This window comes from Miscanthus floridulus, chromosome 2 (genome assembly GCF_019320115.1).
Source record: "Miscanthus floridulus cultivar M001 chromosome 2, ASM1932011v1, whole genome shotgun sequence".
Classification (NCBI taxonomy): Eukaryota; Viridiplantae; Streptophyta; class Magnoliopsida; order Poales; family Poaceae; genus Miscanthus; species Miscanthus floridulus.
This window is the reverse complement of record NC_089581.1, coordinates 111624410-111696498: the sequence shown is the minus strand read 5'-3', so window position 1 is coordinate 111696498 and position 72089 is coordinate 111624410. Positions and strand designations below refer to the sequence as shown.

Sequence of the window (72089 nt, the reverse complement as noted above, 5' to 3'; positions counted from 1 at the left end):
AGACAACTTTCTCTACTAGGTATGGGCTGTATGAATACCTAATCATGTCTTTTGGTCTCACCAATGCTCCTGCATTTTTCATGTATCTCATGAATTCAGTCTTTATGCCGGAGTTGGATAAGTTTATAGTGGTATTCATTGATGATATCTTGATATACTCCAAGAACAATGAAGAGCATCCACAACATCTTCGAATAGTACAGACTCGATTAAGGGAACACAAGCTATATGCAAAATTCAGCAAGTGTGAGTTTTGGTTAGATCGAGTGCAGTTTTTGGGACATGTTCTGACACCTGAAGGTATCTTTGTAGACCCAAGCAAGGTGCAAGATGTGTTAAATTGAAAGTCTCCAAAGTCAGTGCATCAGATCCGTTAGTTCCTTGGTCTTGCTGGTTATTATCGGTGCTTCATTTCTGACTTCTCTAAAATAGCTCAACCAATAACCAAGTTGCTCTAGAAAGATGTCAAGTTTGCATGGAGTCTATCTTGTGAAGACGCTTTCCAAGCCCTGAAGAAATTTCTTACATCTGCTCCTGTTCTTGCCTAACCACATATTGACAGGCCATTTGATGTGTATTGTGATGCCTCAAGAACTAGATTAGGATGCGTGCTTATGCAGGATGGGCGTGTGATAGCTTATGCTTCACGCTAGTTGAAAAAGAATGAGGTGAGTTAAACCACTCATGATTTAGAGCTGACTGCTGTGGTGCACGCTCTAAAAATTTGGAGGCATTATTTGTTGGGAAATAAAGTGCATATTTATACGGATCACAAGAGCCTCAAATATATTTTCACTCAGTCCAAGCTGAACATGAGGCAACGAGATGGCTAGAGCTAATCAAGGATTACAATTTAGAAGTTCATTATCATCCTGGAAAAGCTAATGTGGTAGTTGATGCTTTGAGCTAGAAGTTGTATCAAGTTGAAGAAGCACCCTTGTCTCTCAACCATGCTGAGGTGCTAGCCCATATTGCTCTAGTCTCGGATTTACTTGAGCAAATTATTATAGAGCAAAGGCATGATGTTTCAGAAATCCTGCATATCAAGAAGTTAATTGCCGAAGGGCGTGGTCCTCATTTTAGGGTTGATGATCAAGGTGTAGTGAGGTTCAAGAATAGATTGGTTGTTCCCTCTAGTGATGAGCTTAGAAGAAAGATTTTGGATGAAGCTCATCATTCCAAGTTCTCCATCCATCTAGGAAGTAACAAGATGTATCATGATTTGCACCATTTGTATTGGTGGTCAAATATGAAGCAGGATATCACCAAGTACGTCGTGGAATGCGACACTTGTGGAAGAGTTAAGGCAGACCATATGCGTATGCTGGGATTTTTACAGCCCTTGCCTATCCCTATTTGGAAATGGGAGGATATTTCCATGGACTTTGTTGTGGGTTTGCCCTGCACGGTAAAGGGGTATGACTCTATTTGGGTCATTGTGGATCGCCTTACTAAGTACGCTCATTTTCTCCCGATAGATACCAGATATTTAGCCAAGAAGTATGCCAAGTTGTATTTTGACCGGATTGTGATCCTGCATGGCATTCCTCTTACCATCATCTCTGATAGAGGGTCAGTCTTTGTCTCTTGTTTTTGGGAGCAACTCCAGGAATGTCTTGGTACTAGTCTCCTCAGAAGTTTAGCTTATCATCCACAAACTAACAGTCAGACATAAAGAGTCAATTAGGTACTTGAGGATATGTTGAGGGCTTGTGCCATTTCTTTTCCTAAAAAGTGGGATGAATGCTTGACTCTAGCTAAGTTTTCTTATAACAATAGCTATCAAGAAAGCATTTGTATGGCACCTTTTGAGGCCCTGTATGGTAAGAAATGTAGAACACCTCTTATCTGGGTTGAGGTGGGTGATGTGGATATTTTGGGCCTAATTTTATCAAAGAAGCTCGAGAGCAAGTCAGTATTATTCAGAGCCATTTGAAGGCTGCTCAAAGTCGTCAGAAAACTTATGTGGACAAGAGAAGAAGGCCCTTGCAATTTGAAGTTGGTGATCATGTGTATCTCAAGGTATCTCCCATGAGAGGTGTACATCGATTTGGTGTCCGTAGGAAGCTAGCCCCTTGCTATGTTGGACCTTACAAGATTTTGGCTCGGTGTGGTTTTCCTGCCTACCATATCCAGCTCTCAGAAATTTTGTTAGCAGTACATAATGTCTTCCATGTTTCCTAGTTCAAGAAGTGCTTGCGGGTCCCCGATGAAGCTATGGAAATTGAAGGACTTCCTCTCTAGCCTGACTTGTCTTATATTGAGCATCCTATTAAGATCTTAGATGAAAAAGAAAGAGTGACTAGAAACAATATGGTGAGGTTTTATAAAGTTTAGTGGCAAAATCACTCGGGGGACGAAGCAATGTGGGAGCAAGAAAGCTATCCCCACCTTCTTTCTAGTTCACCAAGGTTATGTCCTATGGCCAACGGGGCATAGGTTGGCTACACTATTTTCCCTGTCTGTGTCTATAACAACCCAAAAATCCACACACCAAAAATCACAACTACAAAATTTTTGTGTTAGCCGTATGTGATGTTGAGTGACACATGTAGAAGCCCAACCCTAGTTTTGGATTGGATGTGATCCAACTAGGTTAAGATCATAAGCATAGTTTGGTTTTATGCCACATGTGTAATTAAACTCCTAAATAAATAAATCATGCATGCATCCTTAATCCCACTTGTGATTTGGATTCTCTTGCCTTATGTGATGTTAACTAACTTACTTAATATTTATGATAAACCCTAACCAAATTGGCAACAAATAAAAGAGAAAGGAAAGAAGAGGGAGCAGCAGCAGCCCAGGCCTGCTCGGCCTTGCGAAGCCGGCCCAGCATCGCCGCCCGCACGCGCACAGCCGTAGACAAGCCGACCCCGCTTGTCAGCTATCACGCACTGCACGCCGCCGCATCAGGACAAGCTGACAAATGGGCCCCCTCTATCAGCCGCCCAGTACAGTAGCGTCTTCTTCCCCTCACCCACGCATTCTCCACCACACGACCGGGGGCTAACCAGCGTGGCAGGAGCGGGCCTAGGGTCACGCAAATCGCATGACCTTGTTCCCCCTTGCACCGCGCCTACGCTACCGCACGCAAGCCATCGGATGCACCGCACGTATCACCACCGCCCGATCATCGTCCGCCATTGGAGCCCTTGGAGCTCGACTATAAAGCCAATGTCCATGAGCCCTAACCCTTAGCCGTTCGCCACCGCCGCTGGTGGCACAGCACCCCACCGCGTCAAGCCGAGAGAGAGGGAGGAGGGAGAAGCAAGGAGGAGAAGGAAGCCGTTGCGAGGTGGCACAGCACTGCATCGCCTCATCACGGCCTCGCCTCTCCACCGCATCGCCATCCTACCGCCAAGAACCCTACGGTGAGCTATCTTGCTGAGACCACCTCCCTAGCCAAATGGAACGTGCACCGCCATAATCGAACCATGCTGGAGCTTCGAGCTCCGGCCTAGCCCAACTGGTTAGCTAGGGAGACCACCATGGCCATGCTTACCGAGACCCAGGATGCACCATGCGCGCTGCCATCAGCCAAAAGGGAGGACCCTAGCCATGACGTTGCACATCGGAGCAGGAGCGCACATACACGGACACGCTCACCATGGTGAGACCACCGCGTCTTCTACGTTGCAAAAAAGGCAACGTTGACACCCGATTGGTTCCGCCATGACGTGAGACACACTGCGCTCACCTTAGCCGAAGAAGAAGCCCACCGGAGCCCTATGTTGCCGCACCACACCTCGTCGGAGCGCCACCGCCTCTGTTTTGCCCCCACCACCATGGCCAGAGCCACTAGGAGCACCAGGAGCTCTGTCAACACGCCCACCATGTCTGTAGAAGCACCGTGGAGCTCACACGCTCTTCCAACTGGGCTCTCGCTATCACTATAGCCCTATCCATGCACGCCGACGAACCCACGCCGTTGTACACCGTGGCTAAAGCCCTAGGAAGCCCTAGTCGTCGCCCCAACCCCACCGTCGCAATTGATGAGGCTTGGGGAAAGCTATTGCCTACCCTAATCGAACGCTAGCGCCATTGTGGAAGCTCGTCGGTGACCTCACCACCGGCGGGAGCCCCATCGAGGAAGAGAAGGGGATTTTCCCATCACCAAGCTCCGACCACGACCTCACCGACCATGACTTCGCCAACCATGACCACGTCCCGAGCAGCTCCGCCAAGCACCGACCACGACCTCACCGACCACGACCACGTCCCGACCAGCTCCGCCGAGCACCGACCACGACCTCGCCGACCATGTCCCGAGCAGCTCCGCCGAGCACCGACCACGACCTCACCGACCACGTCCCGAGTAGCTCCACCGAGCACCGACCACGACCTCGCCGACCACGTCCCGAGCTGCTCTGACCACGACCACATCGTGCACGTGAACCAAACCCTAGGAAGGAGTAAGTGGACCAAGTCCATCATAGACCGGCTCTACGGTCTATGGACCAACGCAGGCGGGTTCACCATGAATTGCGCCTCACCTGCGCCCATAGATCATGGCCCGTTAGTGTCCTAGTAAGACGGCGTGGCCACACCAGCGCATGCCACATGGTGGGCCAAAGCTCAGCCTATATCCAGGCCCAACCGGCCCAGTCTGGACCCGGCCTGTATTAACCATTGACCGGTCAATGTTGACCGTTGACCGAGGCCACATGTTAGTGACACCGCCATGCAGACCCCACCAGTCAGTAGCTGGTGACGTAGATAACGTCACACTGACGTCAGCATGCCACGTGGACCAGTCACAGCGTGACACGTGTCAGCCTAGGATTAATTCAGCCTTTTTCCATTTTCAGAGAGGAATTAAACTTCAGAAATTCATAACTAATTCATATGACCTTAGAAAAATACGAAACCAGGACCAAAATTCATCTAAAATCAAGCTCTACGCAATGAACCCATGTTTGAGTGCATTTGGCTCTTTTGAATTTCCATTGCTTCTTTGTGCTATTCTATAGACGTCGCTAACGCGACTATAATGCGATCGTTGTAGACTCGGAGGAGAACCAGACGGACGAGGATCGTGAGTACCGTGAGGAGTACGGAGATGACTACACTGAAGGTGCCACATCCCACCCAATCTCGTAGCACCTATTACGCATGGCTAATGTAGAACTGCTATAGCTTTACTTTACTGTTATAATCATACTATGATAGGACTTGCATGGTAGTATGCTTACTTGATAGCCATTACCTTGACACAACCTTACCCCTGCATACCCTGCTCTTAGGTTAGACACACGCTTACTGCTATATTTCATTTGCTTGTACTTCTACTACGCTTATACTACATTAATGCGTGGTGTATTCTGGACTACAGGGAGAGTGCTACGTGTGTGACTTGGGTGTGTGGAGGGTGAGGGTTGTGTTGACCAAGTTGGAGTATATGATGAGCCTGGGGCAAGTCTTGCCATGTGGTGCTACCTAGGCACCCCTGGAAATGGATACCTGTGGTGGGTAAATGGTATATGAGGTGGCCCTGGGTGTGAACCTGTGATGGGGAGGAGCTCGGGGTGGAGGTGATGTGGTGGCACGGTAAATGGAAACCCTAATGAAGACATTCTGACTTGGTCATCCCTAAGGACTTACTTGTACTCAGATTCACCGAGAAGCCTTATGTACCACTCGCCCTATATGGTGCGGGATGGTCAGACTACTTGGTAGGATATTGCCACTACTGCTAGGTTGATAGCGGACAGTGTAAGGAGGTACGGGGTGTGGAGGATTTCCCCACACCCTTCCGAGACTTCATGGAGACCTTGTGGACCCGGCTCATGACTCACAGTTTTAGCCACCCTAGACTAGACTTGGGGTGTACCAGGGCTAAATGGTAGAGTGGCATTATCCTAGGCTAGCAAGCGGCCGAAATCAGCCCAGTTAACGACGGTCAGCGAGGAAGGTAGATCTTATAGTTATTTAAAACCTCTGCAGAGTGTATGGTTGATCGATCGATATATGTGCCGACTTGTCGGCTATGGACCTTTCCTGGGTTTCGCTTAAACTAGATAGTGAGATAAGTCCTTCTCTTCTTCCCCCGTGAGAGAGTGTCGGTCGTAGCCAGGGGCTACGGGCCTTGAGACAGTGCCGAGAGGGAGTTGGCATGTCGATTGAGCGATGGTATGGTGATGGTGTGGAGATGGTGGTATATCAATCCCAAGATCGAAACCTGGCTCTGGAAAGGGAATGGGGTGGAATGTGTGTGGGAATGGTGTTAAAACTTGACCAACTATTGTTATATACTTGATATGCTACTGCGTAGGTAACCCCAGCCTCATAGGTTCCTTTTGATTATATACAACATGCATCCAATTTCCACAAAGCAATGCTCATAGGGTGGGAGTGGTCAGTACAAATCATACTGATAAATTTTGGCACACAGGTTCTGCTGAGGAGTATAGCTCCGAGGAGTTTGACGGTTGAGGGGTTCATGCCTACGATCGAGTTTGGCGATCTTATCTTCAAGCCGTTCTGAGTGAATATTACTTTTGATTCCGCCAATACGGCGATGTAATAAATTATGTAATTCCGCACTATTTGTACTCTGATATTATCGTTGTATGGATGTGGTATTCGACTGGAATTTGGGTAATATGATCTACAATGGTCTTATTACACTTTGACTCTGTGGATTTCCCTTCGCGGAAAACAGGTCGCTTCAGTTGGTATCAGAGCCATACTTGACCATAGGATGAAACCCTTAGAAATGGACGATAGAATAGGACGTGAACAGCCCTTCTTTCGGTTATATACCGACCCTGCATTTACTTTTATGCAAGGCTTATCTATTATTGACCTGCTAACACCCATTCCTTAAAACATGCAGATGGCAACGAATGTCGACTGGCCACCTCTAGGACCGCTACCTCTGGACCACGCCAAGCTCACCTTCGACCTACGTGAGCTCGGGGGTTTTGCACAGACCCTCTGCTGAGTTCTCGTCATGTTAGGAGTCCCCGATGAGCTTGTCAAGGTCACCTGCACCGGGAAGCCAGCTCAGGAAGGAGGAATTGAAGGACCGATTGTCACCTTAGTCGAGTTCCCAGCTAGCACTACCTTACCTTCCGTCCCAGCTTTCACCGAGTTGACTATAGAGGACACGGTCGAGGAGGGACTGCAAGCTATCTCCCATAAGGCACTTCGTAAAGTGATGAGGGACCACTACGAGCACCTAAAGACGACAGAGTTTCGTCTACTTCCCCAGGCCCTCGACCTCAGCCTTACCCCTAGTGAGTAGAGTTTCGCAGCTGATAGAGTTATCTTTGCTGAGGAGGATAGATGCCTTCGTGTCTTAGCTATCCACCTACTGGAGCAGGATAGGTACGTGACCTAGCTAGAGTAGAGGAGACGTCAGGACTAGGCCCTTCTATGGGAGTACTAGGAGCGAGACTCGCAGGGAGCACAGGAGCGAGCTAGTCTACTTGAGACAGTTGCCAAGCTACAGGATGAGCTCAACCGTCGTGAATTAGTCCACAGAACTGAGGTCGCAGACTTATAGGACAAAGCCATCGACCTTTTCAACAGGAACTGCTACCTCGACAGCAAGGTCTTGGAGTTACAGAGAGAGATGGATGATAAGAAGGCCGAGTTCAACCACAGAGGAGACAGAGAAAGGACCAAGGGGATTGATATGCTGAAAATCCAATCTCAGAACAAGACCATGACTCAGGATCTAGAGGAGTTCAGGAAAAAGGCCATTCACAACCAGGGTCACCTGATCGAGGCACTCAGGCAGAACGAGTACCTACAGGACAAGTGTGAGAGGACATGGCAGGCTTGGCAGAAGTCTGACAGGAAGCGCCTCAGGGAGATGAAGGGTATGTGGGATCAGCTGCCCAAGGAGATTCGTAGCAAGACGAAGCCTAGGGTAGAGGAGTTTGAGTTAGCCCCGACTTGCCTCAACCTAGATGGCTGCCCTACCCTACCTGGAGCCAAGCCTACTGAGGAGCTCACCGAGGCCTTGAGGTACATGTCCCGACTTCACAAGTCTGATGAGGAGATCGAGGTCGAGAACAGTCGTATCCCAGCTACGGTGTATGAGTTAGAGTAGAATGACCCTGCGAGGTCATGAGTCATGTCAGTAGCTTCCATAAGTTGTACCCCATGATGTACCCCTTATGAGATGTATTATGAGACATTATGCATAGTACGATTCTCGCACGTCTTCAGGGGTAACTACTGGAGATGATGCCATGTAATGAAACCCATGTAATGAATGTTTTGGATCTTATTGCATCTTATGGATCTTATTGCTTCTTTGTAATGAGTGTTGGATAGTATAAGTGTTTTTCTTTAAATCATTAAAATCAGTAATTATACTAAACTATAAGCACTTATGGCACAAACACTAAGATTCCTATGATCCGTGTTGCAGATGCCGAATCGCCGATCTAATCGTCTAATGAACCGTGGACGTGTGCCCACCCCCGAACCAGTCGAACCAAATGGGGGGCATGGTGGCAACAACCGTGGCCATGGCTGTGGCCATGGACGTGGAGGGATACCCTCCAACCTGGAGAATACCCCACCGCCTGAGGAGAACCTTCCTCCACCACCACCACCAAACCTAGCAGAAGTGATGGCACAATAGACTCAACTTCTTGCAGCTCTAGTTAACAGAGCAAACCGTCGCCAGGGAGGTCAGCAGAATGACTTCCATAGGAAGCTAGAAGGATTCCTGAAGCTAAGGCCACCTACCTATGATGGCACCGACCCTGACCCGCTTGTAGCCGATGACTGGCTCAAGGAGATGGAGAAGAAGCTTGACCTCACTACTTTCACCGACGATGAGTGTGTTGGAGTAGCCGCACACCAGCTCACCAATGTAGCACGCGCCTGGTGGGACAGTTTCAGTGATTCCCATGAGGACCCTACCAACATCTCGTGGCACGAGTTCACCGAAGCATTCACTGAGTATCACATTCCCAAGGGTATCATGGAGGCCAAAGCTAAGGAGTTCCGCAACATCAAGACGGGAAAGGATAGGGTGACTGAGTACACTACTCATTTCACCAATCTTCTGCGCTATGCACCTTCCTATGTTGTGAACTCTGAGAATGAGAAGCTATACTATTACCGCAAGGGACTTAACCCGCACATCAAGCTGAAGTTTGGCGGTATTGAGAGTAACACATTGCGTGCTCTAGTGGATCGCTGCATCCAGATCGAGAAAGATCGTGCTAAAGCTAGAGAAGAGTACAGGGAGAGGAATTGTAAGCCTAAGGAGTCCTTCCATGGCCGTGATTGCAAGAGGTTCCGCAGAGATGCACCATCCAGGGAACGCTCTCACCACAATAGGGATGACAACCCAAGATCGAGTAGGGGTAGTGGAGGCTACACCACCAAATACTCCCGCTCTGCTTAGGATCATTACACCCGGGACCGTTATGCTCAAGACCGTAACACTCAGGACCATTTCAACCGTTCCCGCTCAGTGAATGAACGCCCATCACAGAATCGCTCCGCACCAAGCACTGGAAACTGGAAGGCACCCACGCCAAGCCCTACAGGCGGTACGCCTTTCACCTGCTTCGCTTGTGGCCAACCGGGTCACAAAGCCGCTGAGTGCCCGCAGAACTCAGCTGCTCAGAAGTCTCAGTTCAAGGGATCTGCTACCTGTGGATGTCTCAACCATCTGGACACCGAGGAAGCACAGGCTGCCCCTGACGTGGTGTACGGTATGTTTTTAGTTAATGGCAATACTGCATCAGTTCTATTTGACTCTGGAGCAACTTGTTCTTACATATCATCCAAGTTTGCACAAGAACATAACCTGCCAGTAACCCCACGTGAAAAACCTATCATCACCAGCTCACCTTTAGGAGACCTAAAATGCACCCACATCTGTAAGGGAGTGAGTCTTACCATTGAGGGTCTTATCTTTAAAGCCGACCTAACCTATGGATTGGTTAACCATTCACCGAGGTATCATATCATGTTCACCTAGATATGTCCAAGTGACCCACCCATCAGGCCAAGTCATTAGATGTGAACCCCAGTCTAGAAAGTCCACCTCTATCTTGTGTGCCCTTAAAGCGAGTTCAAAATCGCAGAAAGAGGAGAAGATAGTTCATGATGTGCCTGTGGTCAGAGACTATCCCGATGTATTCCCTGAAGAATTACCGGGTATGCCACTAGACCGTGATGTAGAGTTCATCATTGATCTTTTGCCGGGAACAGGACCCATTGCCAAGAGACCCTATCGCATGTCAGTTGATGAACTAGCCAAGCTCAAGAAACAGCTTGATGAGCTCATCTCGAAGGGATATATCAGACCCAGTGCTTCACCCTAGGGATCCCCTGTTCTGTTTGTTAAGAAGAAAGATGGCTCAATGAGAATGTGCATTGATTACTGGAACTTGAACGCAGTCACCATCAAGAACAGGTACCCTCTGCCAAGAATCGATGATCTGCTTGATCAACTTCGAGGTGCCAAGTATTTCTACAAGATTGATCTCAGATCTGGCTATCATCAGATGAAGATTCGAGAGAGTGACATCCTGAAGACAGCTTTTGTGACTAGGTATGGGCAGTTTGAGTTCACCGTGGTGTCCTTTGGACTCACGAATGCTCCCGCATACTTCATGAACATGATGAATAAGGTTTTCATGGATGAACTAGATAAGTTCGAGGTAGTATTCATTGATGACATCCTTGTCTATTCATCCACCACGGAGGAACACGAACATCATCTGAGAACGGTGCTTGAGAAACTAGCCCAACATCAGCTCTACGCAAAGTTTAGTAAATGCGAATTTTGGCTACAGGAAGTTGCCTTCCTAGGCCATGTACTATCAGCTAAAGGTGTCACAGTTGACCCGGCCAAGATTGAAGCTGTGAAAGAGTGGGATCAACCACGTAATGTGACAGAAGTCAGAAGTTTCTTGGGATTGGCTGGATATTATCGCCGATTCATTGAGAACTTCTCCAAGATAGCCCATCCAATGACCAACCTTCTGAAGAAGACTAAGGAGTTTGAATGGACGCCCGAGTGCGAACAAAGCTTCCAGGAATTGAAATAGAAGCTTACCACAACTCCTGTGCTAGTATTGCCTGATATTAGCAAAGATTTCATGATCTATTGTGATGCATCCCGTTAAGGACTTGGTTGTGTACTAATGCAGGATGGAAGAGTGATAGCATATGCATCTCGACAGTTGAAAGAACATGAGAATCGTTACCCAACCCTTGATCTTGAGTTAGCAGCAGTTGTGCATGCCTTGAAGATCTGGAGACACTACTTGATAGGCAACAAGTATGATATCTATACGGATCACAAGAGCTTGAAGTACCTTTTCACTCAAGAAGATCTAAATATGAGGCAACGCTAATGGCTAGAGTTGATCAAAGATTATGACCTAGAAATTCACTATCATCTGGGAAAAGCTAATATAGTCACAGATGCTCTCAGTCGCAAGAGTTACTGTCACACTTTGATCACTAAATCTGTACCATCTAAGCTCAAGGAAGGGATTGATGTTTTCCAACTAGAGATAATACCGCATGGCTTGTTGAATGAGCTCCGCATATAGTATGATCTCACAGATCGCATCCGTCAAGCTCAAAAAAGTTGTGAAGAGATCGAATATCTCCGTGGTCTGATGAAACTAGGCTATAAGACCAACCACCAAGAAGATGAACAAGGAACCATCTGGTTCAAGAACTGAATCTGTGTTCCATCTGACCCAGTACTACGAGAGGAAATTCTATCAGAAGCTCATGATTCCAAGTACTGTATTCACCCTGGAGGTTCAAAGATGTATCAAGACTTAAAGAAACACTTCTGGTGGAGAGGCGTGAAGACAGACATTGCGGGACATGTGGCATGATGTGACACCTATAATAGAGTCAAGGCTGAACATCAAAGGCTTGCAGGTTTGCTAAAGCCTCTCGACGTTCCCGAGTGGAAATGGGAGAGTATATCCATGGATTTCATAGTTGGATTGCCCCGTTCGCAGAAAGGCAATGACTCCATCTAGGTGATTGTTGATCGTTTGACCAAGATTGCTCACTTTGTACCAGTTAAGACCAAGACCAATGCCAAAAAATTAGCAGATCTATATGTTGAGCATATTCTTAGACTACATGGGGCCCCCTCTAGTATTGTATCTGATCGTGGTCCTCAGTTTGTGTCCCGATTCTAGGAAGCCCTGCACAAGTCCATTGGAACCAAACTTGATTTTAGTACCGCTTACCACCCACAGACAGATGGATAGATAGAACGAGTAAATCAGATCTTAGAAGACATGCTTCGCGCTAGTGTACTCAATTATGGCTCTAATTGGGAGAAATGCCTACCCTATGCAGAGTTCTCTTACAACAACAGCTACCAAGCTAGTATCAAGATGTCACCATTTGAAGCTCTGTATGGCAGACCTTGTAAGACACCTTTGATGTGGTCCCAACCAGGAGAAAGATTGTTCTTTGATTCCGCTAAGATTCAAGATGCGGATGAAGGAGTTGCGCAAGTAAAGGAGAATTTGAGAATTGCTCAAAGTCGATACAAGAGCTACGCTGACAAAAGGAGAAGAGAACTTGAGTTCAATGTGGGAGATTTCGTCTATCTCAAGGTATCCCCACTACGTGGAACTGTCAGATTCCATATGAAAGGAAAGCTTGCCCCTAGATTTGTTGGGCCATACAAGATCCACAAAAGGATTGGAAAACTCGCTTACAAACTTGAGCTACCTGAGGAATTGGCAGGTGTACATCCCATAGTCCATGTCTCTCAGCTATGCAAGTGTTTGAGAGTGCCCGATGAAGTAGTTCCAACTGATACACTTGACATTCAAGACACCCTCGAGTATAAAGAACATCCTATCAGAATTCTGGGGAGAGACACCAAGGAGACCCAAAGCAAAACTATTCCTATGTGCAAGATCCAATGGAGCAATCACACTGAGAGAGAAGCAACATGGGAGAAAGAGTCTGACCTCCAGCTACAATATCCTTATCTCTTCGAAGAGTATGTTACGCTTTAGTCTCAGGGATGAGATTCTGTTAAGGGGGTAGGACTGTAACAACCCAAAAATCCACACACCAAAAATCACAAATACAAAATTTTTGTGTTAGCCGTATGTGATGTTGAGTGACACATGTAGAAGCCCAACCCTAGTTTTGGATTGGATGTGACCCAACTAGGTTAAGATCATAAGCATAGTTTGGTTTTATGCCACATGTGTAATTAAACTCCTAAATAAATAAATCATGCATGCATCCTTAATCCCACTTGTGATTTGGATTCTCTTGCCTTATGTGATGTTAACTAACTTACTTAATATTTATGATAAACCCTAACCAAATTGGCAACAAATAAAAGAGAAAGGAAAGAAGAGGGAGCAGCAGCAGCCCAGGCCTGCTTGGCCTTGTGAAGCTGGCCCAGCATCGCCGCCCGCACGCACATAGCCGCTGACAAGCCGACCCCGCTTGTCAGCTATCACGCACTGCACGCCGTCGCATCAGGACAAGCTGACAAATGGGCCCCCTCTGTCAACCGCCCAGTACAGTAGCGTCTTCTTCCCCTCACCCATGCATTCTCCACCACGTGACCGGGGCCGACCAGCGTGGCAGGCGCGGGCCCAGGGTCACACAAATCGCATGACCTTGTTCCCCCTTGCGCCGCGCCTACGCTATCGCACGCAAGCCGTCAGATGCGCCGCACGTATCACCACCGCCTGATCGCCATCCGCCATTAGAGCCCTTGGAGCTCGACTATAAAGCCAACGTCCGTGAGCCCTAACCCTCAGCCATTCGCCGCCGCCGCTGGTGGCACAGCACCCCACCGCGTCAAGCCAAGAGAGAGAGAGGAGGGAGAAGCAAGGAGGAGAAGGAAGCCACTGTGGGGAGGACCTCGCCGGAGCTAGGAGCATCGCCCCGATCGGCTACAGCGACGTAGCTGCTCGACACGGCACTGCATCACCTCATCATGGCCTCACCTCACCACCGCACCACCATCCTACCGCCACGAACCCTACGGTGAGCTATCTTGCTGAGACCACCTCCCTAGCCAAATGGAACGTGCACCACCATGATCGAACCATGCTAGAGCTTCGAGCTCCGGCCTAGCCCAACTAGTTAGCTAGGGAGACCGCCATGGCCACGCTTACCGAGACCCAGGACGCACCATGCGCGCTGCCATCAGCCAAAAGGGAGGACCCTAGCCATGACGTTGCACATCGGAGTAGGAGCACACATACACGGACACGCTCACCATGGCGAGACCACCGCGTCTTCTATGTTGTGGAAAAGGCAACGTTGACACCCGACTAGTTCCGCCATGACGTGAGACACACCACGCTCACCTTAGCCGAAGAAGAAGCCCACCGGAGCCCTGTGTTGCCGCACCGTACCTCGTCGGAGCGCCACCGCATCTATTTTGCCCCCACCACCATGGCCAGAGCCACTGGGAGCACCAAGAGCTCCGTCAACATGCCCACCATGTCTGTAGAAGCACCGTGGAGCTCACATGCTCTTCCAACTGGGCTCGCGCTACCACTACAGCCCTATCCATGCACACCGACGAACCCACGCCGCCGTACACCGTGGCCAGAGCCCTAGGAAGCCCTAGTCGTCGCCCCAACCCCACCATCGCAATTGCTGAGGCTTGGGGAAAGCTATTGCCTACCCTAATCAGATGCTAGCGCCGCTGCGGAAGCTCGTCGGTGACCTCACCACCGGTGGGAGCCCCATCGGGGAAGAGAAGGGGATTTTCCCATCACCAAGCTTCGACCACGACCTCACCGACCACGACCTCGCCGACCATGACCACGTCCCGAGCAGCTTCGCCAAGCACCGACCACGACCTCATCGACCACGACCACGTCCCGAGCAGCTCCACCGAGCACCGACCACGACCTCACCGACCACGTCCCGAGCAGCTTCGCCGAGCACCGACCACGACCTCACCGACCACGTCCCGAGTAGCTCCGCCGAGCACCAACCACGACCTCGCCGACCACATCCCGAGCCGCTCCGACCATGACCACATTGTGCATGTGAACCAAACCCTAGGAAAGAGTAAGTGGACCAAGTCCATCATAGATCGGCTCTACAGTCTATGGACCAACGTAGGCGGGTTCACCATGAACCGCGCCTCACTTGCGCCCGTAGATCACGGCCCGTTAGTGGCCTAGTAAGACGACGTGGCCGCACCAGCGCATGCCACGTGGTGGGCCAAAGCTCAGCCCGTATCTAGGCCCAACTGGCCTAGTCTGGACCCGGCCTGTATTGACCATTGACCGGTCAACGTTGACCGTTGACCGAGGCCACATGTCAGTGACACCACCATGCGGACCCCACCTGTCAATAGCTGGTGACGTAGATAACGTCACACTGACATCAGCATGCCACGTGGACCAGTCACAGCGTGACACGTGTCAGCCTAGGATTAATTCAGTCTTTTTCCATTTTCAGAGAGGAATTAAACTTCAGAAATTCATAACTAATTCATACGACCTTAGAAAAATATGAAACCAGGACCAAAATTCATCTAAAATCAAGCTCTACACAATGAACCCATGTTTGAGTGCATTTGGCTCTTTTGAATTTCCATTGCTTCTTTGTGCTATTCTATAGATATCGCTAATGCGACTATAATGCGATCGTTGCAGACTCGAAGGAGAACTAGATGGACGAGGATCGTGAGTACCGTGAGGAGTACAGAGATGACTACACTGAAGGTGCCACATCCCACCCAATCTCATAGCACCTATTACGCATGGCTAATGTAGAACTGCTATTGCTTTACTTTACTGTTATAATCATACTATGATAGGACTTGCATGGTAGTATGCTTACTTGATGGCCATTACCTTGATGTAACCTTACCCCTGCATACCCTGCTCTTAGGTTAGACACACGCTTACTGCTATATTTCATTTGCTTGTACTTCTACTACGCTTATACTACATTAATGCGTGGTGTATTCTGGACTACGGGGAGAGTGCTGCGCGTGTGACTTGGGTGTGGAGGGTGAGGGTTGTGTCGACCAAGTTGGAGTATATGACGAGCCTGGGGCAAGTCTTGCCATGTGGTGCTACCTGGGCACCCCTAGAAATGGATACATGTGGTGGGTAAATGGTATATGAGGTGGCCCTGGGTGTGAACCTGTGATGGAGAGGAGCCCGGGGTGGAGGTGCTGTGGTGGCATGGTAAATGGAAACCCTAATGAAGATATTCTGACTTGGTCATCCCTAAGGACTTACTAGTACTCAGATTCACCGGGAAGCCTTACGTACCATTCGCCCTATATGGTGCGGGACGGTCAGACTACTTGGTAGGATATTGCCACTACTGCTAGGTTGATAGCGGACAGTGTAAGGAGGTACGGGGCGCGAAGGATTTCCCCACACCCTTCCGAGACTTCATGGAGACCTTGTGGACCCAGCTCATGACTCACAGTTTCAGCCACCCTAGACTAGACTTGGGGTGTACTAGGGCTGAATGGTAGAGTGGCATTATCCTAGGCTAGCAAGTGGCCGGAATCAGCCCAGTTGATGACGGTCAGCGAGGAAGGCAGATCTTGTGGTTATGTAAAACCTCTGCAGAGTGTATGGTTGATCGATCAATACATGTGCTGACTTGTCGGCTATGGACCTTTCCTGGGTTTCGCTTAAACTAGATAGTGAGATGAGTCCTTCTCTTCTTCCCCCGTGAGAGAGTGTCAGTCGTAGCCAGGGGCTACGAGCCTTGAGACAGTGCCGAGAGGGAGTTGGCCTATTGACTGAGCGATGGTATGGTGATGGTGTGGAGATGGTGATATATCGATCCCAAGATCAAAACCTGGCTCTGGAAAGGGAATGGGGTGGAATGTGTGTGGGAATGGTGTTAAAACTTGACCAACTATTGTTATATACTTGATATGCTACTGCATAGGTAACCCTAGCCTCATAGGTTCCTTTTGATTATATACAACTTGCATCCAATTTCCACAAAGCAATGCTCATAGGGTGGGAGTGGCCAGTACAAATCGTACTGATAAATTTTGGCACACAGGTTCTACTGAGTAGTATAGCTCCGAGGAGTTTGATGGTTGAGGGGTTCGTGCCTATGCTCGAGTTTGGCGATCTTATCTTCAAGCCATTCTGAGTGAATGTTACTTTTGATTCCGCCAATACGGTGATGTAATAAATTATGTAATTCCGCACTATTTGTACTCTGATATTATCGTTGTATGGATGTGGTATTCGACTGGAATTTGGGTAATATGATCTACAACGGTCTTATTACACTTCGACTCTGTGGATTTCCCTTCGCGAAAATCAGGTTGCTTTAGTGTCGGTTAAGGACCGGCCATTGCATTGGATTCTAGTCAAGTCATAAACTTATTATCCTGAGCACATACTTGCTTATGCGAGCAGGAAGGCTTGTTGTGGGTTTCGGCTCTTTCTGGACTGACTGGTTGGAGGCGGGGATGGTGGAGGTCTAAGCACCACACTGAGTCCGGGACTCTGGTGTGGGGGCTTGGATTCCAAGTTTGGACAAGACCTGGACCCCTTGACAGGAGAGTGGTGGGTTGGTCCTGCTTATGCCCAGGGTACAAGCAGGGCGTGTGTTTTGCGGTACCCAGCTGGGCTACATTGATTCGCGAATCGTCGTGTAATACTGTATGACTTGTCTACGATCTAGCACCATAAAAAGAACTAGAAGATGAAAGATGGTGAAATGGATCTGATTGCTCCACTCTTGCTTGAAAGTAGAACAAGTGCTTACATAGAATGGTTAGCTAATGAACTAATCATGACTGCTAATAAAATACATACATACGGATTCACTACTAGTAATGCTTTTGCAAAAAGGAAACCGAGCAAACCATAAAGCTTATCATATCCTTTAGAGTCAAGAAATTATTTCCACTAGTCGGGTAAGTCTTGCGAGTATATTGTGTACTCAGGGTTTATTTACCCCCATTGTAGGTGCAGCTTAAGGAATGGCTGTTGTGTAGAGGATTCTTCTAGTGGGCACAGATGGATCCTTGTATTCTATCGTTAGATGTTAATTGTAATTCCACTGTTTAAATTCCACACTCTGAACTTAGTATTATAATAATATATTTCTAAGAACTCTTGTTGTATGAAATGGACTAAGTATTGTAAACTCATTCTCATTATTGGATCCTAGAGGAAAATGTGGATTATTCGAGTTCTCCCTTAGGGTGTGCTCGACGGAATCCGTCCGATATAGCTTGCTTTCAAGGTGCTTAGTGTCTGGTGGAAGATGAGCGCCTCTGAAGGTGTGTTATTTCAGGTGGTTCTGCCACACCGATCTGCCCATGCCATCCTCCTTCTTCCTTGCTTGTTTCTTTGTCATTTGTCATGCCAAATATTTACTAACACCCTTTTGATGTTAGAGACTTGATAGTATGCCCAATTTACATGTTGGCATATTTTTTTGGTGTCAATGAGTTTCTTAATTCTCTTGAAGGAGTTTGTAATATAAGGGCACGTACAATGGTGTGCTGGCCATCGTCCTCTAGCTAAGAATTTTGCAAACCCCCCTCAGTTCGCTATGGTAAATGAGGGAAGAGAACTAAGCCGTCGCTTGGTGAGACAATGGCAAGAGCTCATTCTCCTAGACAAAGCCCATAGCTGGCCGTGCATTGTACGGAGCGTCGTCTCTAATCATCATCGTGCGGATCTAGCTACACACACGAGGCGAAGATTGAACTCCAAATTTCCCTCTATATATGTCTTGGCCTCGTCATTTTTCCGTCATTCCTCTCCGTCGACGGTCTTCGCCGCCCTTGTGCGCCTTCGCCGGTGTCCGCTGTAACGTCCTCGGTGTTACACTGTACAGACTTTTGCTAAAACACTGCATCAGCATCATATTTATGTCTAAATGTGTGTAATATAGGGTGTAAAGTAATGTACGTAACTCAAAACGTTCATAAAAAACGTGAAACGAATGTTATATAGAAAATTTGGTTTGGCATTTGAATCATTGAGTTGAATTTTTGGGGGTGCTTTAAAACCCGTGCAAGGCACGTTCCCGACCGGCTTCAGCATTTGGACGCGGTCACCAGGCCTTGAGACGGCTCGGTGCTGCAGCGCTAGCTTGCCTGAGCACGCACACACGCACCACCGCGCGCACCCGCACCGCCGTTGTCGCGCCCTGGCACGCGACGCACACATGCACGTGCAAGCCACGCCTAGTGACCTGGCTGCTCGGCCACCACCGTCATCGTGTCCGCCTAGCCACCCTGCCACCGCTATCGTGTCTGCCTGGCCGCTCTGCCTCCACCGCTATCATCGCAGGCCTGGTGCCCTGGTCGGTCCGCTGCCGTCATCGCCGACACACACATGTCACTTGCACCACGATGTCGCTGCCACTGCTGTGTGCGCCCGCAGCGCCATCACATGGCATGTCTGCCATCATCTGGCGAGTCAAGGTGCTACGGTCGCACATTGTGGTGCTGGTCTCATACGCGCACGTGGAGCCATCACCCATCGCGCTGCCGTCCTCTCCCATTTAGTGGCTGCGACACGCCATGCTCCTATCATAGTCGCCTTGAATGGCATCACACCGGCCAGTCAAGCCACGCCAAGGCCAACCCGCATCGCTTGGCCCCATCCATGTAATTGCGCACGCCTGGAGCTTGATTTGGTACATAGCTTTGCGCCAAGCCTACCACTTCTGCTGCTGTACGGCGTCTATCTTCAATTTGAGCTTTCCCCTGCCGTCGACCCCCTTAAGTCTGAATGGCGTCGTCCACCTAATTAGCCTTGCATCGTCCACCTCCATCCAATTAACCATGCACCCAGCTAGCTCTGGTTGTTAGCTCACGATTGGAGTTGACCCGATGAGCTTTCATCGTCTAGTGAGGTAATGCGGGGCATTTTCCTTGCGGTGGTCTGCCATGGCCATCGAGGCGGGTCCTCGGCTAGGGTGTCCCTCCATGCTCGATTGTTTCAATTGAGCGGTGCTTTTGCATTGTGTTGACTTGGTTGCCTCAGTCGTGTAGCAATTTCATCGGCGGAGCAGTAGGTCACCGGGGACGCCATCGCCACGCTTGCCGTGAACCAGAGCCACACCGGGCTTGTGGCCAACCACCTTGCCAAGCCCGCGACTTCGCCCAGGCCATCCTTCACGTCTCTGGTGAGGCACCTCTACTCCTAGGGTAGATGGTTGAACCAGTTGAGGTCTAGGTCGCTCGGGACGCGTTCGCTGCCATCGACGAACTAGGTTGGATGTCGTTCTCGTGGCCGGTGCATTTGGGTGTAGTAGCAGTTCAAGTAGGGCTTCTATCTTATTGCTCGTAGTCTATAGATGGATAAGAGGGTAGCGGTAGAGGCATTGGGCTAGGTGATTTCACCGGCACCAGTGTTGCCACGGCCAGACCCCGCCGCGGCGCATGGCCACGCCTTCGGGCTGCACCATTTGTGGCGTTTGATACCTCGATCGGTTGCGCTTTGCATGTAGAGTGTCATGGTGGTGCTGGTTGATGCCAAGGAGGTCCGTGCTCACCGGTGTTTGGCTAGAGATGCCATGGCCTTTAGTAGTTCTGGCCAAGGACCTTGGAAAATAGGAATTGGATTAAGGGCAGGGTGCTAGATGCAAGTCCGAGACTCAGTAAAATAGTGTTCGAGTTAGCTTTGTGAATAGGAAAGAGAACGGGGGCCATTTAGCTAACGAGCCAGCTCACGCGCGGGCTCCGCGTGGGCCACGTAGCATGGGCCCCGTCCACGTGTCGTGCGCGTGGGCCGCACTGGTGGCTCGCGTTTGCGCGCGCTGCGTGAGCATGGGCCGAGCAGCGAGTAGTGGGCCACGCGGTGAATTTTAGTTTCCTTTTTTTAGTGAATTAACAAATGTTTATTCAATTTAGTTTTGAGCTGATCTTGGTAAAATTATAGTAAATTCTATAGGTGTCCAAAAATAGTAAAACATAATTTGTTAGGTTCATAAAAATGCTATCTATCTGTTGGTGTAGTTAGTTTACAGTTAGCTATGATAATGATAGATTCATAAATTCAATTTAGAAAGCTTAGTATTATTTAGCTTAATATTTGTAGGAATTTTTATGGCAAATCGTGATAGCTTTAGCCATGAAATTTTTATAGTAGGCTCATTAGATTATTACGTGCTCACGGTAATTTTTATAGCCCTAGAGTAGGTTGATAAATAGAATAGCTAGTACTCCCTGTTTTATCATATATAGAGTAAATCGATATTAAGAATAGGAATTCCTTCAGTTGCTAAGTAATACATGAAATGTTGCATACCTGTTTAGTGGGAATGATAGGTAACATAGCGTCTTAGTCGGTAGAGCTAGTTCAGTAGCTTGATAGATGTATTTTTATGTTAAGAGTTGTTGTTGCCGTATTACTAAGTGTTGCATCATCGTTTCATGCATGTAGATCACGAGTTGGTAGAGTTCGTACCTACGGACGAATAGGACTATGAGGAGATTATTGAGGAGTACGAGGAGGAGGTTCTCATACAGGAGGGAGCCCCAGAGCCATTCGTTACTTACTTTGTTGACCCACCACCTGCCTAAGGTAAGCCCCGATGCATAAACCTTATTTTGAATTATCACTATATATATATATATATATGTTGTGCATTTATGTTATTGGCATTTTATGGAAACTACATGCATAAATATATCTACCTATGAGTCCTACTAGTATAGGTTGAGTAGCTACTATGCTCAGGATTTCGGTAGCGTGAGTAACCTGTCGTTACTCACAATAGGTGATAATTATGATCAGTCATGATAAAGTGGTGGAAAGGAAAAATGGTGATCGGGCAGGGATATGATTTGGGTATTGGTGGGTGTAAGAGGTTGTGTCCTGTAGCCAATAGGGCATAGCTTGGTTACACTTTTTCCCTATCTGTGTCGGTTAAGGACCGACCATTGCATTGGACGCTAGGTAAGTCACAGACTTATTATCCCAAACACATACTTGGGTATGGGCACAGGGAAGACTTATTGCTCTCTTGTCGTGGGTTTCGGCTCTTTCCGAACTGATTGATTGGAGGCGGGGATGGTGGAGGTCTAAGCCCCACATTAAGTTCGGGACTTAGGAGCGGGGGCTTGGAGTCCAAGTTTGGATGGGGACCTGGACCACATGACAGGAGAGTGATGGGTTGGTCCTGCTTGTGCCTGGGGTACAAGCGGGGCATGTGTTTTTAGGGTACCCAGCTGGGCACATTGATTCATGAATCGCCAGGCAATCCGGTATGGCTTGTCTAAACTCTAGCACCGTAGTAAGAACTGAAAGATGAAAGGTAAAGAAATGGAACTGTTGCTCAACTCTTGCTTGAAAGTAGAGCATGTGCTTACATAGAAGAGCTAGATAATGAATTAATCATCACTGCTAATAATAACATAAATAAGAATTCACTATTAGTATTGCTTTCTACAAAAAGGAAACCAGCAAACCATAAAGCTTATCATATCCCTTGGAGTCGGGAAATTATTCTCACTAGTTGGATAAGTCTTGCAAGTACATTGTGTACTCAGGGTTTATTTACCCTTGTTGCAGGTACTGCTTGAGATGTAGTCGTTGTGTGAACGATTCTTCTGGTGGGCACAGATGGATCCTTGCTTATTATCGATAGATGTTTACTTGCTGTTTATTTTTATTCCGCTGTTTAATATTCCGCACTCTGAAATTGGTACTATAATAATATATTTTTAAGAACTCTAGATGTATGAAATAGACTAAGTATTGTAACTCGTTCTCATTATTGGTTCCTTGGGGAAAAATGTAGATCTTTCGAGCTCTCCCTTGGGGTGTGCCCGATGGAACCCGCCCGCTGTGGCATGTTTTCGGGGTGCTTAGTGTCTGGTGCAAGACAAGCACCTTTGTAAGTCTGTTATTTCGGGCGGTTCTGCCATAGTTGGTACCAGAACCAATAATGAGTCTATGAGTTTCATCACTCTTTTCCAAAACTTAAAAATTTGACCAACAAAAGTTTTGTAAAAAGTAGGATGCGATAAAATTATCTAAATAAGTATAAGCCATAGCAATATGGTCTATCTAGGATAGCGGCACTGGTTTTATCTAATCAGTTTTCTATAGGTACACTGACTTACGTTGCGTAAGAAATCGCTTAGCATGTGGGAAGTGAGTGTGCGATGTGCCAAAATTTTGCGAATGCCACTATATTCCGGCTTGAGTGGGCGTATAGGCCGATGCATGCATCATGATAATAGAATCTTGCTTAAACTAAATTCCCCCCTACACGTATAAATTGGATTAGTAAATTGATAGGATAATTTAAAAAATGCTTTAATAAATGTCTTATCATTTCCCTAATCCCTTGTTTCTGATCTGGAGGGTTATTCTAAATGGATGGTTCCTATCTCTTACAGATGAACCTGAGATCCGGTCGTGGGAGCACTAGTGCTAGGGCGGGCCACGGTCTTGGCAAAGGCCAAGGTAAAAGTGACCGGGGCAATGAGCATGACAACGGGGAGAGCCATGAGGCTCCGCTTCTAGCTCCTCCTCCTCTACCACCGCCGCGTCCGATGACTCATGCGGAGATGATGGCAGAGATGTTGGCTGCTCATTGCGAGTCAGCCTGTGCCATGGAGTTGCTGACACAGGCTATCGGTGGCTTCACCCATGGAGGTCACGGGGAAATGGCAGGAACAGGGGTGGTGCCCGTGGTCCTGAGGGACCCTGCTCTTATTAGGAATTCTTAAAGACACACCCGCCCATGTTCACACCATTAGCTGAGCCTCTAGATGCGAAGCATTGGCTTCACATTCTGGAGCAAAAGTTTCTGCTACTCACCATGACTAATGAGCAGAAAGTGTGCTTTGCAGCGCAACAGTTGTTGGGGTCCACGAGTGCATAGTGGGATACATTCAATGCCATGCAGTAGGCGGATCATCGGGTGACCTAACAGGAGTTCACTGCAACCTTTAGAGTGTATTATATTTCTACTGGTGTTCTCAATACAAAGTTCATAGAGTTTCTAGACCTTCGGCAAGGGAGTATGTCCGTGATGGACTACGTCAACCAGTTCAATCACTTGTCGCAGTATGCTGGGACTCATGTTGACACAGATGAGAAGAAGAGGGACCGCTTCTATCGCGGCCTCTCTTGCAGCCTATAGAAGGAGTCATATACTGGGAACTATCAGACCATTAGGGCAATGATAAATGCTACTATTGCCATGGAGGGCTTGTAGCCTGACTCCTAGGCAGAATGGAAGCGCAAGCGGGTGGCTACAGGGTCTTCTAGTCATCCCCATGCCTAGAAAGTATAGGTTGTTAGGTGGGTGCCCTATCAGTCCTCGGGCGGGCATTCATTTCGATAGCCTCAATAGACTTTTCAAGCTCCTTCCACTCAGTATCGTGCACCCACTCAACAGGTGCAACATCAGCAGCCCCGGGGACAGTAGGTCCCACCTCATCTGGGGTAGGGGAACAAGCCTGGTGCTTGTTTCAAATGTGGCAAGAAAGGCCACTATGCCTAGGAGTGTCTGCAAAACTAGCCGGCCTGAGGCAGAACCGCCCGAGATAACATACTTATGAAGGCGCTCATCTTCCACCAGACACTAAGCACCCCGAAAGGAAGCTATAGCGGGTGGATTTCATCGGGCACACCCCAAGGGAGAGCCCGAAAGATCCACATTTTCCCCCAAGGATCTAATAATGAGAACAAGTTACAATATTTAGTCCATTTCATACATCCAGAGTTCTTAGAAATTCATTATTACATTTCCAAATTCAAAGTGCAGAATATTAAACAGCGAAATGATAATAAACATCTATTGATAATGAACAAGGATTCGTCTGTGCCCACCAAAAGAATCCTTCACACAACGGGTACTCCTTAAGTTGAACCTGCAACAGGGGTAAATAAACCCTGAGTACACAATGTACTCGCAAGACTTATCTGACTAGTGGGAATAATTTCCTGACTCCAAGGGATATGCAAAGCTTTATGGTTTGCTGGTTTTCTTTTTGTAGAAAGCATTTCTAGTAGTGAATCCTTATTTATGTTATTATTAGCAGTCATGATTAACTTATTATCTAGCCATTCTATGTAAGCATGTGTTCTACTTTCAAGCAAGAGTTGAGCAATCAGTTCCATTTTATCACCTTTCATCTTTTAGTTCTTACTACGGTGCTAGACTGTAGACAAGCCATACCGAAACGTCGGTGATTTGCGAATCAATGCCCCTAGCTGGGTACCCCAAAAACACACGCCCCGCTTGTACCCCAGGCACAAGCAGGACTAACCCATCACTCTCCTTTCATGGGGTCCAAGTCCTCGTCCAAACTTGGACTCCAAGCCCCCGCTCCTAAGTCCTAGACTTAGTGTGGTGTAAGGACCTCCACCATCCCACCTCTAATTAGTCGGTTTGGAAAGAGCCAGAACCCACGACAAGAGAGCAACAAGTCTTCCTTGCACCATACCCAAGTATGTACTCGGGATAATAAGTCTATGACTTGCCTAGAACCCAATGTAACGGCCGATCCTTAACCGACACAGATAGGGAAAAAGTGTAACCAAGCTATGCCCTATTGGCTGCAGGACACAACCTCTTACACCCACTAATACCCAAACCATATCCCTACCCGGTCTCCATTTTCCTTTCCACCAATTTATCACGAGTGATCATAATTATCACCTACTGTGAGCAACGATAGGTTACTCATGCTACCAATACCCTGAGCATAGCAGCTACTCGACCTATACTAGTAGGACTCATAGGTAGATATATTTGTGCATGTAGTTTCCATGAAATTCCTGTACGTAAATGCACATCATATATATTCAGTGATCATTCAAAAATAGGGGTTATGCACCGGGGCTTGCCTTGGGCAAGTGGGGTGTCAACAAAGTCAGCAACAAATGACTTTGGAGCTCCCTCATGTACGAGAACCTCCACATACTTCTCAATAATCTACTCATAGTCCTATTCGTCCGCAGGCACGAACTCTACCAACTCGTGATCTACATGCATGAAATGATGATGCAACACTTAGTAACATGGTAACAGCAAGTCTTTAAATAAGAATACATCTGTCAAGCTACTAACCTAGTTCTACTGACTAAGGTGCTAAGTTACCTACAGTTACCACTAACAAGTAAGAAACATGACATATACTATCTAAGCAACTAAAGGTATTCTTACTCTTAATATCGATTTACTCTATATATGATAAAACAAGGAGTACTAGCTACTCTATTTATCATCCTACTATAGTGCTACAAAAATTACAGTGAGCACACAATAATCTAATGAGCCTACTATAAAAATTTCATGGCTAAAGCTATCACTGATTTGCCACAAAAATTCCTACAAATATTAAGCTAAGTAATACTAAGCTTTCTAAATTGAATTTATGAATTTATCATTATCACAACTAACTGTAAACTAACTACACCAACAGATAGATAGCATTTTTGTGAACCTAACAAATTTTGTTTCCTTATTTCTAGATATCTACAACATTTACTATCATTTTCCAAAGATTAGCTAAAAACTAAATTGAATAAACCTTTACTAATTCACTGGAAATGAAAAACTAAATTCAATCCATGGCCCACTACTCGCGGCACGGCCCACGTCCACGCGGCGCGCGTGCTCGCGCTTCACCGGCATGGCCCACGTAGGGGCATAGCCCAGCCGAGCGACGCCGGCCCATGATGGGAAGGCCCACGCGCTATGGCCATTTTGCGAAAACATCCCTAACCTACTGACGAATCACCCTGAGATCCACGACACTATTCCTACAGTCAGCTACTTCGTAGATAAGCCCTCGGAACAATCTGTCTTCGCAACGGTGATACCCTTAGGCACCCGCACATGCACCATCACGGCGGCGCTGGCACAGGGCGGTTACGCCGGCCAGAACAGCCCCTCCCTGCCCCCAATAGTGAGTCGATGGTCACCTAGGCACAAACTCAAAGCGTTGGGTGGTGAAGCGGTAAACGAAGATGCTGTCCCGAGCTCCCTCCATGGTGGCGGACTCCTCCCTATGACGGTGGCCACATCCCCATGAGCCAAGGCACATACAACGTGAATGAGCTCAAGAATGGGTATCAGTGACTCACCCTGAACCTACCAGACGTGGTGGATTAATCGGAGACGGGCCGAGTGAGTCTGGCCACGTGCGAATGGCAAGCCTTGTGATGGCGGTGGTGGCGCGACTACGTCAGCAGCGTTGAGCAAGTAGGTGCGCACGGGATAGAGGGGAATAGGGCAAAGACACAGTGCCAATGAATTGGGAGGAGGTGGATGGTGCGAGGTGAATTGGGCGAGCGCTGCCATGGGGTCTTAAGGTGGCTAACGCCGGGGGATTGTCAAATTAGGGCTCGACACCGGCTGGCAGCAACAATGGGAGGGTTTGACATGTTGCTAGGTTCCTAGTCAATCCTTTAGCGCACGCAATTGCATGGATTTGACCGGCACTACGAGCTAGACTTGGCATGGCTTGGCGACTCCGACGCGACGCCATTAAAGGCAGAGATGACCGGGGCGTAGAGCGATGCTCGCCATGCAGACGCAACGGACAAGGGCACACACAGGGAAGATACACGTGCTCATACAAGTTGGCATGGCTCGGGCGGCCGTAGTGCCTTAAATGGTAAGCCGACGGCGACATGGCCATGTGACGGCGTAGCGCCTCAGGCGGACTCGACGGCGGTGGCAGAGCAACTCAGGTGGACACGACACAAGCAGTGCGAGGACACGACGCAACACAGGTGGTGACACGGCGAAGCGGTAGCAGTGGACTAGCCGAGGCAGTGGGCCTGTGACGACGACAGTGGCGGCAGAGCGGCCAGGCTAGGCGTGGCTTGCGCTCGTGCGCGTGAATCACGTGCTTGGGCGCGGCAGCAGGTGGTAGTGGCCAGCAGCGTAGAGCCAGCAACAGGACTGGCTAGTGTGGTGGCACGCATGTGGGTGTGCGTGTCGGCCAGTTGGCATGGCGATGCCGAGTGCTGGGCACAGTGACCACGCCCAGACGTTGTAACCGTCTAGAAACGCGTCATGCACGCTTTTTAAAGCGTCCCAAAAATCCAACCCAAAGCTTCAATTGCTAAACCACCTATTCCACACCCGAGATGGCATGTTAGGCTACTAAAACAAGCCCTAATACCATACCACTACTTTACCTAATTCTTCTACAAAAATTGTCAAACTTAGCTTCGTCAAAGCGTTTTCCAACTTAAGAAATTTGACTATCTTGATCGGCTTCGCGTCAAATTCGATTTCCAAGCTATTAAGTATGCTAGCTAGTGAATCCCGTTCTCGACCGCAAGTATTTCACCACCACCTATGAAGTTTGTACTACAAACTTTATTAAAGTTTCGTATATGCATTCTATAACATTTTCGTTCAATAAAAATTCATTTAGAACCCTAAGTGATATAACACGACATGAAATATAACATTCGTTTCGCGTTTCCGATGAATGTTTCGAGTCACAAAAATTGATTTACACACTATAATTCATACACTCACACATAAATATGATGCTCATGCAGTGTTTTAGCAAAAGACTATAGTGTAACACCAAGGGTGTTAATGGCCCAGTCTGCTCAGCCATCAGCTAACTCTAGGCTAATCAAGCGGACAGTGATTAAGAAGAAAGCGCTAGTCAGCCGTTCTAGATAGGTTAATTTCATGGAGGATGAGGAAATATTGCAAAATGAACCGGTGCTGGCTGATATGTTCACCATTGACTCCCATCTAGCTTATGTGTTGTTTGATTCTGGTGCATCACATTCATTCATGAGCATGGGATTTATACACCGACACAATATACCTCTTATGGCTATACCGTTTGCCTATAGAATCAGTACTTTGGGTGCACAGATGTGCGTTAATACTCGGACGGATACAATAAGCATAGTGCTAGCCACTCATACTTACTGTCTCTAGTTCATGATACTGCCTGGGCAAGGCATTGATGTAATTCTAGGAATGAAATGGTTGCGTGTATATGGGGTAGTCATGGATCTGAAGTAGAGAGTTGTCGAGTTACGACTTCCTTCTTCTGAGGATAGGATGTCTCTTCTTGTACCCTCAGATCCAGTCTTACATGTTGTTGCTCATGCTAAAGCTTCTCCTAACCTTGCCTCTATACCTGTGGTATGTGAGTTTCGGGATGTTTTTCCTGAGGATCTCCCTAGGTTGCCACCGGACAGAGATATGGAATTCTCCATTGAGCTAGAGCCTAGTACTACTCCTATCTCCCGATGCCCGTACCGTATGGCTCTGAAGGAATTAGCTGAAATGAAGAAGCAGTTGGAAGAGTTGTTGGAAAAAGGCTTCATCCATCTCAGCTCTTCACCATGGGGTTGTCCAGCCATTTTGTGAAGAAGAAGGATGACACTCTTTGGATATGTGTGGATTACCACCCTCTCAATGCGGCAACCATTAAGAACAAGTATCCTTTACCTCGTATAAATACTTTGTTCGATCAACTAGCTGGTGCCAAGGTGTTCTCCAAGATTGATCTTCGTTCAGGCTATTATCAAATCAAGATTAGACCACAAGATATACCAAAGACAATTGTTTCTACTAGGTATGGGTTGTATGAATATCTAGTCATGTCTTTTGGTCCCACCAACGCTCCTGCATTCTTCATGTACCTGATGAATTCGGTTTTTATGTCGGAGCTGGGCAAGTTTGTAGTGGTATTCATTGATGATATCCTAATATATTCCAAGAACAAGGAAGAGCATACCCAACACCTTCGGATAGTACTAACTCGATTGAGGGAACACAAGTTGTATGCTAAATTCAGCAAGTGTGAATTCTGGTTATATCGAGTGCAGTTTTGGGGGGCATGTTTTGACACCTGACGGTATCTCTGTTGACCCCAGAAAGGTGCAAGATGTGCTAAATTAGGATTATCCTAAGTCAGTGCATCAGATTCATCAGTTCCTTGGTCTTGTTGGATATTATCGGTGTTTTGTTCCAGATTTCTCCAAAATAGCTCAGCCGATGACCAAGCTGCTCCAAAAAGAAACCAAGTTTGATTGGAGCCTAGCCTGTGAAGAAGCCTTCCAAGCTTCGAAGGGCGTGGTCCTCAGTTTAGTATTGATGAGCAAGGAGTAGTGAGGTACAATGATAGATTGGTGGTTCCATCAAATGAGGAGCTAAAAAGGAAGATTTTGAATGAAGCTCATCATTCAAAATTATCTATCCATCCTGGCAGCAACAAGATATACCATGATTTGTGCCACTTGTACTGGTGGTCCAACATGAAACAGGACATTACCCAGTATGTCGTGGAGTGCGATACTTGTGGGAGAGTTAAAGCAGATCATATGCGTACCCCTTGATATTTACAGCCCTTGCCCATTCCTATTTGGAAATAGGAAGATATCTCCATGGACTTTGTGGTGGGTTTGCCCCACACATCCAAGGGCTATGATTCTATTTGGGTCATTGTGGACCGTCTAACTAAGTTTGCTCATTTTATCCTGGTGGATACCAAATATGCAGCCAGGAAGTATGGCTAGATATATTTTGACCAGATTGTGACCTTGCACGGAGTTCCCCTTACTATCATCTCTGATAGAGGGTCAGTTTTTGTCTCTCATTTTTGGGACCAGCTACAACAATGTCTTGGTACTCGTCTCCTCAGAAGCTCAGCATATCATCCATAAACTAATGGCCAAACTGAAAGGGTAGCCTAGTTGCTTATTGTATTCAACTTCTAGATATTTTATCGGTGGTACATGATGTGTTCCATGTATCTCAGTTGAAGAAATGTTTGTGGGTGCCTGATGAAGCTATGGAAATTGAAGGGCTTCTCCTCCAACCGGATTTGACTTAGATTGAGCACCCTGTCAAAATCCTGGACGAAAAGGAAAGAGTGACAAAGAACAATATGGTGAAGTTCTAAAAGGTATAGTGGCAAAACCACTCAGAGGATGAAGCCACGTGGGAACAAGAAAGCTATATATTGAAGCATTACCCCCACCTTCTCTCTGGTTCAGATAGGTAGTTGTTTACATTGAAATGCATTTCTTATCTCTTTTCTCACACTGGACGCATGAAATCTCGGGTCGAGATTTTGTTTTAGGGGGGTAGATTTATAACACCCTCGGTGTTACACTGTATAGCCTTTTGCTAAAACACCACATGCACAACATATTTATGTGTAAATGTGTGTAATATAGGGTGTAAATCAATGTGCGTAACTCAAAATGTTCATCGAAAATGCGAAAGGAATGTTATATTTCATGTCGCGTTATATCACTTAGGGTTCTAAATGAATTTTTATTGAACGAGAATGCTATAGACCGCATAGATGAAACTTTAATAAAGTTTGTAGTATAAACTTCGTCAATGACGATGAAATACCTGTGATCATGAAAGGAATTCACTAGCTAGTGTCTCAAATAGCTTGGAAATCAAATTCGACGCGAATCCGATCGAGACTTGGTCGAATTTCCTAAGTCAGAAAACGCTTTGACGAAGCTTAGTTCGACAATTTTTGTAGGAGATTTGGGTTAAGTAATGGTGTGGTATTAGGGCTTGTTTTAGTAGTTTAACATACCCACTTCAATATAGAAAAACTGGTTTGGCATTTGAACCATCGAGTTGAATTTTTTGGGCGCTTTAAAAACCATGCAAGGCACGTTCCCGACCGGCTTCAGCGTTTGGACGTGGTCACCAGGCCTCGGGCCGGCTCGGCACCGTAGCACTAGCTTGCCCGAGCACACACACGCGCACCGCTGTGTGCACCCACACCGCCGTTGCCGTGCCCTGGCACACGACGCACACACGCACGCGTAAGCCGCACCCAGCAGCCTGGCCGCTCGGCCACCACCATCGTCTCGTTCGCCTAGCCGCTCTGCCTCCGTCGCTATCATCGCAGGCCCAGTGCCTTGGTCGGTCCGCTGCCGTCGTCGCCAGCACATGCGCATGCCTCTGCATCGCATTGTCACCTCGCTTGCGATTGCATCACTTGCGTCGCGACATTGCTGCCGCTACTATGCGCGCTTGTTGCGCCGTCACGTGGCATGGCCACCGTCGTCTTGCGAGTCAAGGCGCTGCGGTCGCACGTTGTGGTGCCAGTCTCATATGCGCACGTGGAGCCATCACCCGTCGCGCTGCCGTCCTCTCCCATTTAGTGGATGTGCCACGCCATGCTCCTATCGCAGTTGCCTTGACTGGTGTCGCACCGGCCGGCCGAGCCACGCCAAGGCCAACCCGCATCGCCTTAGAATGTAAATGCTCAAAATAAAGAGAGAAAAAAAGAACACGACGATGTTTTCTGAGGTATCGGAGAGTCGCCACTCTCCACTAGTCCTCGTTGGAGCACCTGCGCAAAGGTGTAGCTTTTCCTTGATTCACGCAAAGATTAAGTGCTCTCTACGGGCTGATTCTTTGACACTCGGTCACGGTGAATCGCTCACAACATGACTTGGGTCATCCATAAGCTCTCAACCATCAAGCCGTCTAGGTGATGACGATCACCAAGAGTAACAAGCATAAACTCTCACTTGACCAAGACAAGCCTAATGAGAAAGGTAGATGTACACTTGCTACTCCCTATGCACTAATGAGATCCTTAATCTTAGATTGTCAAATCTCAATCACCCCACTAGGCTCTTACTCTTCATTGCGCTCCAAAGATGTTTCTCAGCTGAACAAATAAGCAAGAGACCTCAAATGGATGAGTATTGGATGAGTAGGATATATATTTATACCCCCCATTCAAAACATAACGGTTGAGGTCCAACTCAGCAAGTATCGGGATGACCGGATGCTCCGATCAAGGTGACCGGACGTACCGGTCAGTGTAATACGTCAGCGTGTCAGAAAGAGCCGTTTACTCTGACTGGACTCTGGCCTGCGTCCGGTTAGCACCCACCGGACGTGTTCGGTCATAAAAAATCCTCTCTAGAACCTTATTGTTGTTGACCGGACGCTGGCACCCAGAGTCCAGTCATTTCTCTATTTAGCATCTGGTCCGTGGTCAACAACTTGTCCACGCTGCTACAGGATACAACTAGATTCATGTCCGGTGAGCACTGGTGTCCAGCGTCCGGTCGCACTCTGACTGCTGCTGCCGATCAAATGAACTGACCAGACTCTCCAAGCTGCGTCCGGTCATAGTCAAACCAGCATTCGGTCAGTCATTTGACTCTCTATTTACTTTCAATTCAAAATTCTTTGTGAATGAAGTTGACTTCTATCGATCTTAAGACTATTCCTGAGCTACCTAGTGCTAAGTTTGATAAGTGTGCACCACACCTAATCCATTAGACTCACCTAGATTAAGCTACTAGTCCATATCCCCCTTAATAGTACGGCCAAAGGTAAAACAAAGTACTAAACTACTCTAAGTGTCTCTCCAACACCAAACGACACTTAGAACTAGTTCGTCCTTAACCTTGTCGTACATCCTTTGAAAACCGAAACGATTTCCATCGACAGGGGGCATGACAACCATGATTTCCAATCAATTTCCATTACCATGACATAACTCAAATTGCCTCTACAAAACGCACGTTAGTCATAGTAATCTCGTGTCGTCATTAATCACCGAAACCCAACTGGGGCCCTAGATGCTTTCACGGGCGAGGTGGAGCCCGCCCCCAGAGGCCGGGCGAGGCGGAGCCCGCCATTAGAGGCCAGGCAAGGCGGGGCCGACGACCTTGGGGTTGGGTGAGGCGGAGTCTGCGGCTTCGGTGTCAGGTGAGGCAGAGCCCGCCCCCAGAGGTCGGGCAGGGCGGAGCCCGCGGCTTCGGTGTCGGGCAAGGCGGAGCCCGCCCCTAGGGGCTCTCCAGAGGTTGGTCGAGGCGGAGCTCGCACACCTGGGGGCCGGTTGGAGCCGTAGTCGCGCTCTTGATTGCTCGGATGAATTAATGTTGACGACCATTAGCCTCTCCTCTTCGGGTACCCTAGTATTGGTCCCCGACAGTTACTAATAACTGATAATTGAATGTTTTCTAGCTACTGAATGTTTTTCGTAAAAGATTAGTTATGATAATCGAATGTTTTCTAGCTACCGGATGTTTCAGCTCCTTGTTCACTTGTTCAGTTCATTAGAATTGATAATATCAGGCCATTTTCTACTAGCCAGGAAAAGGAGTTAGTCATGGTGATTTTTCTGGACAGTAAGGAAATTCTGCTATTTTTGTTAGTAATCAGCTGATGGCATGATGCTTTTGCTTGTAACATGTCTTTTGCTTGTGTCCTGTTGCCTTGGTATGCACATGCTGTTGTATGGTTTACTTTTGGGTGTCAACTAATTGAACATGTGGCTGTATGGAACCTGCTGTTATATGGTTAAATGGTTTATCTTGTGTGACGTATCTTTTTGGTTTGCTTGTGAGTTAGCAACACAATAGTACTTGTTTGGTTGGCTGGTTCATATCGTTGCTGGTTCTTGAAGAAGTACTGCTGGCTAGTTTATGTGAGAGAAAAATACTGTTCCGGCTGGAAATTTACGATGGTTTACGACAAGCCACAGCCAAGCGGACATGCCGATAGTATGCAAGTATTAAACGACACCAAATAGACCTCGATTGTCGGTGGGTTGTATGAGTTGTTTAGTTAGCTGATGGTAAATTCTAAGAACTCGCAGCTAGCAGCTTTCTATTGGTTACTAGAAATGCGGGCGCGGCTTTGCCGCGTCTTCTTTTTCGATTAGGCCAGTAACAATAAGAATATAGGTGTAGTGATGAGAAACTTAGCAAATTTTTTTGTTCATTTTATGATTTTTATGTATTTTCGAGACTTTATCATCATGAAGGTATAATTTTATTTGCCTCTTAAAAGCATAGGTAAAAGTTTATATGAAAAAATCCTTACTAATACCCGTTAGGATTTCAGATCAACTTGATTTTCTAATTTACAATTTTTCTGTGATTTACTATGCAATTTTAAGGTTTCAGCTAATTTATTTTTTTAAAAAAGAGATATAATCAAAGGTGGCCTGTATTTTGATTTGAGAAAAATCTGAGGAGGTTTTCGCAAAAATTGCTGAGAGTGTCTCTGGAGCGTGGGTTGATTTTCGATAAATCGAAGGTCTTTTTTTTTAAAAAAAACCCGGAGCCCATCCGTTCTGGACTTCGGGTTGATTTGGATATAATCTGAGGTGTTTTTTAAAAAATATTTTGAGAGGGCCTCTGGAGCACGGGTTGATTTCCGAAAAATAGAAGGGGTTTTTCATAAAATGACCACGGATCGTTCGATCTGGGCCGTCCGCATGCCCGATCGAACGGTCGCGAAAAACCCGTGACGTGGCACGCTAGCGGGCCACGATTTGGACGCAGGTTCAATATATAAAAGATACGAGCCCTAATTGCTGATGAATAAGGTTGGAGGGAGGACCGTTTCTAAAAATAAATATCCAGATCCTCTAAAAAAAATCAAGAAATGGCCGGAAGAAAACGTAAAATGTCGGCAAGCGAGCGAGCAACATCCCCCCCGGCATTTGCATTTCGCATTTTGGCTTCCTCGACTGGAGTCATCGTCACCGTCAGGACGTCACGGCCTGACACAACGACTCAGCGACACTCTCGCAGCCTCGCCTCGCCTGCGCTCTCTCCGCCTGGCGCTTGCAGAAGCAGAAACCAGCAGCGATCCCGCCGCGCCGCCCTCGTTCACCGCTTACTGCCGGCGGGATGATCCCGTTCAACCCCGCGGTCGCCGCGGAGGTGCGCGCCCTGATCCAGGGCGCCGAGGACTCCACCTTCGATCCCATATATCGCGAGCTCTCCCAGGTAATACTCCAGCATCAGTTGCCTACCCCAACCGTAGACAAGCTGTCCGTGCTTCGTTAAGATCGAGCGCGCGTTGCACGACCGATTCGCAATTTGGCTTGTCAGGATCCAGCAAACGATCTGCCCATGGTTGATCCCGTGCTTAGAAATGACTAGTGTGTCAGGATTAATCTAGGGTTTCTGTAGAATCTGCCCACTGTCGATCCAATGTTTAGAAACGCCATTAATATTATGGGTAATGTATGGTTTTTGAGGATTTAGCTGCCATAATCTCCTTTTTAACATGAACATGTATCCTTGTTTGCTCTAACTCTGAAGACACTCTTAGCATGTTTCTTACTAATTATTGGTATTGTTTCAGCTTGTGGATTGTAGCCCTGATGGGTGTGTTTTGTTGCTTCAAGTTTGTGTGGATGAAATGCTCTTGAACATTGGTGGGGCAAAGAACCACCAATTGAAACATGATCTAGTAGCCACCATCTTCAGATATTGTGTGGATAAACCCTACTTCAGCACCAGTTTCTGTGAAGCATTGAGGGCAATACCTGTCAGCGATGGGTTCCTTGAAACACTGTCCAATGAACTTGAGTTATCTGCAGCTGAGATGGTTGGAGTTGGACTTGCTCTCTCAGATTCTGAGAATCCAGACTTGAACCTGGAAGGTAAATAGTTGGATTTCGGAAAGCTTTTTTTATTAGAAATAGATTTGCTTTGTGAACTATTAGTTCACTTCCTTGATATGCTTATCTGATTCTTTCTATGCAGGGAGAAAATTTACAATTGCTCAAATTGAGGAGTTATGCTCAAACCATGCTCATTCTGTATCAAATGAACGGATCCAGGAGATTGTTGTGTTTCTTCTTCAGACTGAAGGCCTCTCAAAGCATATGGACTCCTTTACTAAGATTGTTTCCCTATTAAATGTCGAAGAGGGGCCAGTCTATTTTCCTGTCCCACTTCAGCAAGCCAATAGTGATCAAGCAAATTCTTTGAGGTTTTCAGAGTTGCCTCGTTTATATATGTTTGTTCCATGTATCAGGTTGCCTTGTTCACACATTTTTCTTTGCTTTCTTTGTGTTGTACAGATATACAGAGATGTGCATTGGTAGCTCAGATGATGATTTTGACTCCCTTCTATCTGAAATTGGAAAACAAATAAGCCTGCCTGATATCATCAGTAAACTGGGATATGGATGTACTTCTGATACTACTCATTGTAAAGAAATGTTGTCACTCCTTGAGCCTCTTGATGATATGGCAATCTCTAAGTTACTAGGGGCGATTGTTTGCACTCGTATTGGTGTTGGAGAAGCTCAAAATACATATTCAGTATTCCTTTCGGCTTTTGGGAACAACCAAACAATTGACTCATCTCAGTTGACTGCATGGAATATTGATGTCCTTGTGGATTCAATCACTGAAATTGTGAGACTTGACTATCTTTGTTTTTGGTGCTCATTTGTTTTTTTTTTCCATTTCTTTCTTTTACAGTACTTGCAAACTGCAGGCACCTGGAACTAACTGGACACATGTAATAGAAAATCTTGATCATGAGGGTTTCACTATCCCTGATGAAGCAGCTTTTCGTTTATTGATGTCTATATATTCTCGAGCCTGCAAGGTATTTACCATTATTTCTTGTTCTGGATACTAGATTTCTAAACTGTTCAGCTGACTTGTTTATGGAATCATGTAGGATCCATTCCCACTTCATGCCATCTGTGGGTCACTGTGGAATAATACAGAAGGACAGCTGTCATTCTTGAAACATGCAGTGGCATTGCCAAATGATACATTTACTTTCGCACATTGTACCAGGAAGATGGTATCTCATCCTAGTATATTGTAAACTTTCGCTTCTTAATAAACATGCACACTTATAACCTTTGTCGTATTCTTTAGGCTTTTCCAGACTTGGGAAATCGTAACCAAGGCAACCAGGCTTGGTACTGCCTTGACCTTCTTGAGGTGTTATGTCAGCTTGCCGAACTTGGCTATGCAAAGCCAGTGCGAGCTATGCTTGATTATCCTCTGATCAATTGTCCTGAAGTGTTACTTCTTGGTGTTAGCCATATCAATGTAAGTTTTGAGTCCTTAGTGTCTCAGAACTAATAATATTTGTTAGCTGCATCCTTGAGTAATTCATATTTGTTAACTATCATGAACTCTAATCATCTTTTGCAGACTGCATATAATCTCATCCAGCACGAAGTGTTATCTTGTGTTTTTCCTGATGTGGTGAAGAACATGCACAGCAGTCTTATGAATTATCTCTGGCATATCAACCCTTACCTTACTCTTCGAGGATTTGTTGATGCTCATTCTGACATAAGTTGTCTTCTGCGAACTGTTGAGATATGTGAAGACCTAAAGGTAGTACAGTAGACGACCCTTATGTAGCGAGTTGGCTACTGAACAACCTTATTACAATTCCCTTTTGCAAGTTGAATTGTCTCTGTTTTTTCATGTAATTTAACAAGTCCTAATTGGGTAAGCTGATTCTTATTGTATGCATGTGAATATTGTCATAAAAAACTTGAAACTTGTACTTGTCACATGGACCGTTTAAGTTGGATTTATGCTAATGGCAATTCTTGACTGCTAAACTAGTCTGTTAACACTACAGGAAAAAATGTTAAAACTATAAACTAGCTAAAGTGATGGTGAGGACTGAGGGTACTATACAAGTCTTAAAGTTTAAACTGTGGATAACATGCATTAACACAACAATGGATTTAATAATACATTTCACACTGGTGGCTCCGGCTTATGAATTGATAATATATACGAGCCAGTTTTCTGTTGAAAGTTTGAAAGAAGATGCTTGGTCCACATTGGATCAGCTCATAAAATTAAACACTTCACAGAAGCAACCTTGGGTTGTGTTTCGGTTTTGTAGTAGATTAAAGTCCTAAACATTGCAGAATAGCAATTAGCCAATTATGTGCTGCTCTGTTTGAACTTTGAAGATCTTTTTTTACACTAGCCTTAATTACCGAGTTTTTGTAGGTGGATGCGGCATTCATATTGGCTGTGCAAGAATAGTTTATTCTGATATTAAAGGATTTAGTTACTGCTTGAACCATAATCCTTTTTCATTTTCCCCCTGAAACAGATCTTGGCTACTGTCCTTGATTCCACCCCGTTTGCATTTAGCATTAGACTTGCTACAGCTGCCTTTAGGAAGGACCATAGCCATCTTGAAAAATGGCTGACTGAAAAGTTGAGTGCACAAAGAGTGACCTTTCTTGAGGTAATACACATGACTTCACAAATCATGCTACATAGTCATGAAGATGTTTTCATTTTCTATATGTACTGCTAGTTCTGCTTGGCATTATGATTTACATGCTAGTACTATATTCCCAGGAATGTGTTCAATTCTTGAAAGAGATTATGATAAGCACAAATTATAATGCTATGGAAGGTGCCATTCAACATCTTCAAGCTACTCTTTCAAATATCTGCTGGGACTCTTGCCCTGTATTTATAAAGGTTTCAGTTATCTTATTTTCATTTGTGCTCTTGTTATGGTCTATGGACTTACTTTTCAAATCAAATGAGTAAACATATGAGCAAATGATGTACGTTTACAGGTTCTTCGTTCTCACTCGGGGCAGCTGCTGTCTAACCAACTGGTGGATGAACTAAGGAGAGTTGAATCAGTGTATGAATCAAGTAATCGTGGTGATGTAGGAAGGGACATGCCTTCTTCTGATGGAGGTTCTGAAGACATCGAAGCTCAGGCAAATATTTATTTTCAACAGATGTTTGCTGGACAGATAAGCATTGATGCTATGATACAGATGCTTGCACGCTTCAAAGAATCAAAAGACAAGAGGTATTTTTCATTTTTTCAATTTTCCTTACTTGATCTTTGTTCTGCTTAATCTGTTGCCTATCTCACTCAAATGTGTGTATCATAACAAAACTGCAAAACTAGGTATCTAATAAAATGACGCTTAATGAGGTGCTGTGCGACTATTCCTTTATATAAAAAATATTGAGATGTTATGAAAGCTGTACTATATGCATACTATGTTGTGGCTTTAAATATTGAGACTGAATCCACGTGTCCGCGTCCGATACGAAGTCCTCGAAGCTCACGCGTCCATGTCCGATTATTGAAGTTCAGTTCAAAAAATCGTGACCTTGGTGCAATGCACGGGCATGTATCAAGTGACTTGTTTATTTGCATACACAGTCATGTAAATTAGCTGTTTGAGTTATATTCTGGAAACAACTGCCAACATCTTCACTTTTTGTCCGCGATGACTTGTTTTAATGTTGAATTCTGTCTATTCTGTTTGTTCACTTGCTGATGTCTTTATTTGATAATATTATTATGGGTAAACAGGGAGCTATCAATTTTCAACTGCATGATCTCAAATTTGTTTGAAGAATACAAGTTCTTCCCGAAGTATCCAGATGCACAACTTAAATTAGCTGCTGTGCTTTTTGGTAAGTGTTGGCTTTTCTTGCTTTGTGTTCCTAAGTTTATACAGAAACACATTTGCATTGGACAATACATTATTTAATAATAGTTGCAATGTATTACAGCATGTTGTTGTCTACTAGAGCTTTGCCTTTTGCTTACCAAGCCTTCTGACATCTTCTTGTGTGTTTTATTATGCAAAGCTGTAGCTTGGTCTTGGTTCATTGTGACTCTTTTTTGGTTTAATATTTGGGAAAATAGTGTGGCAGTTATGACTTATGAGATATACATGAGTTAGGTGGTTTCAATTTTTTTTCATGAGAGATACATGTTGTTGAAGGGCGGGCCTGGTACAAGTGGTAGAGTCTTACCGCCTGTGACCGGAAGGTCCCGGGTTCGAGTCGCGGTCTCCTCGCATTGCACAGGCGAGGCCGCGAGGGTAAGGCTTGCCACTGACACCCTTCCCCAGACCCCGCACAGAGTGGGAGCTCTCTGCACTGGGTACACCCTTTTACTCTGGTTTCTTTTCAATACTCATTTTGATCTTGTGGAAGAAATATTTGTATCCCACACGCATGCTTTGCTTGTATCTGGGTTGTCTAAGTTGGATGATACTTGGCAGCATTGTCCAAATGACCAGGCTATCATGTTCTTTGATTCTGTTTTGCTATGTATTTGTGTTTACCATGTCTGTGAGTATCGCGCTGAAGTCATTATCTGCTTAAGGAAGCTGATTCTGTTCTTCTGTTTGGATATAGGCTCTGTCATTAAACATCAACTTGTGGCCCACCTGGCACTTGGAATTGCTCTACGGGGTGTTCTTGATGCCCTGCGTAAATCCATTGATTCGAAGGTTTGTTTATGGTTGTTTTCTTTCAGTTGTATCTACTCTCCCCCATTACTTACTTATTTATGAAAACTCTACATCTGATTGCATGATGGTTGCAGATGTTTATGTTTGGTACAACAGCGTTGGAGCAGTTTATGGATCGAGTAATTGAGTGGCCACAATATTGCAATCATATACTGCAGATTTCACATCTTCGTGGGACACATGCTGAGTTAGTTTCTGCTGTCGAGCAAGCACTTGCCAAGATATCGTTGAGTCAAAATGAGCCCAATTTGAGCCCCATGCTTCCTGTGGATCAGCGAGTTTCTGGTTCACAGTCTATTGAAAACATAGAGGTACACTCACATCCATTAGGTCAAGAAGGAAACATTCAACTGGTTGTAATAACTGAAGCTTGTTTGTACATGTTTTTTTTTGCCACTTTTCTAAGAAGGTTATTCATGCACATCATCACCTATTCCTTTTTTCTGAAACAAATGCTTCGTGTATGTAGTCTTCTGAAGCATCATGGCAGTTCATAAATTCAACTCCAACACAACTAGATAGGACAATTTCTTCCTTTGCATTGCAACAGAGGAATCAGGGATTTCTCGGGGAGAGGTCCAAAGGCTCTATTAATACCAGTCAAACAAAAACCATCATGGCTAGTGGTCAACCTCCTCTCACTTCAACTAGTGATTTGGGTGTCAATTCAAAGGTATTGTATGATGTTACATTTCCATGTCGTGTGATGCTTGACAAACGTAGAAATCTGTATTCTATACTTTTGCATCTCTTGAATATTCAGTTTAACATTATGTTTTCATTAATTGTTGCAAAATCTGAACATGTGCAGGCTGCTGTATCACTGTCGTCTCAATCTTCACCCCATCATTCTAGCAGCGTATCATCTCTTTCACAATCTTCTGGTTTTGTACGATCTAGAAGTTCAGCTCCATCAGGTTATTTTCACGCTCACATAGAGTAAATATTAACCAGGAAGGAGGTAGCTAACTGTAGTTATTTCTGCTCTTAATATATGGCATGGCTAGATTTGTGATATGTCCCATTGTTTTGCAGGCATTCTTCGACAACCTTCCTACACTACAGGATTTGGATCTGCTTTAAATATCGAGACTCTTGTTGCTGCAGCTGAACGAAGAGATACACCAATTGAGGTTTGTTTAGTTTTTAGGGCGAATTAACACCAGAAGTCTTTGTAAACTTGTGTGGGAACCCTAAAGACTAGAATATAATTTGAAGACCTAGAGGAGCCTGGTGCAAGCGGTAGAGTCTTACCGCCTGTGACCGGAAGGTCCCGGGTTCGAGTCGCGGTCTTCTCGCATTGCACAGGCGAGGGTAAGGCTTGCCGCTGACACCCTTCCCCAGACCCTGCACAGAGCGGGAGCTCTTTGCACTGGGTACGCCCTTTTTTTAGAGGACACAATAGATCAAGTTTTGAGGGCATTGAGTATAGTTTTTATTATTTTATTTGGATCCTTATTCTGTAAGATAGTGCATAAGTTTTATTATAGATTAACTTTTCTGTTGCCACCTAGGCCCCTCCACCTGAAGTTCAAGACAAAATTTTCTTCATGATCAATAATATTTCCATTTCTAATATGGAGGCTAAGGCAAAAGAGTTTAATGAGGTTTTACAGGAGCATTATTATCCTTGGTTTGCACAATACATGGTCATGAAAAGGTAGACATTGATGATACAATTGTACTTTCTTTTATTTCAATGCAACAAAACATGTTCAATTTTAGGATTGTGCACGTCTTCGCAGGGCAAGCATTGAACCGAATTTCCATGACTTGTATTTGAAATTCTTCGACAAGGTTAACTCAAAATCATTGAATAAGGAAATAATGAAAGCTACATACGAGAACTGCAAGGTCATGTTCACTCAGATTTGTCTTTTTATTTTTTTGGTCATGCTCTGCTTGAGACTTTTTTTTTCCAATAGGTCTTGTTACGGTCGGATCTTATCAAATCTAGTTCTGAAGAGCGTTCGTTGCTAAAAAATCTTGGTAGCTGGCTTGGAAAATGCACTATAGGTAGGAATCAAACATTACGAGCAAAGGAAATTGACCCAAAAATCTTAATAGTTAAGGTAAGTACTTGTATTTAAATCAGTTTCTTTTCTTTGTTCATTCTATAATTCTGTGTCATGCTTGTTTTCGTAACCTGTATGTTTTGCTGTTAGTTGCTTCATCCAGTCTTCTAACTTCTAAACTTTGTTAATTCTGTGCATCTCTTGCTGCCTTTCGCTTTTGGAATCTGGATTGAATGCTGAATTAAGTAGTGGTCAATGATGCTTATCAAGCAGTTCAAGCAGATGATGCTTTAGCCATAATGCTTCTTCCTGACCTGACATTCAATTTTGATTTCCCCTTTTCAGGCTTATGAAAGGGGGTTGATGATTGCGGTCATTCCGTTTACTTCAAAGGTGCTGCTCTTTATCTTTATCTTATCTTATTTTTTTCCCAAGAAAAAAGAAACATAGCCATTATTGTGCTTTTCATTGTGATACTGTTGTTTTTTCAGATTCTTGAACCTTGCCAATCAAGTATAGCATATCGTCCTCCAAATCCCTGGACGATGGGTATTCTTAGTCTTCTTGTTGAGATATACAATCTACCTAATCTCAAAATGAACCTCAAGTTTGACATTGAGGTTTGTGCATATTCAAAGTTGTGGTAATAAGGGATATGTTCTGCTTAAAAGAATGATATCTAATTGTGATTATTTGGTGTCATAGGTCTTGTTTAAGAATCTTAGTGTGGACATGAAAGATGTAAAACCATCTTCTCTTCTTAAAGATCAGATTCGGCAGGTTGTCGGAAATCCAGATTTTTCAAATAAAGATGTTATTGCATCTCAAACACCTGCAGCAGCGGAGGTCTCTTCCGGTATCGTTCCTTCACTGAACCATGTAGAACTACAATCTGAGATTAATAGCACTTCACGTGCTACAAGCCTTCCAAATATGCTTAGTCAGGTCGGTTCACTTCTCTCATAGTCAGCGAAGATTTCAGCTTTTTGCATTTTCTAATATTTCAATTCACCTAGAGTACTTCTGTTGTGCAGTATGCAGCACCTATTCGCCTACCCCCAAACAGTATGCTTGAAGATGATAAGGTTGCTTTAATCATGCCTGAACAAGTTAGCTCTCACAGCCTGACCCAGGTTGCACCACCTCAAACACCATCACCGTCCCCATTTTCTTTGAGTCAGGTTGAGACTCGTTGCTTTTCTATGCCCCATGCCCTTCTCCCTTTCTTTAATTTCAATATTTCTGTACTTATTCGTTAATGGATTCTTTACAGCTTATGGCAGCAATTCCACGTGCTGATATATATTTTAGAATCAATGAAAAGCTTAACTCACTTGGCCCACAATTGCAGTATAGCAAGTATGTTTCTCTATATAAGCTTACCTCACTATAGTTTCTTTTAATCATCTGACAACACTCTTGATCTTCATAGAATCATGGACGTGGCATTAGATAAGGCTATTAAGGAGATTATAGGTCCTGTTATTCAAAGAAGTGTTACAATAGCTAGCCGAACCACTAAGGAACTTATTCTAAAGGTAAACATATTGTAATGTTTCAGTAATTGTCGATCGGCAATCGGCATAGATATTTGTATTACTGGTGGATTTATTTGTAACAGACTGCATTTACTTTCCTGTAGGATTATGCAATGGAATCTGATGATGGGACCATTTCTCGCTCTGCACATTTGATGGTTGGCACATTAGCAGGAAGTTTAGCCCATGTTACTTCCAAGGTATTTATTCTTAATTCTTATTTGATTTGGTGACATATCTTTTTAGAATAATAGGACATCCAAGCCATGCTTAAGTTCAACTCTTTTAGTTTTATTTTCAACTTGATTAGTATGTTCTGGTTGGATATCATCTACAAAGGATTACATTCAATTCTTTTGTTTCTGTTGCAGGAGCCTCTTCGTGTTGCTTTGTTATCTAATCTTCGAAGTCTTGTTCAGAACCTGATTAGCAATAGTGAAACCACTGAACAAATTAGTCACATCCTTGTTAATGATAATCTGGATCTTGGATGTGCTCTAACAGAGACTGTGGCAACACGCAAGGTACCTCTTTGACATTTTTTGTGCCTTTTGGCAATGTGCATATTCTCTCGAACTACGCAAGAGAGCTGCGTGTCATTTCATTAAGAAGAAAAAAGATACAAAAGGGAGGGAAGTAAGAAACCCCCTCCCAGGCACCCCCACGGGGTTTATTCAAAACAACATACTACTTAGAAAATAAACTAGAAAAAACATGACCAGCTACCACAAAATGACCAAGGACCTAGGGATCCAAGACCAACGACCTAGCAAGGAACTCATTTAAAGCCGAAGCTCCCACTATGCACCATAAATTACTCTCATTGGCCACAGATTGAAGCAGCACCTCTGTGCTAGGTGTAGCACCTTCAAAAACACAAGCATTTCGGTGCTTCCATAATTCACAAGCAACTAAGATGATCAGACTATTGAGGCCTTTGCGCGATCCTCTTGGAACGCCTTTGATGGTGCCACACCACCAACCAGAGAAGCGAATATTGGATCCTTGAGGAGCAAAAGACAGAAGGTCCAGCTTTTGAAAAATCATGGTCCAAATCTGTCGGGCGAACACGCATGAGATGAGGGTGTGTTGAATATTTTCCTCAGCCTGATCACAAAGCGGGCATGCTGGCGGGTGAGGAAGCCCACGCTTGGCAAGGCGATCAGCTGTCCAACACTGGTTGTTAATGGCCAACAAAAAAAAAAGTACACCACAAGGGTGCCCAGCTTCTCCAAATACGCTTCCAAGGCGCAGACCTGATGCTTCCAAAGAAAAAGGCATTGTATGCAGACCTGCTGCTGTATGTTCCAGAAATACTTAGCTTCCATTTATGCTGATCAGGAACTGTTGGCTGTAAAACCAGGTCATCAACCAATCCCCAAATAAGCAGATACTCTCTTAGCACTTGTACAGTCAAAGCCCTCTAATATCTGCCACCCAACGCCTATTGTCCAGGGCCTGGGCCACCTTGCGTTGCTTTACAACTCTTTTGGAGATCAAGCTGAATAGATTGGGTGCGAGTTCAGAGATTGTCCTGCCTTGCCCATCTATCTGACCAGAATTTAGTTGACTCACCATTACCAATTGAAGTTTCAACAGCAACATTGAAAAGGGCTAAAGCATTTTGTGGCACCTGGATTGGCGATCCTGCCCAAGATCGAGATGCATCAGTTTTTTTGTGCCCAAAGCCAGCGGATGCGCAGCGCCCAACCAAGAGTTTCTAAGTTGTGAATTCCAAGACCACCATACTGCAGAGGGCGCAACACGTTTTCCCAAGCAACTAGACAGTTCCCACCATTTGCTTGCTCTTGGCCTTTCCAAAGGAAGCCTCTGCGCTGCTTATCAATTGCCCTGATAACCCACTTAGGCAAGTCCATTTCGATCATGAGGTAGATGGGGACTGCAGTTAAAACCACTCTCACCATGATCAACCGACCAGATCTGTTCATTAAGGAAGCCTTCCAACCAGGGAGGTAATCAGCCACCTTGTCAATCAATGGGAGGAGGTCATTTTTGGTCGGCTTGTGAATTGTGAGAGGAAGGCCAAGATAAGTACAAGGAAAATCTTTTAAGGCACATGACAATATATCAGAAGCATCCCTCATATGATCCTCAGAGCAATGGATCAGAGTTACTGAACTTTTTGTCAATTGGTCTTAAGACCTGACTAAAAATTGTGCTGCCCGGTCAACAGTGGCAGGCAGCCTAGTCAGGCTCAACCACAATAGGGAGCCACGACCTGGCCAGCCCAGCCCAGCCAACCGAGCAAGCAGGGAGTAGTAGTGATAGTATGTGAGGAAGTTCAATGTGCATATTCTTTTTTTTTAACTTTTATAAGTTCTATTTATTTGGTAATTTGTTACATATATTATATTCTATGATGGCAATAAATGGCATAAGGCAAACTATGAGATTTGCAGAATCACAGTGCCAATGGTATTATTGCAGGCTGTTGAGATGATTGATGGAGACATAAAGCAACCTTTTGCACAACTCAGGAGACAAAAGGAACTACAAGGCTCAGCTTATTATGATGTTTCTCCTTACACTCAAGGTCTTACACGTGTCCCTGATGTACTCCATCCTAAGCCTTCTGGTAATTTGTCTGTTGTCCAAGGACGAGTATACGAGGTGAAATAGCATCATGAATTTATTCATTTTCAGTCAATTTTCATTTCAAACACCTGCATCTTATTTTGATGTCAATTTCAGGACTTCATCACTGTGTGGCATAGCCAGAGTAGTCAAAATGCTGGTGCAACAACTTCTGCTACAACAGTGGCCATTGCCTCAACCGAATCCAGTACTGCTTCAGTTCATGGACCAATTTTAGCACCACCAGCCTCCAGTAGTTTCTCAACTCTCCAATTTGCTGCATTCACATCTGCAAATCATTCAACAGAACTAATACCTGACAAGATAGATCCTGGTGCTACACAACTTTTAAGGTAAGGATGAGGACTCCCTCTTTTGTCTTACTTGTACATTGATTGAAGCACCTTGTTTGGATGTATTATATTTTTCCATGACAGTGTTTCTGCTCAAATTAGTACGACTGACAGTTCTGGCCAAGCTTGTGGAATCACAAATGTTGCATCGATTTTTCCTCCTATGGCCTCTGGTGACCTTCTAGTGGGTGAACTAGCAACTGCAACTAAAGTTAGTAACTTATAGTCTTGTGTTCACATGAAGTAAACTGAAGAGTGTTTGATTAAAGGGTACTCTTGATTAAACTTTGCACAACTGTGCTCCCAGGATGTAGGTTCTGCAATACCACCTTCACCCACAGTTGCTATCAATCATCTAGGATCTGCTTTTCCAGAATTGCTGAATACTGGTGATGCATTGGACAGATATCAACATGTTTGGCAGAAGGTAATATTATTTTGTACATTGGGAAATAACTGTATTGGATCCAGTAGTATCATAGAGGAACAGCATGATCTATGCCAGTATGACTATGTCAGGTACAAAACTAACATAAAAATGGAGTAACTTCCTGTAACGTTTGTCCATGTTATCTGCTATAGTTCGAAACCTTGCATGTGGATTTTAGTGTCGTTTCTTCTTTGGCATATGCAAATGATCTTCAACTGCAAATCACAATACTATTAGACCTTGTTAAGTATGCTTTATTTTTTTCTGCTCTAGATGCCATCTGTGTTAATGTATCGTACACATTTTGGGCAACGGTATTGTTGATCAGTTTCCCCATTCTCTGTATCTTTCAGCTTGAAACCTTGATTGTAAACAATGGGAAAGATGTGGAAATTCAGGTCAGCCTGCTGGCTACATATTTGAATATTTCTTACTAGGGGTTTCATTTTTTTTTATATTTTAATTTCTTCTATTGGTAGGCTAGATACATTTTCTCATAAATTAATCCTTTCTTGACAAAGTGGCATCTATGACTGTTGTTGTGTTTAGTCTGTTATCGCCGAAGTTCCTGATATCTTGTGCAGATGTGTGAGTCGGGATGAAGCCGCTTTAGCAGTTGCACAGAAGGTTTGTCATCAGTTATGTTACACGTTCTGTTCCATTTATTGTCTCTTTCCTTGAGTTTTTTTTTCCCTTTGGTGTTTTGGTTCCAGGTTTTCAGAAGTTTGTATGAAAATGCATCAAAGAGCACTTTTGTCACATGGCTTCTAGCAACCCTTGTTGCAGTGCGTGATGTTTGCAAACTTGTCATGAAAGAGTTAACAAGCTGGGTATATTTCTCCACAGTAGTCAACTAGTCATCTCCTTTTATTCTAAAGTAAAATTTGATCAATGCCACTTCTAGTTTTTTTTGTAAGATCTGATTCTACTGTCTTTTCTTCTTGTGATGATCTATTTACTGCTGTAGAAATCAGGATAGTTTTCTCTCTATGCATTGTATTTGAATTTAGTGGCGAGAGACTCTTTTTTTCTCTGAAACACACAGGAGAGCTGCATATCTTGTATTGAAGAGAGAAGAGATGGTCCCTTAAAAGACCCTTACAAACAACCACTCTAACTCCACTAAGGCTTAGTTTGGGAGGAGAGGGCAGATCCGCCCAGGGAGCAGCAGCTCCTAGGGGGATTTTTGTGGACCATCGGACCCCCCTCCACGGCAGGGGAGATCAACCCTATTCCCTGCTGCTGTTTGGGAGCATCTGACTCCAGGGAAGATCTTACATGTGTGAACCAAAAGAGATAAAAACATCAGTTAAAGACATGCCAAAATCAAGAAAAAAACAAAAATCTAAAGATCGTAAGAAAGATAAAAACATCAGTTATTTGATGATATAATTACATGCTCTGCATCATCATTATTACATACATACATAAATAAATAAATAAATAGCTAAAAACTCAGTACTCCACACAGTACTTTGCTCTGAACATTAGTCTCAACATGGCATTCTTCAGTTTTCTTCTGAACAATGATGATGTTCTATTACTCCTGAAGCCTCGAACTCAAGGAGAGCACAGGACAAACTAACAAATTGCTTAAGGAGACAGATCATGCGTCATCACAGTATATATGTAATTACTAACTAGCATGTTCATCAAAGTAAATTAACTACAGATACAATGTTGACCTAGCACAGTCCGCCATCTCCTTTTGGGTGTTGGTTGACTCCACCTCCAGTTTTCCTACATAACCATAACAGCATAGCTCGATGCTTAGGATACACATACAAAAACAAAAACGTACTTAGATGGAACTCTGTAGTAATAGACTGTAAGTACCTTTCCATAAACAAACACTATAAGTATTAAACATGGACTGTAGCAAATGTAACATTAAATCAACAGGAACTAATAGTATTAAACATGGACTGCAGCAACAAATCATATGCTGCAGCTGAGGCATAGCCATCCTATCCTATACTTGTCTCTTACTGCCAGTAACTGTAAGTGCTGCTACAGGCAGGCTCATTGGTATGCTACATGCAATTACCAAGATCAAATAGAGGGACATGGTCTGACCTCGCTGTCTGACGGTGAGAGCAGAGTTGTTGTGGTGTTGACTGTCAAAAGAAAGCACGGTCAGTTGAGTTTCAGTTGAAAGCACATTCATTTGCCAATTAACTGTGATCCGAGGACTAACATGATTTATACAGGAAAGGTAATGAAATGTAAATAACTGTTACATTTAACGTCCAGCATATGTGAAATATGCTTAATCTGTCTAGCCGATGTTATTACAGTACAAGCTATGCACACAGCGACGTCTAGAAGCATGAGCATGGACAGACAAGAAATAAGCTATGTGCATAACGAATACAAGCTAAGTTCTTAGGAAAGAAACAAGACAATCAAGATGTTATTACCCAACTCATACATTCACCTGACAAACTGCGCATGTACATGGAACTCCATAATTTATTTAAATAAATCAGGAAATAGCTTCAGTAGAGGACCCAGTAGAACCCAGTGGACGCAGCTAAGATGTGCAACATTGTGGCAGAAGATGATCAGAAATTCAGAATCGATTCTACGCCAAAATCCAACAGGCTTGAGAGGCCAGGAGATCCTACTCGATCCAAGAACACACAAAGATGAATAGACACTGAGATGTGCAATGGGATACATTTCAGCCAAGATAAACAATTTTGCAGCTCCAGTTCCTCTTATAGAAACAATTTTTCTTGTGCGATTCAGGCCAATTCATCTTGATAACGTACTACTACCATCTCCAATCTAAGAAAACAAGTACGATAGAACTGACACAATGGCCTCAGGTAAGAGCAGATCTAGGAGAGGAACTTGAACTGGATCTTGGAGCTGACCTGTACTGTATCTTGAAGCTGAGATGGAGGTGGCGGCGGTCATGTGTCGATGGTGAGGGGGACCTCGGCAGTCGCATATTGAGGACATTGTCTTGTGACATTAGTTTCCACTTCATTGATGCTAGACATGAGGGAGGCATTAGTTTGGAGGGTCAGGTAGTGCCCAAGCAAGATACCCTTTGATATTTGGGGCTAATGCTACAGAAAGGTGGGGTAATCGATGAAGCTGTTAGCGTAGATTAAAGTGGGGTGGGTGAAAGGGTGCTAAGTATCTGGAATTTTCTGTGGCTGGAGGTGCCACAGAAGCTAAAAGGTGAGTTCTACAGAACAACGATTAGATCTACAATGTTGTTCTAGTACATACTAGGCCAACATCCAGCAATTAGACCTAAAAATGCTGTTTTTAGCCAACATTAAGGAATCGAACATATTAACTAGCAGAACCCTAAGTCCCTAAATGTGCAAGCTAGTCACTTTGCCCTTTTCGGTTTTATAGTGAGTTATGGATGCCTAGGCGTCAGCACTGTGAATCCAACAGACTGCTCTGGATAACTAAGATGATCCATGTGCCAGCCACAATCACCTTCTAGACACTTTCAGTTTCCCTCGTTCTCTTCTGGCTGATATAGTTGCAATCTTGCATACATGATCATAGCAACACACATGACATCTTTGGATCTGGGAGCAAGTGGCATGTTTCTATAAGTCTAGTGACTTCGAGAGCACTCTTTTCTTGTTCTGCAAAGTAGAATTGTCTGGTGCCATGTTTATTTAGATTTGTTGCAATTTATTTATGTATTTTTTGTTTATTAATTGGACTTCCTGTACAGGTAATATATTCAGATGAAGAGAAGAAATTTAACTTGGAGATAGTTATTGGACTTATTAGTTATGATCTGCTTAATCTTGGGGAGTATAATGCTCATTTGGCAAAGCTTATAGATGGTGGAAGAAACAGTAAGTCAAAACAGAACTTATTCCTTCTGTATGTAGAATTCAAGAATGAAAACAAAAACACCTTGCATAATGAGTAGCTGTTATGGGCAGTGCTATGCTCATTAGCTAGGCCCTTATAACAAAGGTTCATGAGCTTGCCACCCCTACTTGTGTGGTTCCCAAAAATTTGATCCCCTTCTATTCTCTAATCTTGCGTCCATCTTCTCCCCCTTTGTCATCAATTTCCACACAAGGCTAACTCCCAAGTGGTGTCACGCAAGACCATCAACACCTTTAGCACTAAGTTTAGTTGTTCTTGTGCTAGTGTAGTTTCTAGTTAGTGTTCTTTTGCTCACTAGTATGTGTAGGAGCCCTTGTGCTTGCTTCAGTTCTACTTGCTTAGCTTATTGACCTTGCATACTAGACTTGTTTAGGTGAGCTCTCAGTAGCTTGGCACTTTATTTGCTCTCTTGTTTAGTCTCTTGTTAGGGTGCCCGTGAACTTAGTTAGAGGGGTGTAGTCGTGACTAGACCTTTAGTTTAAGTCCGCATTTATTTTGCCTAGCCTTCGTGATCAAGTTTTAGATAAGACTATTCACCCCTCTCTAGTCAACCATCTCGATCCTATAGGATGTTATATTTGGTAGTTAGGGATATTGTAATCCTGTATTGCCATGTGTATCGGAGAGGTGTCTTGCCCCCCAAGTCTTGTACTCTATTTGTACCATTCGAGGGCTCATTGCAATACATAAACACATTATACCCAATCCTTCCTGCTTTCACCTCTAAACTCATTAAGCAATGTATATGCTACTGCATACTTTTTAATATTCTGATCACTGAGTGTGGACTGCATTTGCTTGTCCTCAGAGACGGCAACAGAATTTGCTATATCACTCATCAAGACATTGGTTACCCAAGAATCCAGTAGCGTCTCTGAGCTTTTTAATGTTGTTGATGCCTTATCGAAGGTATTTGGAGTGTATATTTTATGTTTCCCTCGTCTCCTAGTTGGCTTGCGATTGCGAGTAATGGTAATGTTTGCTGTGTTACAGCTTGCAATCAGGCCTGGGTCACCTGATTCATTGCAGCAATTGGTTGAAGTTGCAAGGAGTACCTTGAACAGCAGTACTAATTACGCTGCTTCAAAGGATGAAAGGGTTATTCAATCAAGGGATAAAAAGGTCTGAATATTGATAAATGGTTACTGATGTCCATAGAATGTATGCCCTTTCTGACTATGGTAAATTGCTCCTGAATGGTGATAGGTTGTATCTGGTCAACCTTCGATGAATAATGAAGAAGATAATGCTGATGGCATTGCTTTTGCTAATGCTGCTGATTTTCAGGACAAGGTTTATGAAACACATTCAACCATCTTTTCTTTGAAAATGAGGCAAAATTTATTTTTTCCCCAAGACTTTGTTTATGATGTTGCATCAATAAGTGTCTTGCTTTTATTAAAGGTGTTGCAAGAATACACTGAATCCGCAATGTAGTTTAGTGAGCCTTTGTGGTATTTTTCAAGTACATAAAAAATTTAATAGTTCATTGTTTATTACTGCTACGATTTTGTAATCAAGATGGTAAATACCATAAATATATTGGTGTATGTATTCTTTTTTGATGTTCTGTTGTTCGGTGTAATAATTCTAGTTTTGGTTGCCTGACACAGGTTTAATTAGGATACTCCCTACAGTACTCTCCACTGAACCTAGTTCTTTTACTATACTGGAGAGCTAATATGCTAATTCATTGGTGCACAGGTTGCGGTCTTGTTTTCTGAATGGTGTCAAATATGTGACCATCCCACCACAGATTCAGTATATAGTCATCACATTGTGCAGTTGCAACAGAATGGCTTGCTGAAGGGAGATGATTTGACTGACCGTTTTTTCTTTAGTCTAACGGTAATTCTTTTACTCTTGTTCTATATTTTACTGATCCACATGATACTTGAGTTCTGATGTTATAAAATTGTCCAGGAACTTGCTATCGCACACACTATAGTGTCTGAGCAAGCTATTGCTCCTAGTGGACTATCTCCGCAGCCATCCCAGCAACATCAGATTTCTTATTTTTCAATTGATTCATATTCAAAACTTGTGACTTCAGTTGTCAAGGTATATTCAACTCTGTTCTATTTTTGTGCTCATAACTTTTGGAGTGTAGGTTTCTGTGCATTGGTTATGCTCGATTATAGGCAAATGAGACTTCATGTGCATAATATTTCCTGTTGGAAATAATCATGTGTCTAGGTGCACGGTCTTTAGTAGTAGCTAAATTTTAGCATAGAGTAATGGGATTAGTAGGCAGATTATAGTAGTTAATTTGTGCATTAAATAGAGGTAATTCTCAGCCTTTATTTGTAGCTCTTGGCTGTCTATATAATGAAGAAAAATCGGCAAAAACCTGCAACCATTTGGCAGCACCCAACTACTATTTATGTGTGTGTTTTGCTGAGAGTCCTGGGGAACCTGTTGAGGGCTAAGGCCTTTCATTTCCTTTTAGGAGGCTTAAACGAAGCTCACAGTTACGGTCAATTCAAGTTCATCTGCATATATGTCGAGTTCACTATTAGGGTCCAGTCAGCAGTCAGCTTGAACATTCTGTTTGATTTGTCGGGCCTTGCTAGCAGCATGCTAAACTTAATACTTTTTTGAACAGTTGAACTGTTAGTGTGAACTGTAAAAAACAGTTAAATGGACCACTGCTAAAAATATTTTTTTAACAGTCAAAATGTCACATGTGAACTCAAATTTCATATGAACTATTGAAGTGTGGATATATGGGAAAAGTTCTCATGTGAATTCCTTTTTCTTTTGGAAAGAATCCACAAAATTTCATGTTTAATCTTGACTTGTTTGAAGAAAATGGATTGTGAACTATTCAAGTCTGGTTGTGGTGTCATAGGACATCCCTTCCTCTGTACTTAACTGCCTTCCTGGATTAGGTTGTTTTAGTTTTAGTTACATCTTGTAATTGCTTTATAGATTAAATGACTATAAACCTATGTCAGCATAAAACATTAACCAGTGCTGTTGCTGAACTTTCTTCTTCAAATATATTGCATTAGAGTAGAAATATGTTCATTTCTGTTTGAGTTATTTTATTCACTAAATAACTGCCCATAACATGTTTTATAGTTGATTTTACAGCAAAAGTTTTTTTTAATCGCTGAGGAAGGGTAAATTTGAAAACTTAATTTTATTGCTAATGGTACTTCCTGTTAATATTTAATAATTTGTGTTCTTTCTGCAGTCAGTGGATTTGGGACAAAATAAAGGCAGTCTTCTCCATAAGGTCAGTAGTTACCTGAATTCAGAATGCTCTGAGGATATATGTTTGGTATTTGCTTAAAAGGCTCCCTTAATTGTTGTGTGCAGATTTTCTCTGTGACAGCTAGGATCATTCAGAAAGATGCTGAAGAAAAGAAACTTTCTTTCAATCCTCGGCCATATTTCCGTTTGTTTATAAATTGGTTAAGTGAGCTTACTTCTTCTGACTTTCACCATGATGGCGCTAATTTTCAGGTACACATGCTGATTTAGTTTTAGTTACATCTTGTAATTGCAACACATGTTGGAGCAGTTTCACATATCCAAAACTTTTTGGACTACTTATCTGGTATCTGACACATGTTTGCCAGGTTTTGAGTATGTTTGCAAATGTACTTCATATTCTGCAACCCTTGAGAGTTCCTGCTTGGAGGTTTGTATATTGCATGTTTCATTGGCACTAATATTTTCCAATGCCTAATGTAAGATTTTTTTTAAATGTGTAATGTCACTTCAACATCTATTTCTTTGCACTCTGGTCTTGAAGAAATGCCAATTAGTTTTTGAAGAAATTACATGGTTGCATGATACATCACTACACTGTTTTATTGCTTGTTAACTAATTACATTTGCCATATAGTTTTGCCTGGCTTGAATTGGTGAGCCACCGATGCTTCATGCCAAAGTTATTGATGTGCAATTTGCAAAAAGGCTGGCCATTTTTCCAGAGGTTGCTCGTTGATTTGTTCAAATTCATGGAGCCATACCTAAGAAATGCTGAATTGGGACAACCTGTAAGTTTTGTTCCTGCATTTTAAGTTATACATGTCTGAATATTATTTACTGCAGGCTGATTTTCTTCGTTCTTTTGCAGATTCTCCTTTTGTACAAAGGAATGTTAAGGGTGCTACTTGTGCTATTGCATGACTTCCCTGAATTTCTTTGTGACTATCACTTCAGTTTCTGTGATGTGATTCCCCCAAGCTGCATTCAAATGCGTAATGTTATTCTTAGTGCTTTCCCACGTAATATGAGACTTCCAGATCCGTCCACTCCTAACCTAAAGGTATTTGCCACTTGTGAAGATTTTGTGCTTCCATTCTTCTAATCATATGCTTATAGATGTCTGATCAGTTCAATTCTTTCTTGTAACATAGATTGATCTGCTAGCAGAAATTTCAATAGTTCCTCGAATCATGACTGATGTGGATGGTGCTTTGAAGGAAAAGCAAATGAAGACTCAGATTGATGAATACCTAAAGGTGAATGGCAACAATCTGTACCGTTGTGTTTTATATGTGATTATCATGCTTCTTTATCTCACTGGTGCAAGGCCGATAAAGACACCTTCAAAATTATCTAATTTTAGTGGGTAGTGCTAGAAGCCTTCCCTAAACTGATCAGCATTCATCAGAATGTTTGTTTTTCTAATTAAAAGAATGGAGTAGATAACATTATGTTCTCTCATTTGCATCTGTGCAGAGACCAGAAGGTTCCCTCTTTTTAACTGATCTAAAGCAGAAGTTGTTGTTAACACAAAATGAAGCAAACATTGCTGGGACTCGTTACAATGTTCCTCTAGTTAATTCACTTGTCCTTTACGTTGGCATGCAGGTCAGCTATGAAAGCCTTTGTTTGCTTATCATGTTTCTTTTTTAATATATTTTGTTGTAGGTAATAGTTACTTTTTCTCCAGTATTTATTATCCTACAAGCAAGCAAACAAATTGAACTTTACCATATCATCTATCATGTCACTCTTGGTACAAACTATGCGCATATTTCCATTTTTCTGTATTTGTTGTCAAGTAAGTGCAAGTTGATAGATAAGCCTAGTGCTAAAGCACTTGTATCTTACTTTTCCTGCACTTTTACTTCCCTTGTCTTCTAGACCTAGTGTTAGAAATATGCTCAGCATCCAACCATCTACTTTAGTGGTTAGAATATGTTGTAGCAAGTGGGAGTCCCCTTTGCCTATAAAGGGCAAGGGATTGTCATTGTAAAAAATAAGCAATTGCATTTCCTTTCAATCTAAGTAGCCAAGGGCCAAGCTGCATTCTGGTAGTTCCCAAATCTGAATCTGAGATCTATTTGGGCCAATAATTGGTATCAAGAGCCTAGGGTTCTAGTGAGTGAGCCATGTTCACCGAGAGCCAGATCGCCAGAGCGCGCACCACCGTCGGAGGAGGAGCATTGATCAACCCTGGTGGTGGCGCAGCGGGTGCCAGGGTCGACGACCGCGTGACGCGCCTTGCTGCCGCAGAGGCAGTGGCTGCAGCTCAGGCCGCGGTAGCTGCCGCTGCAGCGCTCCGCGCCGAGATGGAGCGAGAGGAGCCAGAGTCGGTGGGAGGAGGATCATGCAGCCCGGCTGGGCGCCGTCGTCGGTCGCCGTCACCAGAGTGGCGTCGTGATCGCCGCGGGCGCTCCTCGGTGCTGCAGACCGTCTACCGCGACACCGGAGCAGGGACTCCATGGCTGATGCTCACCAAATCCAACTACCATAAGTGGAGCCTGCTGATGAAGGTCAAGCTTCAGGCACGGCGGCTATGGGAGGCGGTCCACGTCAGCGGCGTCGACTACGACGATGATCGGCGGGCGCTGGAGGCGCTATGCGCCGCCGTCCCCACCGAGTTTGGTGCTTCCATCGCCAACAAGGCCACGACGAAGCTGGCGTGGGAATCGATCGCTGCAGTGCGCGTCGGCGGAGATCGCGTGCGTCGGGCGACGTTGCAGCGCCTCCGAGGGGAGTGGGAAGGCCTCGCCTTTCAGCCAGGTGAGCAAGACGAGGACTTTGCCCTTCGCCTGACCAACTTGATGGAGCAGATGGCGTGCAACGGCGACACCAACCTCACGAAGGAGCGCGTGGTGGAGAAATTCCTCCGTTGCATACCGATGAAGTACACGCAGATCATCATGTCGATCGAGACGCTCCTCGACTTCGAGCAGCTCATCGTCGAGGACGTGACCAGGAGGCTCAAGGCGGTGCAGGACTGCGAGGAGGGGCCTCACGCCGAGCCGGGCGCCGTCGGAGGCAAGCTGCTGTACACGATGGAGCAGTGGCACGCCTTCGAGATGGAGGAGGAAGGGTTCGGACCATCTGGTTCCTCCAAGGAGCGTCGCCGGCGACCACGCGGCGGTAAGGAGGAGCCCCGGGGCTAGGCAGGCGCTGATGGCGCCGACAAGCGCAAGGTGACCCGGGATGACACCTGCAACAACTGCGGCAGGTCGGGCCACTCGGCCAAGGACTGTCGCCTTCCTCCACGTGTGGTGGGTAGGCTCACGTCGCGCAAGCAGGGGATGATGCTGCTGCTCTGTTTCTGGTGCACGGGTGCGTCGAGACGCAGTAAGAAACAGGTGAGGGGGTGAAAGGTCCAAGCTTTCCCCTTTCCGCGTCGGCCGGCTCCGCACATCTCCACCTCGACGAACCGCGCGCCCACGCCTTCCTTGGCAAAGGTGCCGACGATGACAAGATCAACTGTTGGTACCTCGACACCGGTGCCACGCACATGACTGGTCGGCTCGAGTTCTTCTTCGACCTAGACTCCGGCGTGAAAGGCTCCGCCAAGTTCGGTGGTGCCTCCGCCATCGAGATCAAGGGAGTCGGCTCAATCATCTTCAAGGCCAAGACGGGGGAGCACCGCCTCTTCACCGGCGTGTACTACATCCCGGCCTTGAGGAACTCTATCATCAGCGTCAGGCAGCTGGATGAAAACGGCTCGCATGTGGAGATCGAGGACGGCATGCTGCGCATCTGGGATAGAAGCCGCCGCCTTCTCACCAAGGTGAACCGGGGAAGCAACCGCCTTTACGTGCTTCATGTGCAGGTGGTGCACCCCCTTTGCCTTGCCACGCGTCGGGATGATGAGGCGTGGCGCTGGCACAAGCGTTTCGGGCATCTTCACTTCGAGGCCCTAAAACAGCTCGGCAAGGAGGAGATGGTCCGCGGTATGCCCTGTGTCGACCACGTCGAGCAGCTCTACGACACCTGTGTGGTGACCTAGCTGAAGCGCCGGCCCTTCTCACGTCAAGCCTCCTACCGCGCCACTGAGCAGCTCGAGCTGGTGCACGGTGACCTCTGTGGTCCGGTGTCACCGGCCACTTCTGGAGGTCGGCGCTACTTCCTACTGCTCGTTGACGACGCCACCCGCTACATGTGGGTCGTGCTGCTCGATTCCAAGGCGACAGCTGCAGACGCCATCAAGTGTGGCCGCAAGCTCCGGGTGCTCCGCACGGACAACGGTGGCGAGTTCACGGCGGCTGAGTTGGCGGCGTACTACGCCGACGAGGGGATTCAGCGCCACTACTCCACGCCCTACTCACCGCTGCAGCACGACGTGGTCGAGCGCCGCAATCAGACGATGGTGGCAGCGGCACGCGCCCTCCTCAAGCAGCGCGGCATGCCGGCGATCTACTGGGGCGAGGCCGTAATGACCGTTGTACACCTGCTTAACCGCTCGTCGACCAGTGCACTCGACGGCAAGACGCCATATGAGGCCTGGCACGGGTGCAAGCCGGCGGTCAGCTATCTGCGCATCTTCGGCTGTCTCACCTTCGTCAAGGAGCTGAACCACGTCGGCAAGCTCGACGATCGCAGCTCGCCGGGGGTCTTCATCGGCTACGTAGAGGGGCCTAAGGCCTACCACGTGCTCGACCCGGCGACACGGTGCGTGCGCGTGGCGCGCGACGTCGTGTTCGATGAAGGACGCGTCTGGGCATGGGACAAGGCGGTGGACGACGGGTCGGCTGTCGCGCTCCGTGACTTCACCGTCGAGTACGCGTGGGTGGGTGGTGCTGAGGGAGCACAAGGTGCATCCTCGTCGACTTCTAGGTCTTCATCACCAGCGCCGACCTCTTTATCAGCCCCGCCGCGTTCGCCATCACCAAATCAGGGGGAGCTCGGTTGCCCATCGGCGGTGCTCGGCAGTCCATCACCAGCAGCTTCGACCTCCAGCACCACAGCCGACCACTTCGGCGCACCAGCCAACCCCCTCGCGTCTTCTACCTCGCCGCTGCGACACCAGCGCACGCAGGGTAGTCGGGCCACTGGAGGATGATGAAGATCGCCTGGACGCCTACTACGACGATGAGCTCCTCCGGTACCGCACGGTGGCAAACATCCTCGGCTAGCAGTCTCCACCGGACTAGCACGAGAGGCTATTCGCTTAGCTACATCTAACGCACGTCGGTGAGCTGACCACTTATGCTGAGGCGTAGGGTGATCTGACGTGGCGGGCGGCGATGGAGCAGGAGCTCAAGTCCGTCGAGCGGAACCGCACCTAGGAGCTGGTGCCACTGCCTGATAGCCACCACCCCATCACCCTGAAGTGGGTGTTGAAGCTCAAGAAGGATGAGTTGGGCGCGGTGATCAAGCACAAGGCGCGGCTGGTAGCACGCGGCTTCGTCCAGCTGGAGGGGATCGACTACGACGACGCCTTAGCCTCTGTGGCGCGCATGGAGTTAGACCGTGTCCTCCTCGCGCTGGCGGCTCTAGAGGGGTGGCAAGTCCACCACACGGACGTGAAGTCCGCCTTCCTCAACGGCGACCTCAAGGAGGAGGTCTACGTGTGCCGGCCACCTGGCTACGCCGTCGACAGAGAAGAGGGGAAGGTGTACTGCCTACGCAAGGCACTCTATCGCCTGCGCCAGGCACCGCGCGCCTGGAACGCGAAGCTCGACGCCACACTTAAGAAGATGGGCTTCAAGCAGAACGCGCATGAGGTGGCGGTGTACCGGCGGGGCAGCGGACGCAACGTTCTACTGGTCGGCGTCTACGTCGACGACCTCATCATCACCGGCGCTGAAGAGCAGAAGGTGGAGGTGTTCAAGGCGCAGATGAAGAAGACGTTCGACATGAGCGACCTCGGCCTTCTCTACTTCTACCTCGACGTCGAAGTGCGCCAGGACGCCAGTGGGATTGCCCTCCGCCAAACCCACTACGCCGAGCGCATCCTCGAGCTCGGTGGCATGACAGGCTGCAATCTAGCCCACACCCCGATGGAGGAGAAGCTCAAGCTGAGTCGGGAGAGCACGGCGGAGGAGGTCGATCCAACCCATTACCGGCGGTTGATCGGGAGTTTGCGCTACCTGGTCCATACCCGGTCGGACATTGCGTTCGCCGTTGGGTACATGAGCCGGTTCATGGAGCGGCCGACGATGGAGCATTTGCAGGCCGTCAAGCGAATCCTGCGCTACGTGGCGGGCACCCTCGACACGGCGCGGTTTGTCGGCTACTGCGACAGTGACCTCGTCGGCGATGTGGATACCAGCAAGAGCACAATCGGAACAATGTTCTTCCTCGATGATTGCTTGGTCAGCTGGCAGTCCTTCGAGCAGAAGGTGGTGGCTCTCTTAAGCTATAATGCGGAGTACATCGCCACCACCACTGCAGCAACTCAGGCACTCTGGCTGTCAAGGATGCTGGCAGAGCTCCTTGGCAGAAAAGTGGATGTGGTTGAGCTGAAGGTGGACAACAAGTCTGCTCTAGCTCTGGCCAAGAACCCTGTCTTCCATGAGAGAAGCAAGCACATCCGCATCAAGTACCACTTCATCAGAGATTGCTTGGAGGACGGGAGCATCAAGGCTAGTCATATTGCCACTGCTGATCAGCTGGCTGATATTCTAACCAAGTCGCTGGGGAAGTCCAAGTTCCAGGAGATGAGGGAGAGGATTGGGCTATAGCAGATTACCTCCAGTGCTCGGCACAAGGCTTAAGGGGGAGAATTGATAGATAAGCCTAGTGCTAAAGCACTTATATCTTACTTTTTCTGCACTTTTACTTTCCTTGGCTTCAAGCCTAGTGTTAGAAATATGCTCAGCATCCACTTTAGTGGTTAGAATATGTTGTAGCAAGTGGGAGTCTCCTTTGCCTATAAAAGGCAAGGGAGTGTCATTGTAAAAAACAAGCCATTGTATTTCCTTTCAATCTAAGCGGCCAAGGGCCAAGCTGCCCTGTAGTTCCGAAAGATCTATTTGGGCCAACACAAGTGCAATGTAGTTAATTTAGCAGTCATTCTCGGTTATGGTTAATTTCTTCCTGTTATTTTTTTTGGTTCCCTGAATTTTCTCTATTTTGACTTAGTAAAATAATCTGTCCATCTACATTTTGTGTTATGACATGCCAAAATTGTACTACTACCTCCATCCTGAAATGATAAGCATATTTTGATCAGGAAAAAGTCTCTTTTTTTTGCGATCAAGATCAGGAAAAAGTCATGAATAAAATTTGACCATTAATTTCTCTTATTATATATTGTCATTTGTTAAATAATCAATATCTGAGAGGCACTTTGAGTACAAATCTACCGATATGCTCTCGTTGTTCCAAATTATAAGGCATTTTGTTTTTTCTAAATACATGGCTTTTGTTGTGCAAGTATATATATCCTATGTCTAGATACATAGTAATTATAAGTTCTGACTTTTCTAGACACATAGTAAAAGCTATGTATCTAGAATAACCAGATAGACTTACAATTTAGAATGGATGGGGTAGGTATCTAGAAAAGCCAAAACGACTTACAATTTAAAACGGAGGGAGTAAGTTTTTTTGTCCAAAATTTATATGTAATTTGAATATCTGTTGGTATAAGTTTATAAAATTTTACTTTAACTGTGCAAAATAAGCTTATCATTCCGGACAGAGTATTTTGTTTCATCAAGTTGAGTGCCACTTAAGCATATTTCAAGACTATAAGCTGGTAGAATTTTTAAATGCAGGCTGTGCAACAGTTGCAGCAAAACAAGGTGAATGCATCAGCACCAGCACAAATTAACCAAAGTCAAATGGATATATTCCAAATCGAAACAGCTACTGAGATGTTCAGAAACCTTGTAATGACTATGGACACAGAAGGTCGCTACCTTATTCTCAATGCGATTGCTAACCAGCTTCGCTATCCAAATAGCCATACCCACTACTTTTCCTTCATCATTCTGTACTTGTTTGCCGAGGCAACACAGGTATTTAAGTCCCCAGACCCTACGCTCCTTTTCAATTGAATTTTTGACGAAGTAATCAATTGAAACACAGGAAATTATCCAAGAGCAGATAACAAGGGTTCTTCTGGAAAGGTTAATTGTCAACCGGCCTCATCCTTGGGGATTACTCATTACTTTCATTGAGCTGATAAAGGTATGCTACCTTGACTATTCGAAACTCATAAACATAAGTGACTTGAATAAAAAAGGAGTGTGTTTTTGCAGAACCCACGCTACAGCTTCTGGACTCGATCCTTTACACACTGTGCTCCTGAGATAGAGAAGCTTTTTGAGTCGGTTGCAAGGTCCTGTGGAGGTAAAAGCGCGGACGATGGAATGGGTCTAGCAGACGGAGGCCACTAGGGGAAAATGCCTAGCGTCGACTGAATTACGAAAACATTAGATGTAGTTTTGCTGATATTGTATATAGATTAGAGTAGGACTGGGTGGTTTGCTTTGGAATGAAGATGGGCTTGTGCTATGCTGGAAATTGAGCCCATCTCTATCTCTATAACACAAAGTCTGCAGGAGAAACCGCGGGCAATGGATCAGGCAACATAGTCCATTAGCCTGTTAATCGTTAGATCCCGCAAGCTCGCAATATCGACTGTTCGATTTGGGTCATCATGGGTCTATCACCCCGTCAAGCCATATAAACTTAGCGCAAGCAAATCGTCGCTGAGATTCTCGACCCCTCTGCTTCGCACTGCCCTCCACCAGGCGTCCTGGCATCTATAATGCCGTCTGCTACTCCTGGCCCTTGCTCCGCAGTGGGTGTGGGCTACAGCAAGGGCGTCAGTGGCTGAGCTGACGCGTGGTTGTGGATGGCTTCTTGCTCGGGCCCTGTTCGTTTTGCTGAAATTTGGCTTATGCTGATGCTTGCTAATTTGTTGTGAGAGGAAAATACTATTTGTTCATTGAAAAATACTGCTGAAGTAGTTTAATAAACAGTGTTTAAAACATCTTGGGCAGTTGTCTTGGGGACTACTACGTATTGTGGAGGATTCGGCAGTCATCTTGCAGCCGCTGCCATGGCTGATGGCTGTCGCCACTGTATAATCAGTGTAGAACTGATCACTGTAGAATCAATGTAGAACTTAGGCCCTAGTTAGATGGACTAAGTTAAAAATTAGCCAACTAGTTGTTAGTCTATACATGTTTGAATCCTGAGCTAATTGTTAGCCCTTCATATTAGCCCTGTTAGCTGGGTTTTGCAGAGTAGTGAATTAACAACTAGTTGGGCCTTTGACTAAACAATTAATTGTTAGACTAAAGGATCCAAACAGCCCCTAAACTAGCTGCAGTCAGCAACAGGGCTAACAAAAGCAGCCGAACAGGCCCTTAGTCTCTGCGCGGCCAGGAGGTCAAGGAGGCGCCCCCTCCTCTCTTTCCATCACCTCTGACCTCCGTCCCTCCTCCGTTGCCTCTTTTGATTCTCTCACTACCCTTTTCCCCTTGGATTGCGTCAAACACGTGGTTGACTCGTTGGTAGTCCTTGTCCAACTAGAGAAAAAAAAGTAGGGAATAGCAAGCTGCATCAACTAGTTTCATTAGGCTTGCTTAGGTTAAATGAGTTTGGGCTTGTTACTCTTGGTGATCGATATCACTTAGACGGCTTGGTGATGATTGGGAGTTTGGTGATCACTCGGTGGAGCCTGTGGGTGGCCCAACTCATGTTGTGAGTGGTTGTAGGCGATTCACTACGTCGAAGTGCCAGCCCGTAGAGAGCACTTGGTCCTTTCGCGGATCAAAGGGGAGCCATACCCTTTCGCGGGTGCTCCAATGAGGACTAGTGGGGAGTGTCGACTCTTTGATACCTTGAGAAAACATCGTTGTGTTCTTTTCCCTTTTTTTATATTACATATTTATATTTGTGTAATTACTTTGATATCTTTATATTCTTTAAATTATCATACTAGTGTAGGATTGTAACAGGTTGCAAAACTTTGTGCATAGGATCAAAACATTACTAGGCATAAGGGGTGAAATGGGCTAAGTGATAGGTTTTAATTTCGTGAGAATTTTAGATTAGCCCAATTTATCTCACCTCTTGGGCATCTTGATCCTTTCATCTATTTCTATGGTTCTAACTTAGCAAGACAAGCTATAGTTAGCAAGATAGAGTTCCCACACAATTGCACACACACGACTAGATGAGAAATGACAATATATATATAATAGTGCCAGGGCTCCCAGTGGAGTGGTCCTACTATTTTAATAACTTTCCTATAACACATGGTGGAATATAGACCAGATAGGGTTGTCACCACCTACTGGTTACGACAAACAATCCATGCAACAAGCAACAACCACAGGCAAAGTATAGACTTCTACACTATAACTCACTACTCTGGTTATGTACACACAGATCAACTATAGAGCACCAGTTTAAGGGCGGTGATCTAGAACAATATGGGTGATACTACTCAACTTAACAATCATACAAGTAATAACTAAATTAGGATAATCACTACGACACAACCAAAGGTATGTTCCACAAAGTAAGGACTAAGCAAAGTAGAGAAAGATAATATACTGAATGAAGTGAACTTTTACTAAAAAGGGAAAGGATACAAGAGCTATACTAGAGTCCCAAAAGACTAAATTGGGAAACCTGAGACTAGCACATTACTCCCTAATTCCCAACACTAGACTATCCTACTAGCACTAAGATACAAGTGGATCTCTCTACTTCTTCAAATGGTGTTCGTGCTTTTGGAGTGAGGGGTACCCCCTATTTACAGTAATGGAGGTGGGGGCCCATCAATCCAAGTGATCTTCACCTCATCCCTTTGGATCAACCTGCCTTAACATGAGGGTGGTGATCCACCACACTTGTGCTTCTTTGCATGTTGACCAAAGGAAGGCTGTGGAGAAATTTGATAGGGTTTGGCCACCAAGGGGGTCGGTCGACCCCCCTATTGTAGGTGGGCTCTCCCCACTAGGTGTGAAGGCATCCTACTTCCTTCTTACGTTGGTATTTGCTGGTGGGGCCACTTGGACATCTTCGATCTATGGGCCCTTCAATCCTTGTGAAGTGTACATGAGCCGCCTAGAGAAAACACAAAGTGAATCCAAGGGTGTAAATCACTTAGTGTCAGATATATGGGCCAGGGGTACATACACCGCCCGTATATTCAACCATGCCCATCTATCGGGCTGAAGACCACGACGAGGGAGGCCCATGAAGGCTAAACAAGTCCATCGACTTGGAGGTCAAGGCATGATGAGAATATCCACCATTATCGTATCTCGAGGATAGAATAATATAATCAATCTACTATACATTCCATGTAACAAACTAGGAAACCAATTTGTTAGTCAATCGAATCTATTGTAACCCTACTCCCTTAGCTTATATAAGGGGGAGTAGGCCCCCTCGATCGGGATCCCATTCATTCCCATCTACTTCATTCTAGCGCATAGCTAGGAGGAGCAGTAGCCCCTGTAACTAAGCATACAAATATAGAGAAGAAGCATCACCCCTAGCTGGACTAGGGCACCATGTGCCTGAACCAGTATAAATCTTATGTCTTGTGTGCTACCATCTAATTCATCTTACGCGATTAGCTGCTAGGTATTGTTGGACCTATTATTCCGACACTTAGGATTGTATTTCTTGGCTCCACACAAGATTCAGGGGCAGTAGGACCCACTAGAGTGGTCAGTCGACCCCCTAACATAGGCCCACTGGCCCTACCTTATCCAATTTCATATATCCTATAGAGAAATACTCCATATACATGTGGAACTTGTTATTTCATAAAATATGCTCATTTCTTTTTATTCTGAGGTATGTTGACAGTGTTTACAAAGTGTAAAAACTGACATTTTTAGCGTCAAGTGTCAACATTGACCCATGACCAAATGCTAATCACTAGCCGTGGTTACGAATTCACGGGACCATCCATAGATCCTTTCAAACTTCCGTGGCATGGAAGTACCGTGGATCCTAGCTAAAAACTACTACAACTCAAATTGATAGAATGTAAACATAAATCAAGTTGAATACGAAGCTTTCTAGAGGTTTTTCCTTCCTTTTTCACCATAGCCCTACAGTTAGAGCTTAAGGGAAAAGTAGATCGGGTGTAAACCTTAGGAATCAATTCAAACAAGTTTTCCACCATAGTAGAGAGCACCACAACCACAACAGTAAGGGGTAATACATAAGATTTAACCTAAGGTACAACGAAGTCACCAAGGCTTGCCTATGTCCTCGTTGATGAGAAATCCACAAAGGCTTTGGGTCTCTTCCAACCCTATTCTCTTCTCAAGTGAATCACAAAGTCAAGCTTTTGAGGATTCTGAAAGCATCTAGGCCCCTAGTTGGGTTTTGGTGATTAATGACAATACAAGATTACTATGACTAACGTGTGTTTTATAGATGCAATTAAGTTAGGTCATGGTAATGGAGATCAATTGGGCAATCAAGGTTGTCATGCCCCTACGATGGAAATCGTTTCGGTTTTTAAAGGATGGACGACAAGGTTAAGGATGACTAGTTCTAAGTGTCGATTGGAGTTGGAGAGACACTTAGAGTAGTTTAGGACTTTGTTTTTCCTTTGGCCGTACTATTAAGGGGGGTATGGACGGGTAGCTTGACCTAGGTGAGTCTAGTGAGTTAGGTGTGGTGCACACTTGTTAAAACTAGCTCTAGGTAGCTCCTATGAATGCCTAAGATCCTTTGGAGCAAACTTCATTGACATATGTTTGAGAGTTGGAAGTGAATGGAGGGTCAAATGCTGACCGGACGCTGGCCCCGATGCGACCGGGCGCTGGCCGCAGGGTCCGGTCAGTTCATTTGATCAGCAGACTGCGTTCGGTGCGACTAGACGCTGGAGAGGTTAAGTGACCGAACGCTGAAAGGCAGCGTCCGGTCGACTCCAGTAAGGTTCCAGAGAAGGGAATCTACGACCGGACGCGTCCGGTCAGTACTGACCGGACCCTGAGGGTTCAGCATCCGGTCAAGTCCAGTAAGGTTCCAGTAAGGGTTTAATGCGACCGGACACGTCCGGTCAGTGGTGACCGGACCCTGCCAGCGTCTGGTCAACTCATTTTCACTGGTTCACGGGTTGAACTGACCGAAGCGTCTGGTCAATACGACCAGAGCGTCCGGTCACCCCGCAGAAGCTCATAACGGTTCGTTTTTCAGGCTGCCTTATAAATAGAAGCTCCACTCATGTGTGGAGTCACTTTTGCTCATTCCAACAGCTGAGAAACACGTTTGTGAGTGCCAAGAAGAGCAAGGTCCTAGTGAGGTGATTGAGATTTGAGAATCCAAGAGAGTAGCCTCATTAGTGAATCAAGAGTAGCAAAGTGTGCATCCACCTTCTCATTAGGCTTCGCGTGGTCAAGTGAGAGTTCGTGCTTGTTACTCTTGGTGATCGCCATCACCTAGACGGCTTGGTGGTGGTTGGGAGCTTGGTGATCACCCGGCGGAGCTTGTGGGTGACCCAACTCAAGTTGTGAGCGGCTTTGGGTGATTCGCCGTGACGGAGTGTCGAAGAATCAACCCGTAGAGAGCACTTGATCCTTGCGCGGATCAAGGGGGAGCTACACCCTTGCGCGGGTGCTCCAACGAGGACTAGTGGGGAGTGGCGACTCTTCGATACCTCGGCAAAACATCGCCGCGTTCCTCTCTCTATTTACTTTGAGTATTTACTTTGAGCAATTCAATACTTGTCTTTACTTTCATAGAATTGCCATGCTAGAGTAAGTTTGGAACATAGGTTGCAAGTCCGTTGTGCGTTAGTTTGATAGAAACACTTTTCTAGGCACAAGGGGTTAATTGGGCTATCCGTAGGATTTGATTATTCCAAGAAAATGTAGAATTAGCCCAATTCACCCCCCCCTCTTGGGCATCTTGATCCTTTCAGATTCTTACTGTCTTCTTCGAGCAATACAAACTTCACTATCTTTTTTAGGCAATACAAACTTCCTAGCACCCCACAAGCTTGAGTGCTACATGGGCAACACCTAACTTTCTAGGATCTCAAGCTCCAAGAGCAACAAACACAAATTCAGTGGCTAGAGGATGAACCAAGTGCTCAAGGGTTGGATCTCTTGCTCACAAGCTCTCTAACTCGCTTCTAAGCTCAATCTCATAAGGGATTTCACCAAGAATCAAAAGGGCGGGTTGGGAAGCCTTCAATGAGGGTAAGGAGAGCTTGTCCATAGGCTATTAGAAGAGTAAATGCAAAGATGGCTGTTAGGGAAGAAAGAGAAGGAGTACTTAAACACCTCTACACCAATAATCGATTATCTAAGTGCGGAAATTCCTCACTTAGACACGGAACTTTTGTGGCATGGAGGTTCCACAAACAACTCCCAAACTTCTGAAAAAGGCCATAAAGAATGAGAAAAAGGTATTGTTGGCCTTTGGTTTGCTTAGATGGATATCTAGTCTTTTGGATAAAAGATTGAGCACTTGATCACCTTAAGCTACCAAAATTTCCCCCCTTGATAGTACATCTTTTTCTATACTCAATTTCAAAATATAAAATGTAAATAAGCCTTCATGTATCCTCTTGTCACATTCCTTTGAATTTGAGGGTCTCCTCGTGTCGCAGGACCGACCAATTTATAAGAGTACAAGTACAATGGCAGTCCGCAAGCGGGCGCACGGTCATACTTGAACCCATATAAACCCGGTAGTCCGTCGAGTACCACGACGGGTCTCGATAAACGATTTACAACAACCAAGATCGTACAGGATTCAACAGACATGCCACATATTACATAAAGTTCACAGACACATTTCATCATCAGAGTATGAATAAAAGTTATTACAAACCGAGTTTGATAAATAAAGCGGAAGCAATTAAGTTCGAAAATAAAGTTTCCAACATAGTTTGATATAGTGCCAAGTCGGATCACGGTCCACAAAAGCAAGGATAGGAATTATTAAAGAAGCTTGCCCAAGGCTTACTCCTCATCCACAGCGGGATAGAAGCAACTCTTGCAATAACCATGATACACAGTGCCATCTGCAACAATGGGAAATAAAACCCTGAGTACGAGAAGGTACTCAGCTAGACTTACCCGTCATGAACCAGAAATAAAATGACTCCAAGGATTATGCAAGGCTGTATAGGTGGACGTAACTTGACAACATTTTGCGTAAAAGACAATTGACCCATTGTACAATTATGATTCCTTTATCAAGTTAATTATAACTATCCATTTCTAGATTAGCAACTATCCTGTGCCAAACATGTGGTACATCATTTAGAAGCATACAATAGTAACCATAGCAGGTATTGTAATTCCATATTCATCCGAACCATCATGTTTCATAACACAGTTACTACGATGTTGGAGCTAGTCAAGTTTCTCACTATCCGGAAGAGACGACGATTCGAATCGATTTCAACTAGCTGGGAATTTATTCCTAACACAAACCTAGGTCTACCAGCCATGATAGCCTTAGGTCACCTTTGGTACAACTCAGGTACACATTTTGCGGGTCCGTACCGCGCCGCACAATCTGGAACACCAGATGCCAGGATGCTCAGGCCCAGCCTACCCTTGGGCTTAGTCTGATCGTTCCCCGGAAGGAGCGCACAACAGAACGGTTCCCGGCCTGAATTGAATTACTCGGCTTCGCGGTCGGAACGAGTTATCCGACCAGCTAAGTGAGAGGCATGCGTTCAATCTTGTTAGAAGTTCCAACAACGGTACGGTCCTTGATCGACACAGACGGGGATAGATCCACACCCAAGACCTCCATGTCTTGTTGCTTCTCTATCGACCTCCCGTCCGGTCTTGATTTACTTTTACCTCATGGTTCTGTTCCACGATAGCAGATATAGCCAACCGTGCTCCGGTATCCACCTATATCTCGCAGGTGATAGGACATCACCCGACTTCTACCGGTCTAAGCATGGCTAAGCATATATTCGATCCTGGACCTATACCGGTTAAAGGTGTAATATCTGGACAAGGAATGTACATGCATCGAGTGGTTCCATTCAACTCTTATAACCTAATGCATCAATCATAAGTACTTAAGTAAACATTTGTAAATTACTGGGAGACTTAGAATGCTCCGGGGCTTGCCTCGTAGGAAGGAAGTAGGGCGGTGGTCAGGACACTCCGGAAGCTCTTCAGGGTTCTGCTCCACGCCTTCGGGAGCTGCGGCTTGCGGATTCTCCTGCTGGTCCCCTTCCTCTGCTTCTTCGAATTCCAGCAACGTTATCTCTTCCTCCGATCCTAGATGCATGAATATGGCATAAGTATTACGAATGCATATATGTTAACAAGTGCATCATGTTTATTGAGTAGGTGCATATCTCTTCTCGATTATTTAATTATCTACTTCCACAATGCATCGACTATACCACAAAATAGTAGCTACTTGTTTCACTCATAACTAGAGTTCTACTAATCCAAATATAGTGATCCTAGACTTTCTGGAAAGCTTATCAAATTCTCTACAACTTTGTTATTAACCATTTTTACAGTACACATCATTTTCAACATGCAACTCATCAAACTCCAGAATCTGTCCGGAAACTATTCAATATGCAATACAAAGTAACAATACTTCTACTTCATGTAATCATTCAAAATTTGACAACATAAAATCTACCAACAGTTTAAGCATACCAAATACATTTAAGATAATATAATGGTGAAGCCCAAACTATTTATTTAAATGCCTTTATTATTTTATTTAGATATCTAGGTTAAATAATAAACATATACCAGATGTGTTTCAAAAATTCTTAAAAATTTACAGTGCCTTACTAATGCTATCAAAGGACTACTATAAAAATTTCATGGCATTTTACCCAGTAGAACATCCTATACAAAAATGATAAGGCAGCAAGGCTTGAAATAGCATAAATGGAAAACCCTATTGAAAAGTGTCAAGCAACAGGTTTCCTATTTTTCTTAGCATCCGTATACTACTAGGATTACCTCCAACAAATTTCATGAATTTTGGATTCCTAAATAATTTATAAAAATTTACACAAGGATCTCCTAATTATAAAAGAAACATCTATAACTACAAATCTACATATGCACTCATCTTCAAATTTTTACCAGAGCTCACATATGCTAAGACTAGCTTACCACAAAAATTTCATAATTTTTGGAGCACAGG

The 72089-nt window shown here is 45.2% G+C and overlaps 1 protein-coding gene across 2 annotated transcripts; it reads left to right on the top strand.

The window, feature by feature from the left end:
* The first annotated feature begins 35405 nt into the window (after positions 1-35405).
* On the top strand, positions 35406-63942 carry LOC136527830 (uncharacterized). 2 transcript variants are annotated; one of them, XM_066520684.1, is made up of 51 exons: positions 35406-35672; positions 36034-36334; positions 36438-36666; positions 36758-37097; positions 37180-37293; positions 37369-37497; positions 37575-37751; positions 37857-38045; positions 38788-38925; positions 39042-39167; positions 39269-39513; positions 40030-40133; positions 40866-40960; positions 41056-41292; positions 41451-41654; positions 41793-41898; positions 42017-42114; positions 42496-42641; positions 42727-42835; positions 42907-43053; positions 43342-43389; positions 43488-43616; positions 43702-43941; positions 44031-44177; positions 44270-44355; positions 44429-44534; positions 44639-44734; positions 44906-45058; positions 46983-47165; positions 47247-47482; positions 47585-47693; positions 47790-47909; positions 48266-48310; positions 48462-48539; positions 48626-48742; positions 51622-51748; positions 52597-52697; positions 52782-52910; positions 52995-53081; positions 53493-53636; positions 53712-53849; positions 54988-55029; positions 55113-55259; positions 55376-55437; positions 55645-55798; positions 55879-56070; positions 56162-56266; positions 56487-56618; positions 62720-62962; positions 63033-63134; positions 63206-63942. In XM_066520684.1, exons 1-51 carry the CDS (start codon positions 35574-35576, stop codon positions 63341-63343), a joined length of 7269 nt encoding a protein of 2422 aa, XP_066376781.1. In that variant the 5' UTR covers positions 35406-35573; the 3' UTR covers positions 63344-63942. The 2 variants fall into 2 exon arrangements, with proteins under 2 accessions (XP_066376781.1, XP_066376773.1); XM_066520676.1 differs by having other exon boundaries at positions 47567-47693.
* Positions 63943-72089: the final 8147 nt, after the last annotated feature.

Bases quoted from the DNA above. Each gene is read 5' to 3' on its own strand.
- LOC136527830 (XM_066520676.1), top strand. From the start codon at position 35,574: ATGATCCCGTTCAACCCCGCGGTCGCCGCGGAGGTGCGCGCCCTGATC. The intron at 38,046-38,787 runs GTAGTACAGTAG...CCCCTGAAACAG, and splicing joins AGATATGTGAAGACCTAAAG to ATCTTGGCTACTGTCCTTGA. The intron at 63,135-63,205 runs GTATGCTACCTT...GTGTTTTTGCAG, and splicing joins CTTTCATTGAGCTGATAAAG to AACCCACGCTACAGCTTCTG.